The sequence below is a fragment of the Aegilops tauschii genome, chromosome 5, assembly GCF_002575655.3.
Source record: "Aegilops tauschii subsp. strangulata cultivar AL8/78 chromosome 5, Aet v6.0, whole genome shotgun sequence".
NCBI classification, from domain to species: Eukaryota; Viridiplantae; Streptophyta; class Magnoliopsida; order Poales; family Poaceae; genus Aegilops; species Aegilops tauschii.
In genome coordinates, this window is record NC_053039.3 from 461,979,019 (window position 1) to 462,051,107 (window position 72,089).

Here is a 72,089-nt window from a genome sequence, read left to right on the forward strand (position 1 = left end):
CCTTCAGGCCCTTGTGGGGGGTGAAGACGGGGGGAGAGAAGTCGGGGCACCCAGCCACGCGCGTCATCCCCGCCAACTGCGCCAAGGCTGCCTCAAATCGGTACCCCTTCTTTGTCGACTATTTTTCCTGCGGGCTTTGTCCCCCCTTCTCCGATTTCTTCAACGATGTCATGCACACCTACGGCTTCCACCTTTTGGATTTTACTCCAAATGTCGTGGCGTGCATGGCTCTTTTCACGCACCTCTGCGAGGGCTTCGCCAGGGTGCACCCCAACACGGCGCTCTTCCGCCATTACTTCTCCCCTCGGATCCGACCGGGGGGGCGCCATCTCTGGTTGCATCACCTGGATCCCACGGTCCAAGGGGGCATATCCGGAGGGCGCCATGAAGGAGAGGTGGGAAGAATGGCGGGGCCGGTGGTGCTGGATCGAGGAGAAGGACCCGCCGGCATTCTGCGAAGTTCGCCGGGCGCCGCCGGTCCGCAGAAGCGATTGGGGCGATGTCGACGCCGACGACGAGAAGCTCACGGTCGCCACCACCAGGATCCTCTGGCTCACCGAGGCCGGGATCACCCTTGAGATGATCGGGGCGGACTTCGTCCGCCGCTGGATCGCTCCGCTGCATAACAAGGGGAGGCCAGCCTGGCTCTTCACGAACCCCGCCGACACCATGCGGCTTCGCCCCGGCCTCGACCACAACTTCATAGTGATGGGGCATGCCCACTTCTGCCAGCGGCTCTTCCAGCTTGATGTGGGCCACGACGGCGAGGTCGAGCGGGCCGGCAAGGTCACGAGGGCCGCCGCGAAGGCCGGCAAGGCCTTCAAGGAGCCTTTGTTCAAGTTGCCAGCGGGAGTGGTCCAGCTGTGCAATAATTCGCGCCGGACCGAGATCATTGCCATGATGCCGGACTGCAACGCGCATGGCCCGGACCCGAGCTGGGAGGAGCCGGAGGACGTCGAGGTGCAGCAGTTCTTTGACACTCTGCATGACACTACTAGAAAAATAGCTATAGCCAATATCCCTATTAGTGGCGCACCATGGTGATGGTGCGCCACTGCTATATAGCAGTGGCATACCAGAAGTAGGTGCGCCATTGTTATTTTTTAAGGAGTGGCGCACCTTTAGTCCAATGCGCCATTGCTATTTTTCCCCGGGTCCACCCCCTTCCCAGGCTTACCAGTGGCGCACCTTTGCCTGGTACGCCATTGCTATTTTAGGTAGCAATGGCGCACCTGGCAAAGGTGGGCCATTGGTAAGCCAGGGGAGGTGGGCATTTTTGGCTAGCAATGGCGCACCAGCCCCTGGTGCGCCATTGCTATGAGCTGCACCGACCGGCCCGCCTTTTTCTTTTCTTTTCCCCTCTCACCTATCCACCACATAGCTCGAGCTCCATCTCAAGATTCCTCACCTCCACCAACAGCCGCCGGCCACCACGTCCCCTCACCTGCGCCGCCGGCCGGCCACCGCAGCCCTCCTTCCGCTGCCGGCCCTAGACCTCTCCTACCCCATCCGCCTCCCAGTACTCTCCCGAATCCCCCTTTGTCCCTGAGCTCGCGCGAGACCCAGCCTCGCCCCACCTCCGCCCCGCCGCCTACCAGCCCTCCCGAACCTCGCCACCGTCCGGGGAAGCTCCGATGCCGCCCCCTGCAGATTCCCTCGCGGACACGCCTCCAATCGAGCCTCAAGCGCGCCGCCACGAAACCCTAGGCCAGCTGGGACCTTGCATCTGGATGCCGTGTCCGTGCTGGTGGAGGCGTCCAGCGGCGTCGCCAGCGCCGTGATGTCGACCACCGTAGCTTCTGGTCAAGGTATGAGTCGTACCCCAACAGGCAGCCCCCAATCCTCTTCTCCCCCCGCGGGATGCAGTGGTAGCACGACGCAGGTGAGACGAATTCGTCGATCTGCTGCATTGATTTGTAGCTGCAGGATTTTTTTAGGGTAGAAGAAATGTAGTTTCTTGTCACGTTTTGCTGTGCATCGATGGAAATCAGCTCTATAGATGCAACAGTCCCAGTGCATGCACTTTCCTTATCGATTTTCTGATGAGATTGTGATTGACTAGCTAAAGAAATTACTACCTGGGATGATATTTGTTTGCTTCCATCAAGCTAATGCTAAAGCAATTATTTTTCTTCTGTAACACTTTAAAGCACTTCCTTGCATAATATTGATCCTGAAGCTTGTAGTTCTACACTTCTACTGATATATTGTATATCAACTGCCTCAAGGGAGCATAATAATTGGTTCCCATTTCTTATTTTCTGCTAAGCTTCATTACGTAGTTGTTTGCTAAATGATGCCTGTGATTGACTGAATATTGTTTGGAATTTCACAATCATAATTAATCTTTGATCTGACCGTCTCGATTGATTCAGATGTGCATTCTGTGTTCTGCCAAAAAAATTACATGCTAATCTGTGAAAAATATTATGCTGTTAGTGGATCCTTTTAATTTAGGATCTATTCTCCTACCCTCTGAATATTGTTTCCATAAGCTCCATTTTATCTTCAGTTACCTCTCCGACATGCTGCTCAAGCCCTAACTTTTTTTTGTATACACTGGTGGTGCTGGCGTCTCTGGTGCCGCCGTTCGGCGCTGTGGTGCCCACCGTGGCTGGTGTCGTCTGCTGGTGCAGCAGAGGGTTCCGCCATGATGGTACTATGGTGCTACGCCTTCACTGCCTCGCCTCTTCACTGCATCGACGCTCCTTCTGCATCGAGATCTCCAGGTAATCCTCCTTCTTCTCTCTCTGCTCTGCTTCTGCATTATGTACTGAACTGTCACTAGCCTAGGGTTCAAGCTCTGAATTTTTAGATGTTTAGATCGATTCAGTAGTTGCTTAGGTATATAGGAATTTATGTAGTGCTTAGGATGTCCTAGTTGCAGTAGAACATGTGTAGGTGTTTTACTGAATTTTACTTCTGATTCAAGGTTTTGTGAGTGGCTGAGATACATGTTGAGAGAACATGGAGGTCCCTTATTGGATGCTTTCAGATCAAAATACCCTGAAAGGAATCGCGGCTCCTGTTTTTTACTTGCTACTCTTATTCTTCTCATAATTTTGCAACTTTGTTATAGCTTATTACTCCATGTCCTCAGAACCAACAATATAAGTACATATTTTACTATTGGTCAAACAATGTCCTCACAACTTTGCACGTATCAGTGCTGGTTTCCATCTTTGAACAACTAAAAGAAGTTAGTAATTTGCTGATGTGGTAGGCTGTGAGGGCAGGAAAAATGTTCAGTGGGGATTGACTTTATAGTTATATAGGATTATTACAACTATAGTGTACTTCATGATAATCACATTCTAACGATGTACCGTATGCTTCCTTCATTTGTTTTGTGCAGGGAGGGAGCTTATACTTGCTTTAATCAAACCATTGGAGCTGAAGAATTCAGTTATGGTTCTAGAATAGATCACATTCTCATTTCAAAACGCAAACACTGTCGCACTGGACGGCATAGCGAGCCGCACTAGACGGTGGCGCAATGCATGAGGTACAGAACTTAAACTCCTTCATTGTCACATCAATCACAACGTTTATGTCACTAAATAGTTAATTTCTTAGGAATAGAGCATGTCTTCTTGGGCTAAACTGTAACAAAGTTCAGAATATTAAAGTTTAGATTATTAACCTTAAATCATTTATCAAAGATCTGCACACTTTGTTTTGGATCCACACACCTAGGCTCGTCTAATGTGATCGGATCTGGCCAGATTCCTTTTGATGCATCACCTGTTACTCTTTTCGGTGAATTATGTTAGTAGTAATCTTGATTAGCTAGTTGCATGTGTGTTGTTAGCAGGATTAGCGTGGCTGTAGCTTACGTCAAGCATGTACCTTATGTTTTGTCTCATGTAAAAAGCTTAGGACTGTGTTTACTGAATAATTAAATTCTTCTGATAGGGAACTATGCATCCTGAATGGCATAGACTCTTGGCTTCATGAAATGACCATGTCTATGATTCAAGGTATCTTAGATCTTCGATGTCAGATGCAAATAATTGCTCAATTTCACTTCTCTGCAATGTTCATTCTCACATATTTCTATCATTCTTTGCAGGGATAAAGTAAAGAAAAAGAATAAAAGATTACTCGAAGATTAGTTTTAGAATTTTCTTTTATTTCCTTGTAATTTTTCTTTTATTTGATACTTGTAAAGACATTGTAATATTCTTAGTATAATAAAAATTATGATTCTATTTCATTTTTTGTTTTTAAATTATTTTTCCTTATAGGTTGTTTTCTAGAAATTTGGATTTTTTTGTTTTCCAAATACATTACTAGTTTTCAGCCCTTATTAGTGGCGCACCTTCCTTTATTACTAGTGGCGTACCTATAAGGCTATTAGTGGCGCACCTAGAGGGAATACCAGTGGAGCACCTAAGGGTTAGTAGTGGCGCACTAGAGGTGCACCATTACTATCTGGATTACTAATGGCACACCAGAGGTGCGCCATTACTATCTGTTAGTAGTGGCGTGTTAATAGTGGCGCACCTATAGTGCGCCATTACTAACGAAAACAGGTGCGCCACTAATAGGGCTTTTTCTAGTAGTGCGAGGTGTACATCAACGCCGACGCCGAGCGGCTGCTCGTCCAGGACACCATCCAGGCGGAGCTGGACTACATCGCCACCAGGGCGAGGGAGGCGCAGCTCGCCGAGGAGGCCTGCGGCGCTGGCGGTGTGGAGGACAAGGCCGAGACGGCCTCCGAGGAGGAGGAGCTCGCCCGATGGGCGGCGGCCGCCGGGGAAGCCAGCGGCGGCGGCACCGAGGCTCCTCTGGTTGAAGATGCGGCCGACGAGTCGTCGTCGTCGGAGGAGGCCAGGGCTGTTGACCCTCCGGCCACTGGGAGAGGACGAGTCCTGCGCCGGGCCACTTTCGGCGAGCCAGTACGGCCCGTCAAGACCGCACGGCGTCCAAGGTCCCCGGAGGAGTCCGCACGCCAGACGAGGGCCGCGGCGGCGAAGAAGGTGGAGGAGGCTGCGGCAGCGAGGAAGAAGGCATCTGCTTCTTCTTCGTCCACGCGTCCGCAGACTCCGCCCTCCTCCCCTCCCCCGGCGGATGCCGACGCGGGGATCACTTTTGACTACGGGTCTCTCGGCCCGAGGAGGAAGAGGAAGACAACAGAGGAGGCGGACGACGAGTAAGTATTTGGCTCTTTCCCGTCATCTCTACCTCCTCAATCCATGTCGCTTGTCTTGACTTGTTTTTATCTTTGCAGGGACGTGGAGACGCTGGCCCAGAGAGTGAAGAGGGCCAAGGTCTCGGCGGGCGGCCAGCCCCCGGCTAGTACTTCAAGGGCGTCACTGGTGGTGTTGAGCAGCCCGGACAGCAGCCCCCGGCACAGCCCCCAGCATAAGTCCATTACTCTCCCCTCATCGACATGTGCCAGGGGTACGATACTTTGGCGCTGACCTTGCCGGGTATGCAGGAGGAGAGCGGCAGCAGGAGGAGCCGCAGAGGGCTACTCCCAACACGCCACCCCCATCGACCACACCGCCCCGGGGGGCGTCCCGGGCAAGGGCGCCAAGCACCGAGCCCACGCACATGGAGGAGGAGGAGGAGAACTTGGACGCTTGCGGTTTTGCCTCGATGCCAGATGTTGGCGGGGAGGGGACTTCTTTTTCCCAGCCTGGCACTGGCGCTGGTAAGTCGCTCGCCTCTCGTCCCTGTTCCTTTTTCTTTCTTGCGGACCCTTGGTCTTGGCCTTGCCTCACCCCCTTCTTTGGCGTCCAGATTCCTCCTCGGTGAACCCAGAGGACGTGGACGCCGTCATCGAGGACGCCGCCAAGGCCGCCGAGAAGATCGCCGCCGAGGAGGCCACCGAAGGCGCCGCTGAGGACGCCGCCAAGGGGCCTGCCGGGGGGGCCGGCAAGGCCACCGCTGAGGGGACCGGCAAGGGGCCTTCCGGGGAGGCTGGCAGGGCCGCTGCCGAGGAGGAGGAGGAGGAGGAGGTGGCTGATGACCAGCCTTCCTCCTCCGCTGCTTCCGGCTCCGGCAAGTACCTGAGGGTGAGTGACGACTTGTTCGTCCACCTTCCAGGCGTGTCGAGCACTAGGACACCCGTCGAGGGAGAGGTGTTCGACGACGAAGTGCTTGTCGCCGCCGGGCTTGAGGTCGTCAATGAGCCGAGCGTTGGCGGCAACGGCTCACAGGAAGAGAGGCTCCTCCACGCCATGGGCGCCAGCTACCGGAAGCTCTAGGCGCTCCACCGCGCCCGCCTGGACAAAGTTAAGTCCAGGACGGCGGTGGTGGAGAAGGCAGAGGCGGACCTCCAGAAGCGCGTCGCCGAGACGCAGGACTGGTTCCGCCAGGCTTGCGATGAGCTGAAGGCCGCCCAGGGTGAACTGGCCAAGCGTGAAGTGGAGCTCACCATGAAGCTGGCCGACATCGAGAAGGCCCAGGAGACGGCGGAGGGCTTGGCCGCGGCAGCCGAGGCCGCCCGAACCCAGCACCAGCCGCGCTTAACTCCCAGGAGGAGGACCTCGCCGCTCGCGAGGAGAAGCTTGTCTTGCAGTGGAGCAGTGAGCTGGAGCAGAGGCACAAAGAGGCGCTCGATGCCCAGGCCCAGGTTCACACCAACAAGGTGAAGGAGCTAGAGGCGGAGCGGGACGGGCTGAAGGAGAAGGCCCTGAAGCTGTCCCAGGAGAAGGACACGCTCAACAGCGCCCTGACAGAGGTGCAGGGCGAGGTCGTCAGCAAGGACGGGGAGCTTTCCGAGGCTAACAAGTCCATCCAAGACCTCAAGCTGAAGCTGGAGGGTCTCGAGAAGATGCTGTCGGAGGCCAGGGCCCGGGAGGGGACCCTGACCAAAAACCTGGAGGCCGAGAAGCAACTGCGCAAGAACGAGGCCCTCAACTTCATGGATCACGTGGAGGGCGAGAACCGCTGGCTCAATCGCCTTGCCACCGTCGCCAACCAGGCCGCCGCGCAGCTGGCCATCATGGGGATGCTGGACGTGAGGTACGCCCCGGAGCGGAATGTGAGCGCCAACTGCAGCCTGACCCTGTTCTTTGAGAAGGTCGTCGGTGCTTTGGAGCGGCTTCACGCCAACCGGGCGGCCTCGCTGGCCGACGAGGCCCGGAGGCTTTGCCAGGGCGCCATGACCAAGGTTCTCACCAAGGTGGCATACTGGTACCCCGACCTCGACTTCGACACCGCGCTGGAGAGCTTGCCGGAGGATACTGACCTCGCGCCGCTCAGGGAGCGCATCAAGCCCATCATCAGCCGCGTCGGCGGAATTCAGAGGGTAGAGGGCCAGTGCCGGGATTAGGCACCCCATTTCTTATCGCCGCTGCAGGTTCACAACCAAGACAATCGCTATCTTTAGTTAGAACCGCGGCAACAAATCGATGTAATATAATTCTGCAGCACTTTTAGTATCATGCATATTATTTTCCTGTTCGATTTTCCTTTGTATGTCCACCCTACGTTAACTGGGTAGGTTTGCCGGCGCGTAAACCCAGGGCGGCGTCTTGGGGATGGATCCCCATTGGCCTGCCGGGTGTGCTTGCTGCTGGGCGAACCACCTTAACGCCCTTAGAGCGCCCGCCCGGACTGTCGAGTTTGACTCGAGTCAGGGTCGGGAGCGTTGCCAAGTGCGAAAGGCTACCCTACCACTCTCGACGCGGCCGCTTTGAGCTGTTGAGCGGACTCGAAACAGAACAAGAGCGTTGCCAATTGCGGGAGGGCCCCTTTGCGTGCAGGTTTCTCATACATAGGCAAGATCTCTGAGGACGATAACCTTATATATAAAAAGGAAGTAACCCAAAGTTCCGAATGACTTAGCTTTTCTGCTGCCGCGCTGGCGCCCTTCGCGTTCGCAGGCGGCGCCCTTTTCTCCTAGCCGTCTCCTTCTTGGGAGCCATGGCGACGAAGAACTGCTAGGATAACTACTAGACCAGATTCTCACAATTGCGCCCCTACCTGGCGCGCCAAAGATGTCGGTGTGGAACGACACCTATGGGATCACAAGAATCCCTACTACGGTTGCTGGGGCGCAGGATTGTGAGAAGAGCAGGATTAGTAATCAGCACAAGGATCGTTTACCCAGGTTCGGGCCGCGAGGATGCGTAAAACCCTAGTCCTGCTTTGGTGGGTGTATTTCAGAGAGTTCTTGTGTTCTTGAGCTAGCTACGGGGTGTAACGAGCCCAGAAAAGCCGAATCCTTCTCCTGGTCGCCTCGGGCCTCCTTTTATAGGAAAAGGGGTCGCCACAGTGGCACACAGGAGGTGGAAAGGTAACAGTGCTGCGAGCTTATCGCTCGTATTACAGGACAAGATGCATTTAAAGCGTAGCTGAGGTGTCCTCTTGCTCTTTTGGGGACGGGAACGAGGCCCGTCCCGTCCGTCGCCGCTCCTCCTCGCTTTGACACGCACCCTGGCCAGCGACGCATGCGGCGCCATGTAGGCAGGCAGGCAGCTGAGGTGGCGCGGTGGTAGGGTCTTCACGAAGATTTGCATGCCACCACGCAGGTGCTTGCTGAGTTGGTGTAGAGGCCGCTCGTCGCCACGCAGGTGCGTGCCCAGCTGGTTGAGCTTGCAGCTGCTTGGGGACGGTCGGTGGAGTCTTGGTCGACGCGAGCCTGGCTGTGGCCCCGCTGTCGTCCTTGGCGAGGGCCTTGCCGGGTGGCCCGGCAAGGGTCTTGCCGTGGCGCGCTGTCGTCCCCGGCAAGGATCTTGCCGGGGGTCTCGTGGCTTTCCTCGGCAAGGATCTTGCCGAGGATCGTCGTCTTCTAATCCTCATCTGATCTTGAGTGTTCCTGATCTTGACGAAGATCTGCATGCCACCAAGGAGGAGCCTCCCGAACCCTTGCCTTAACGTGGTTGACTACGTTAAAGGCCGTGGGCTCAAGGGTGGCTCGTCCCACTGGTGCTTGGGCAAGTTGCCCCGGCAAGAGTCTTGCCGGGGGCCGCTGAGGCTGCCCCGGCAAGGGCCTTGCCGGGGGAACCTGTTTTGTCCCTCTGCTCTTTGTGCTCTTGGCCTTGGCGTTGCTCTTGCTGCCTCGGGCTTTGGTTTTACCTCGGTTCACTTCCCCAGCTCTGCTTGGTGTGGCCGTTGGCGCGGCTCCCACTGTCCATGCACAGGTAAAGGGGTACAAAGGTGCGCCCCTTCTTTTGTACACCGACACCACCCGCGCCACCGTCGTCTCCTGCGTTTCTCGTCGGCTACGCCCGCGCAGCAGTGTGTGCATGTGGTTGTAGCTCTCCGTGGCGACGGGCCAGCACCGATGCGACGCCACAACTCCGGTGGCGACGGCCCCCCGGTGAAGGCACCCTCGACGACGAGCTCGCGAACTGTACTCTACTCGGGTTGCCGGAGGTAGCAAAAAAGTCCGTTGGTTGAGCAAAAAAACATGCAGGTTGCAGAAAAAAAACTTGTTGGTGTTGTCGCACTCGCTGCTCACCGTAGCAAAAAAGGCTCACCCATCGCCGTCGTAGCACCGCCTTGCCGTCGCCCGCAGCCCGCACCATCGTCAGCATGTCGCACCGGTTGAAGCCTTTTTTGGTGCCGGTTGAAGCTTTTTTCGCGCCGGTTGAAACTTTTTCCACGGTTTGAAGCTTTTTTTTCCACATCGATTGAAGCTTTTTTTTTCTATGGTTGAAGCTTCCTCCTTCGTCGGTTGAAGCTTTTTTCTGTTGTCGAAGCTTGTTTTTCCACACCCCATGAAGCTTTTTTCCATGGGTTTGAAGCTCTATCCTTCGCCGGTTGAAGCTATTTTACACATTGGTTGAAGCTTTTCCCGCGCCAGCAGTTGGTGTCGCCGGTTACAACTCCTGCTTAGCCGGTTCCAGCAAACGCCCTTGCCTGTTGCAGCTCACAAAACTTCATGTGGTCTCGCAGGCCATGCCGAGAGCTTGCAGGCCATGGCCACACCGTGCAACATGCAGCCTCCCCGTGAACTAGCTTCACGACACGCGCGAGAAAGCCGAACCTCGCGACCAGACAGGAGGAGAGAGAGGCCTGAGAGGAGGAGAGAGAGGTCAGGGAGGAGGAGGAGAGAGAGGCCTATGCACGAGGTCAAAGAAACAGAAAGAGAAAGATGTGGGGAAGACGATGAAGGAGATAAACGGAGCAAAGGGATAAGGTGGGGTGCGTGCGTTGCTGGACCGTAGGATCTAACTTGATCCAACGAGCCGCACACGTCCGGTGGAGCATTCGGCCGTTTCCCTTAAAGAAATAAACATGTATTGTCAGGGTTTTTTGCCACTGTCAAACATTGTGTTGTGCATTGCATTTTGCTCCCATTTGTATTGTGGTGTTTTTTTTTTTTTTTGCATTTTAGAACACTATTGTGGTGTTTTATGCATTTCACTCCACGTTCTTGTGGCAACATCACTGTGTCCGACTAGAGACAGCTAGGCAAGGATTTTCAGCCTGGTTGAAATAAGTAGATGATGGGTTCAACAAAGTCACGGCGTAAATATGCCGCTACGTACTCACTATGGGCCGAATTACAACATCTCTCATTGAGGAATAATTTGTGTTAGTGAGATGTCAACTAACGGTCCCAAAATCAATACATTTCAGGGTACGAATTTTAGTTCGATCCTCTAGTCTCAGAAACCAAACTGACCGAAGTATTGATATCTGCATGTACGGAAGTATCCCTTACCTTGCAGCTTTGCGAGCTCTGCCCTGTTAGCCCATCCCAAGGTTGAAAATAACGTATGTCCAGCTTGTATCAGTTTGGCTCGAGCATATAGGATGTCGGCTGTCAGGTTATCTGTCGACGAAAATATATTTGAATATTTTTGTTCAACTTTGTCTTTTTAGTAAAACCAAATGTATTGTGTCAATGCTCTAGCATAATAATTTTTTATTCCTAGTTAATTAAATCATTAATTCATAAATTATCTAAGACATATTCACAAAACCGTTACTCTAAGATTAATAAAAACAATATAGAGCGCAAAGCCAACGGTCGATGGGAAGCATTAGGTGGCTGTCGAGAGGAAGCACGAGGTGGCCGAGCGGCAAACGCCTTCACTAGTAGAAAACTGGGCTTTGGTCACAGGGCAATATTCACATTAGTCCCGGTTCAGTCACAAACCGGGACTAATGTGAGTATTGATCCCGGTTCGTGCGGCCAGGGGCCTGCCGGGCCTCGTGGGGGCATTGGTCCCGGTTCGTCCGGACCCGTTGGTCCCGGTTGGTGGGACAAACCGGGACCAATGGGCCACGCTCCTGACCCACCACCCTTTAGTCCCGGTTCCTACCACAAATCGGGACTAAAGGGCTGGTCCTAGTTGCGGCCAGTGTTTAGTCCCACCTCGCCAACCGAAGGGCGCTCACACCAGTTTATAAGCCCGTCCCTCTATGCCTTGTTGAGCTTCTCTTAAAGTGAAAATAGATACCCTTATACAGGGAATTTTACCTAAATTCACAGTAAATTTCATAGAAATTTACTATGAATTGAGGTTTAATTTTCTCTATAAGCGCATCTATGTTCATTTTTTATATTTATAAAATAAATAAACCTTAATAAAATAAATAAAACTAAATAAACCTTAATAAAATAAAATAAAATAAACTATAGTAACTACAATAAATAAACCTTAATAAATTAAGTAAAAATAGCAGCAGTAAATAAATAAAAATAGCAGCAGTAAAATAAATAAAAATAAAATAATTAAAGTAAAATACATAAGTAATTAGAAATAAAATAAATAAGTTTTTTGTTGTAAGTAGAAACAAAACAAAACAAATAAAGCAAAAGAGAAAAAAAAACACGAGCCATCAACTCCATAACCGCCATATCTGGGATAGAGAAGGGCGATCCCTTGGAGTGGGATTCACATACAGTTGCCCGTAACATCTACCATTCGAGCCTAGCAGGTGAAACTCGGATCTGTCAACAGTGTCAAAGCGGCAAATAGCAGGCGGAGGAGAAGCCACCGATGTCATGTGTAGATCCCTTCTAGGTCTTGCGGATCGTGCTATTACAGCAATTTGGTTGGTTGATCCCAAAAAAAAAGGAATTTGGTTGGTTTTCTTGAAGCCCTAGCTTGTTGTGCCGTCCTATTCTCTCAATGCAATTTAGCAAATGCTACTACAGTACAGTAAAGGGCACAAAGAAAAAGCACGCAGTGAAGGAAAATACCTCCATATCAAAGCTGCTACTTATCTTGTTGGTTATCAGGATGTGGATATGTAGAATTTTCTCTAGCCATGGCAACAGACATGCATTCATCGAGGGGGTTCACTACAGAACAAAATAAATGCTGACGTTAGTTGTTGAGGGTACGTTTGACATCCCTGAGAGACTAGATAATGAAAACATGAATCGTCAAACCTGGATGAACAAAGACGCTACCAAGTGGATGAATCTGATGGCCTGTCCTCCCTTGAAGATCATGCGTCCTCCCTTGAAGGCGCCACCAGGGCCATGGACGCCTCATACACCGCCGCCAACGTGTTGTAGTGATGAGGTATCGTGCAGGATCTGACACAGGATCACCTTCAGGCAAGATGAATAGGTCTTCAGGGGCACGACGGCAGCGGCGGTGCCATGGCCGGGACTGGTGACGACGGCGGCGGCGAGCGAGCGGGAGGGCGGCGGCGGCTGCGTGCGAGTGGGAGGCCGGAGGATCACCACTCATTGTGCTCGACATATCACTACAAGAAACCTGTTAATCCATGACGGATTTCTAATGACATTTTTGGAAACTCTCATCGATGACCTGGTAAAACCCCAAAAGCCCGGTGAAAGCCCGCTAAAGCCCGTCTAACCGTTCCCGTATAAAAACTTAACCCTAAATTCCCTCCTCGGCCCCTCATCTATGTCCCTCCTTGGCCCCTGCATCGTGTCCCACAGCACGTCGCCACCCCTCGTCCCTCCCATAGCTCATAAACCTTAATAAAATAAAAAAAATAAACTATAGTAACTACAATAAATAAACCTTAATAAATTAAGTAAAAATAGCAGCAGTAAAATAAATAAAAATAGCAGCAGTAAAATAAATAAACACAAAATAATTAAAGTAAAATACATAAGTAATTAGAAGTAAAATAAATAAGTTTTTTGTTGTAAGTAGAAACAAAACAAAACAAATAAAGCAAAAGAGAAAAAAAAAGAGGAAAAAAATTATGCCACCTACTGGGCCACCACGGCCTGAATACGACTAGAAACCCATCCATGGGCCAGGATTCAGGCCCGCAGAAGGCCCAGTAGGCCCCACAGGCAAAGAGAATAGTTAGGCCCGAAAGCCTGCAGTTGAGAGGAGTTCGAGAGGGTGGGCGCAGCAGCGCTTATAAACCACTCTGAGCTCTCTCAACTAGCGAGGTGGGACTAAACTTTTGACGCGGGGCAGCACAAGGCCTTTGGTCCCGGTTGATGCCACCAACCGGGACTAAAGGGGGCATTGGTCCCGGTTCGTGGCACCAACCGGGACCAAAGGCCTTTAGTCTCGGTTGGTGCCACCAACCGGGACCAATGAGTTCCCTATATATACCCCATCGCCACAGCAGAGCACTCCAGAGTGCTCTGTTTTTTCTGGCCGGCGAGGGGAGGGCATTTGGGTGCTCTAGCTCACCTCCTATGCACATGAGGTGTTCGATGAAATGTCTGAGCCACACTAGTTAATCTTTGTCCTCTCGAAACTCGACCTCCGAGCTCCATTTTCCCCGAGATTTGTCTAGGTTTAGCGGTCCGTCACGTCCCGTCCCCGTCTTCACCGTCGTCGATCGCCCGCGCCGATCTCGTCGCCAGAACCACCATGGTGAGCCTCTTGTTCTTATCTTGTTTCTGAAAGGAAAAAATTCTTACTTTAGATAGTTACTTGTCTAATTTTGTTACTTTTATTATTCCTTCTTATTACATAGTGCGATGGTTTTGGTATCCGCCCCCGTCGGCCCTCGTCCTGTCTATGATTCGGATGTGGTATATATTATATTTTCATAACTATTTGGTTCATTTATTGTTTATGACAAATATACCGACCAACGTGACATAGATTTTATTTATCTTGGAGGTGGTTGAACCGGAAATTCTAACCGACCCTATTGTCGAGAGGTTAAATTTAGTTGAAGAAGAAAACAATTACTTGAAGGAAAAAATAAAAAAATTGAGGAGGAGAAGATGATATTGGAGTTGCATGTTGCGGATGTCGTCGATGATCACAAGATCAAGATGGATGCAATGCGCTTGAAGATTAGAAAGATTAGAAAATATGCCATTCATACCGAGGCTTGGTATCATTATGCCGTTGGATCAATTGTTACCTTGGTTGCGATTATGATCGCATTTGTTTTCGCATTGAAATGTTTTACATAGTTTCAATGTATGGTTTAATTAATTAGATGCTCTGGAGAGCTATATATATGTTGTTAGATGAGAACTATGTATGTACTTTGGTTCTAATGTGATGATGAACTTCTATTAATTTGATCACTTAATTATCTATTCATGATGTTCTGTAATGGTTTTTGACACACTTAATTATATATAATGCACGCAGATGAACCGGCAATGGATGTACGGTGACAGACACACCTCCGAGTACATTAAGGGCGTGCATGATTTTCTCGAAGTGGCTTTGGCAAACAAGCAGAATGGTTTTATGTGTTGTCCATGCCCTATATGTGGGAATACGAAGTCTTACTCTGATCGGAAAATCCTTCACACCCACCTGCTTTACAAGGGTTTCATGCCACACTATAATGTTTGGACGAGGCACGGAGAAATAGGGGTTATGATGGAAGACGGCGAAGAAGAAGAGGACGATGACAACTATGTGCCCCCTGAATACGGTGATGCTGCAACGGGGGAAGCTACTGAAGATCAAGAGGAACCAGACGATGTGCCCAATGATGCTGCAAGGGGGGAAGTTGCTGAAGATCAAGAGGAACCAGTGCCCGATGATGATGATCTCCGCCGGGTCATAGTCGATACAAGGACGCAATGCGAAAGTCAAAAGGAGAAGCTGAAGTTCGATCGCATGTTAGAGGATCACAAAAAAGGGTTGTACCCCAATTGCGAAGATGGCAACACAAAGCTCGGTACCGTACTGGAATTGCTGCAGTGGAAGGCAGAGAATGCTGTGCCTGACAAAGGATTTGAGAAGCTATTGAAAATATTGAAGAAGAAGCTTCCAAAGGATAACGAATTGCCCGACAGTACATACGCAGCAAAGAAGGTCGTATGCCATCTAGGATTGGAGGTGCAGAAGATACATGCATGCCCTAATGACTGCATCCTCTACCGCGGTGCGTACAAGGATCTGAACGCATGCCCGGTATGCGGTGCATTGCGGTATAAGACCAGACGAGATGACCCTAGTGATGTTGACGGCGAGCCCCCCAGGAAGAGGGTTCCTGCGAAGGTGATTCGGTATGCTCCTATAATACCACGGTTGAAACGTCTGTTCAGAAACGAAGAGCATGCCAAGTTGATGCGATGGCACAGTGAGGACCGTAAGAAAGACGGGAAGTTGAGAGCACCCGCTGAGTTTGCAGCTGTCCCAAGAAACGTATGGTTTGGTTTAAGCGCAGATGGCATTAATCCTTTCGGGGAGCAGAGCAGCAATCACAGCACCTAGCCCGTGACTCTATGTATGTATAACCTTCCTCCTTGGATGTGCATGAAGCGGAAGTTCATTATGATGACAGTTCTCATCCAAGGCCCTAAGCAACCCGGCAACGACATTGATGTGTACCTAAGTCCATTAGTTGAAGATCTTTTACAGCTGTGGAATGGAAACGGTGTACGTACATGGGATGAGCACAAACAGGAGGAATTTAACCTGCACGCGTTGTTGTTTGTAACCATCAATGATTGGCCCGCTCTCAGTAACCTTTCAGGACAGACAAACAAGGGATACCACGCATGCACGCACTGTTTAGATGACACTGAAAGTATATACCTGGACAAAAGCAGGAAGAATGTGTACCTGGGCCATCGTCGATTTCTTCCGACCAACCATCAATGTCGAAAGAAAGGCAAGCATTTCAAAGGCGAGGCAGATCACCGGAAGAAGCCCGCCATGCGTACCGGTGATCACGTACTTGCTATGGTCAATGATTTACACGTAATCTTTGGAAAGGGTCCCGGCGGACTAGCTGTTCCAAATGACGCTGAGGGACACGCACCCATGTGGAAGAAGAAATCTATATTTTGGGACCTACCCTACTGGAAAGAGCTAGAGGTCCGCTCTTCAATCGACGTGATGCACGTGACGAAGAACCTTTGCGTGAACCTGCTAGGCTTCTTGGGCGTGTATGGGAAGACAAAAGATACACCTGAGGCACGGGAGGACCTGCAACGTTTACACGAAAAAGACGGCATGCCTCCGAAGCAGTATGAAGGTCCTGCCAGCTACGCTCTTACGAAAGAAGAGAAAGAAATCTTCTTTGAATGCCTGCTCAGTATGAAGGTCCCGACTGGCTTCTCGTCGAATATAAAGGGAATAATAAATATGCCAGAGAAAAAGTTCCAGAACCTAAAGTCTCATGACTGCCACGTGATTATGACGCAACTGCTTCCGGTTGCATTGAGGGGGCTTCTACCGAAAAACATCCGTTTAGCCATTGTGAAGCTATGTGCATTCCTCAATGCAATCTCTCAGAAGGTGATCGATCCAGAAATCATACCAAGGCTAAGGAGTGATGTGGCGCAATGTCTTGTCAGTTTCGAGCTGGTGTTCCCACCATCCTTCTTCAATATCATGACACACGTCCTAGTTCATCTAGTCGACGAGATTGTCATTCTGGGGCCCGTATTTCTACACAATATGTTCCCCTTTGAGAGTTTCATGGGAGTCCTAAAGAAATATGTCCATAACCGCGCTAGGCCAGAAGGAAGCATCTCCATGGGCCATCAAACAGAGGATGTCATTGGGTTTTGTGTTGACTTCAGTCCTGGCCTGAAGAAGATAGGTCTCCCTAAATTGCGGTATAAGGGGAGACTGACTGGAAAAGGCACGCTAGGAGCGGACTCAATAATATGCAGGGATGGGCATTCTTGGTCTCAAGCACACTACACAGTTCTACAGAACTCTACCTTGGTGACCCCATATGTCGATGAACACAAGAACAGTCTGCGCTCCAAACACCCGGAGCAGTGTGATGACTGGATTACATGTGAACACATCAAGACTTTCAGCAGTTGGTTGGAAACACGTCTCAGAGGTGACACCACTGTTTGTGATGAGTTGTTCTCGTTGTCCAGGGGACCATCTTCGACTGTATTGACTTACAAAGGATACGAGATAAATGGGAATACATTTTACACGATCGCCCAAGGTCAAAAGAGCACCAACCAAAACAGCGGTGTCCGCTTTGATGCAGCAACCGAGAGGGGAAAGGACACATATTATGGTTACATAATGGACATATGGGAACTTGACTACGGACATGATTTTAAGGTCCCTTTGTTTAAGTGCAAATGGGTCAATCTGTCAGGAGGCGGGGTACAGGTAGACCCATAGTACGGAATGACAACAGTGGATCTGAACAATCTTGGGTACACTGACGAACCGTTCGTCCTAGCCAATGATGTGGCACAGGTTATCTATGTGAAGGACATGTTTACCAGACCGAGGAAAAGAAAAGATAAGGAAGCGAATACATCATACGATGAGCCAAAGCGCCACATAGTTCTTTCAGGAAAAAGGAACATTGTGGGAGTGGAGGGCAAGACAGACATGTCTGAAGATTATGAAAAGTTTCATGAAATTCCTCCCTTCAAAGTCAAGGCTGACCCAAGCATCCTGATAAACGATGAAGATTATCCATGGTTACGGCGCAATAAGCAAATGACACAAGCGAAGAAAAAGTGAAGACTTTCTCCCGCAACTATTATGATGATACCATGCCAACTTTCTAATAGACAAGTATGATACCATTGTCCGTTTTGTACAAGAAGTGCATTTAGTTTTTGCCGTAACCCTCTCAACTTTCTTGCATATGCTATGTGGATGAAATGATGATACCATGCCAACTTTCAACCTTCTCAGAGTTCATTTGAAATGCTTTTCAATTTTAGGGTCTTATAGCTCAAAATAATTAGTAAATGCATGAAAAATAACAGGCCAAAAATTAAAAATTATGCCACCTACTGGGCCACCACGGCCTGAATACGATTAGAAACCCATCCATATGGGCCAGGATTCAGGCCCGCAGAAGGCCCAGTAGGCCCACAGGCATGTACAGAGAGGTTAGGCCCGTAAGCCTGCTTTAGAGAGGAGCTCGACAGCTCAGGCGCACCGCACCTTATAAACAGGTGCGGCTCTCTCTCAGCTAGCGAGGTGGGACTAAACTCACCACCACGCCGCTGTGCAAGGCCATTGGTCCTGGTTGGTGGCACGAACCGGGACTAATTCCACCCTTTGGTCCCTATTGGTGCCACGAACCGGTACTAATGAGGCTGTGGCCCCACGAGCACCTTTAGTACCGGTTTGTGGCACGAACCGGTACTAGAGTTTCTTACTAAGCAGTTTTTTAGTCCCACCTCGCTAGCTGAGAGGCACTACGAGCGGTTTACAAGCCCTGAGTGCAGAGACGATGAAGAAGAGGCACAATGCTCACGTTGCTTAGCTTCAAGCCTTGAGGAATAAGGTAGACTGCATGGAGCTATGTGCAGTGCAGTCTACACTATTCTGAAAGGCTTGAAGCAAATCAACGAGCATTGCGCCTCTTTTTTTATTTTTAATAACTTATTACAACTCCGGACTTCTTGTGTTCCGAAAAAATAAAATAAACTTTAATAAAACTTATGAAACTAAAATTAACAAAGTATTTTCTGTTCAAAACATTATAAGAAACCTCTATTATTATTGAAACTAAAATCATATAAAATTGATGCAACTAAAATTATCGAAGTATTTTCTATTCAAAATCATTAAAAGCAAAAAGAATTTTCATAAAGAACTTTTTTGATAGAAACTTTAATAGCAAAAAGAATTATCATAAAGTAAAATAAATAAGTAATTAGAAACAAAATAAAATAAAATAAATAAGTTTTTTGTTGTAAGTAGAAACAAAACAAAATAAATAAAGCAAAAAAGAAAACAAAAAACTAAATACAGCAAAAAAATCATAAAGAACTTTTTTTGATAGAAACTTTAATAATAAAAAGAATTATCATAAAGTAAAATAAATAAATAATTAGATACAAAATAAAATAAAATAAATAAGTTTTTTGTTGTAAGTAGAAACAAAACAAAATAAATAAAGCAAAAAAGAAAACAAAAAACTAAATACAACAAAAAAAATTGTTGGGGCGCTGCCCGCTTAGCCTTCCAACCCTCAGGTTTGCAAATACAGGCCCAGAAGGGCTAGCAGGCTAAACGGGCAGCGCGCCAAAGTGAGGCCCAGAAGCCTGCTATAGAGAGGAGTTCGAAACAGCAGCCGCGCCACGGCATTTAAACTGGTGCGGGCGCCCCTCGGCTAGCGAGGTGGGACTAAACTTTTGGCCGCGATGCGGACAGCAAAAAAAATTGTTGGGGCGCTGCCCGCTGGTCCCTCCAACCCTCGGGTTTGCAAATACAGGCCCAGAAGGGCTAGAGGGCTCAACGGGCAGCGCGCCAAAGTTAGGCCCAGAAGCCTGCTATAGAGAGGAGTTCGAGACAGCAGCCGCAGCGGGGCTTATAAACCACTCCGAGCCTCTCTCAACTAGCGAGGTGGGACTAAACTTTTGACCGCGACGCGGGCAGCAAGAGGCCTTTGGTCCCGGTTGGTGCCACCAACCGGGACTAAAGGGGTGCATTGGTACCGGTTCGTGGCACCAACCGGGACCAATGCCCCCCTTTAGTCCCAGTTGGTGCCACCAACCGGAACCAAAGGCCGCTGCTTCCCGCCCTTTGCGCTGCTGAAAAGGGACCTTTGGTCTCGGTTGGTGGCACCAACCGGGACTCAAGGGTGGCATTGGTCCCGGTTGATGCCACGAACCGGGACCAATGCCCTTGCTATATAACCAGGACTTGTGAAAATTTCACATCTCCGTCACCTCCCTCGCCAGTTGCCCCCGCCGCCAGGCTGCCCAAATCGCTCGCGCGCTCCTCGTCGCCGTCGCCGCCGCCGGCCGCCATCCCCGTCTCCCCGTGCCCCTGCCCCGCGCCCGAGCCCACGCCGGCCGCCGCCCCGTGCCCCTGCCCCATCCCCGAGCACGCACGGCCGCGCCCCTGCGCCCCGGCCCGCCCCCACCATTGTCGTCGTCGTCGGCGCCCGCCCCCACTGCCGCCCCTGCCTCGGCGCCGCCCCTCCTCCCCGTTCGGTCCGGCTCCGGCGACCCCCTTTCCTCCCTGTCCCCTCGATCCTCTTCATATAATTTTTTTTCATATATTTTTTTTTCATATGCATATGTTGATTATATGGATGGATGGATGATGTATATGTTCATTATATGGATGGATGGATGATGTATGCTTTTTTTCATATAATTTTTTTAGGCAGATTTTTAGAATTTTTTGTGTATGTATGTTATGTTTATATGTATGTATGTATGTTTATATGCAAAGCATATGCAAAGAAAATGTATGAATGGTCATATGCAAAGAAAAATGTATGTATGGTCATATGCAAAGAAAATGTATGTATGTATGTTCATATGAAGGAAAAATGTATGTATGTATGTTCATATGCATATGCAAAGAAAATGTATGTTCATATGCATATGCAAAGAAAATGTATGTTCATATATATGATGATATGTTCATATAAAAAGGAAAATAAGAAGAGGAAGAAAGGAGAAGAAGAGGAGAGGAAGAAGAGGAGAAATAAATAAGAAGAGGAAAAAAGAAGAAAAAGAAGAGAAGAAGAAGAAAGGAATAGAAGAGAAGAAGAAAAAATAGAAAAAAATCTATTTTTTCTTCTTCTCTCCTCTATTCCTTTCTTCTTCTCCTCTTTTTTTTTCTTCTTTTTTTCTTCGATCTTCTCCTCTATTCCTTTTCTTCTTCTCCTCTTTTTATTTCTTCTTCGTTTTCTTATGTTTTATCGGGTCTGTCATCGTCGATATACCCCTCTCCCGATAACTTCAACCCGACGGGGGTCGATATACCCCATCCCCGCCGATAATATTATTTTCCCATGTACGTATGTCGTCGTTGTCGATATAACCCCCTCCCGATAACTTCAACACGGGGGGGGGGGGGGGGGGGGGTCGATATACCCCCTCCCCGATAACATTATTTTCCCATGTATGTATGTCGTCGTTGTCGATATATATAACTCCCTCCCAGATAACTTCGACATGATGGACGGTCGATATTTATACCCCCTCTCGACCGTGATAACTTATACCACGGGAGCACCCCCCGGCCCTCTCGCTCAACCAAAACTCTCGAGGACACCCAAACCCTAGAAAAAACAATGTCGGTCTCCTACCCCCTCCCGCCGCGCCCCTACCCTTGAAGCGTTGCCTAGGCCACCCCAAACCCGGAATAAGCTAGGTCTACGTTTGCACTAATATATCCACCTGCTGTCATGTTTGTGTAATAATTGCCATGTTGTAATATTTGCAGAAACAATGGAGCACGGACGAGACGAGCAAGCAGAAGAGGTGTTGGGGGACATAATCTTAGCTGGAGGTGATATCTTGTCGTATCTTAACGACAATGATGGTCTGGAAGAACAGGTGAAGAAGCAGGCTACGGTGATCGAAGAGTGGAGGAGGAAATACATGATTATGATGGCTCCGGTGAGCCAATGCTGGTGCAAGAAGGAGCCCGTGGTGACGGCTCCGGTGACCGAACAGAGTCCGGCCAGGTAAATATATTAGTTAAGCCTGTGCTGACTAGCTAATTGATGCATTCATTGTTTTGGTATGTACACATATTAATTAACACTCGTCTTTCTTCTTTTTTCTAGCCCTCCGGATCGAGCACAACTTCGGTAAAGAGACGAGGCCCGAAGAGAAAGTTGCGCTCGGATGAAAGGTTTGAGATCACAGCAATCACAGCAATCGCGCGCGACGGCCAACCGATTGAACCCATCCGGACAAAGGATGCATTTGCTGCTCAGTGCGGGGTTCTAGTTAGGGACAAGATCCCGATCAGCATCCAGCAATGGTATAAGCCTAAGAAGGAAGACCCTGAGGTGTCTTATGTCAATGATATGCAGAAAGATGATCTTTGGACTGAGCTGAAGGCAAATTTCACCCTACCGCCAGAGGAGGATCCGGAGAAGCCAGTTAAAGAGCAATTAATCAAGTCTCATGCTCTTAAGAAGATGGCAGACCTATTCAGGAGGTGGAAGAATGAGCTGAAAACGTTTGTCGACAAAGAAGAGACACCAGAATTCATCGGCCGGTATGAGAAGATCAGAGATCACTGGCCCGCATTTGTGGCCCACAAGACATCGGAAAAGAGTAAGAAGATGTCAGCGACAAACAAGAAGAATGCTGCAAAGAAGAAGCTTCACCATCGCACGGGGTCAGGTGGCTACCTCAAAGCCCGACCTAAGTGGGCCAAGGCTGAGAATGATCTGCTTGAAAAAGGGATCGAACCACAGACAATGAACTGGACAGACCGTTGCCGGACTTGGTTGTTCGGGGCTGGCGGAACCTTGGACCCTGTATCAAGGAGGTGCGTTTGGACGAACGAGCTTTTGAGAATACCAGTCAAGAAGATTCAGCAATATATCAATGTCGCGCAGCAAGGGACGTTCGTTCTAGAGAACGACGAGCTCACAATGGCCCTCGGGAATCCTGAGCACCCTGGACGGACACGAGGCACGCCAGGCTCCGTTCCGTGGAAGGCTGGTTTTCCGGACGCGGGCGGTTACAAAAGCTAGGAGAGGAGGAAAAAAGTGGAGCAGATCCAAATTCAGAAGCTGCACGAAAGGGTTCAAGCGCTAGACGAACGAGACGGCAATCGACATGCCGAAACTGCCCCCGAAGCTACACCGCCATCTCAGCGGAGAAGCAGCGTGGCTTCCACCGAGCTGCTTCAGCTGGAGCATGCGGTTCCTGCTAGCTACCCCGTGGATGCTATCACGGAGTCTCAACATTGCCACCTTATGGTGGAATGGCAGAACTTCAAAGTCAAGGCGGCTGTTGGCTCTGTTTTACCTCCTGAACCCGGCGCAACCTACCACTGCCGGCCGATTCCAGAAGGATATGCTAGGGTGATGGTGGATGAAATAACGGAGGGATTTGAGGAGCTCCAGCTTGACCACCCTACGGGTGAAGGGGAGACTCGGCTGGGTTCTGCTCTGAAGACTCCATGAGTATGGCGGAAGGAGCTCATCAAGCTTCCGAACTGGACGGCTCCGGCGAGTAAGGGCACTCCGCCTCCTCCTCCGCCTCCTCCTCCGGCGAGTGATCAGGGCACTCAGCCTCCTTCTCCGGCGCGTGGCGGCACTCCGCCTCCTTCTCCGCCAGCGCCGGAGCGCCAGAGCAGCCAGCCTCCTCCTTCTCCGCCTCGTCAGCAAGGGCGGAAGAGACCCGCCGCCGCTGCGGCTGCTCCGGCGCGTCATAGTCCTTCTCCTCCGCCTCGTAAGCAAGGAAAGAAGACAGCCGCAGCCGCTCCGTCTGCTATACCGGCGTCTAGCAGTATAACTGCCAGAGGCGGGAGGCAATACAGATTCGGTCCTTCTCTGTAGACTCCAGAGAAGTTACCATACGAGAGGACCGAGGAGGAAACCAGGAAGATCGTGCGAGCCGAAGTGACAAACTTCTTTGAAGGGGTGGAAGCAAAGAAACATCCACCTCCGGAGGAGAAGGTAGATCCGGTGAAATCAAAGCGCACTCTGGCTGCCCTGACAAAACCACCAAAGTCTCCACCGAGAGGCAACTATGAGCGCATTCTTGTAAAGACATATGACGAAGCGGAGCGGTCGGGAAGTACTGTCAGTGATCAAAGGTTAAAAGAACGACGAGCTGGGAAAAAATTGCCCAGCTCGGCGAACAAGCGAACCAATCGTGCCCCCCGCTCAAGGTGTCAAAAGACATCGTCACTAATGATCCGAGTATGGTGCCCGGTTATAGCAATCTTGGAGATTACCTGCCCGACAATGTACATTATGAAATCATGGAGGTGGACGAACACAAATACCATTACGGGAAGCCTCTCGTCAAAGATGAAAGATCTCTAACAACGATGATGCGAAGACTACATGATTGGTACATGAAAACCTGCAGAGAGTCTGATGGGATGGATACTTTGACGCTGAGAGTTAAACCGGAGCATGACCTCGTTGGAATTGATCTGCTGAATGTTCCATTTGAGGATTTCTTCCAGTTTTACAATCAAAAGGCCCTCGATAAAACAACGATCACTTGCTACTGTCTGTAAGTAGTACTACTTCTGTCATTAAGTCTCTCTATATAGGTCAGCTCTTTTATTGCATGTATTTATAATTATCCTCACTATATTATGCAGATTGAAGATCGCCGAATTGAAGAAAAGACAAATCGGTGATATTGGGTTCATTAACACAAATCTCATAGATGCATATACGGTTGAAAAACATCCCAAAGAAGCCGAGGCCAACTTGCTACAATCGTTGGTATTAAATCAAAACAAAGATATAATACTCTTTCCTTACAACTTCAAGTGAGTGTTACTGTCTTGTGCATCTCCGGTTTCCCTTATTAGTCCAGGTTATGGTAATGTAATTGATGACTTATGAATGCATGCGCAGCTTCCACTATATTCTCCTAGAGATTAAGCTTGAGCAGGGAGTAGTAACCGTCTTAGACTCGAGACGAAAAGATCCCCAGGACTATGCGAACATGACTCAAATGCTCGAGAAGTAAGTTAAATCGATCATTATCCACCATATCAGCAACTTTGTTCATTTCCTGATATCAAGTAATTGTTTTCTTTGTCTGGCAGGGTTTGGAGAAAATTCACCTCAAAAGCTTCGGGACTGCCGAAGAAGCTGCAATTTAATCACCCGAAAGTAAGTACTATAGTAGCATGTTCCGCGCATCTCCTAGTGATTCAAGCGCTAGTTTCATCAATACCATTTAGCATGCTTGCTTATCAGTTTGATTGACCTCTATTTCTTATAAAGTGGTTGTGGCAGCAACCCGGCAATAATTACTGTGGATACTACGTTTGCGAGTCCATTCGCTACACGACCTGTGAGCAGGGCTACACTGAAGAACAATATGAAGTGCGTAAGCAATAATATTCACAATTTTATTTTATTACCATCATTTGTGTTGAGTTTCATTTATTCATATATATATGTATTGACCCCCTTCTTCAAATTAGATGTTTCGGAAGCGGGATGAACTCCTAGCACCAGATCGTATGCGAGGAATTCAAGAGGAATTGGCGGCATTCTTCGTTGACCACGTGATCGCTGAAAACGGAGAATACTATGTGGACCCTGTGTTCCTACAATTTAATTAGGAGATTGTATTGTAAGAGATAATTATTGTATATATGTAGCCGGTAGTGTCGGATAGATATACGAGAACTTGTTGTTCGACCAATATCTCGGAGAAGGAGAGGTGGTCGATATCACTTCTCTCTGTATGCATATGTTCATGACGATCTTCTGTTTCCTTCATTTGATTACTAGCTAGCGTGTCTACTCCTCTCCATACGTATATAGTACGTAGCGTCAACCAAGCACGGAGATAAGAGAGGACACTTCTCTCTATTAATTAGCTAGCTAACACAATATATGAAACACCTAAATTAACTCCCCAAAACCCCTAAACCACCCCCTTTCAAAAAAAAACAAAAACCTCAGCTCCTGCCAGCTGCTGACGCGTGGATGCCTATTGGTCCTGCTTGGGCTGGCAGCAGCGGCCACGTGGAGGACCTTCTGTCCCGGTTCGTGTAAGAACCGGACTAAAGGGTTAGGGCTTTAGTAACGACCCTTTAGTCCCGGTTCGAGAACCGGGACAAAAGGCCCTTACAAATCAGGGTAAAAGCCCCTTTTCCTACTAGTGCTTTGGTGCCATGGACGACGCAAACGAGCAACATCATCCCGATGAGCTCCTTCCCTGCCCGGTGAGCTCTCCCCCTAGCCCTCCTACGAGCGCGAGTTTGAGCTTAGCTGCCGGTGACCGTGGTCTGGACGAGCAGCAGCGTCGCGTCTTTTTAGTTCTGTACCCAACGTTTGACGAGCAAAAAGGCCACTTGGGAGGTGCATGTGCCTGCGTGCTGGGTGTCGGTGTTCTCCGGGGACGCAACGACGAGGGAGCAATGTCCGCGTGCTTCTTAAAAGATTCTGCTAAATAGCTTTGCCAAGTGTATGTGCCGAGCAAAGCACCTGTGCCATTTGGCAGTGCAGCCGTTTGCGTCGTTCGGTCCAAACACTTAGTTTGCCAAGTTTCCATTTTGCACTCGGCAAAGATTGGCCATGGTATTTGCCGAATGTCCATGTAAACGAACTAGGCAAAGTTAACTTTGTAATAAGTGCACGGCCGAGCAGTCTTTACCGAGTGTGGAACCCGGCAAACTCTTTGCAAACTTGTAATTTCAGTAGTGCATATTCGCACAAGTGTTTCCGACATGTTAGTGCATCTCTAGCAGATACCAAAACTCTGTTGGAATTTAGCACATAAAAACGCTTATGGTGAACTGAAAAACACAACTGAAACAAAACAAAGCAATCTCAGGGCCATTTCATGTACCAACTCAAAGATCGTTGCTTAGCACGAAAAAAAACATACGCAACATCATGTATATAAAGAAAATAAGTTTCATAGCACTACAGACACTCCTCAGACGATGCCAGGTGGCAAGTGTAACACCCCCAGACACTTGTCGATGTCTGGTGGCCGGTGTAACTTTCTGGAGAGCAGCAAAACATCAACATAGAGACATTAGATTTTTACATGGAAACCCCTCCAACTTGAGGGGAGGAAATCAAAGGCCGAAGCTATCCAAATTCTCTTCTATTATTGTCAAATGCGGGAAGCAACAAGTTCTTCTCTAGGTAGCACTGAAGGCTCTCATACATCAAGATATATGAATCTTCGACGAACACAACAAGATTTGGGCTCAACTACAAGGGACTGGAACAATCTCATCAAAGATGATGGAAACATAGTTTGAAGGAGACAAGGTGGTGGATATGGACTTCACACCCTTGGGGAGGAGCTCCCTGCTTGGTGGCAACCTTATTTCTTTAATCTTCCTCTTCTTTTCTTTCTCTGTAGGTTTTCTCTTTTTTCCCAAATGCAGGCTAGTCTGAATTTCGTCACTCTTGGTGGTGGTTGCTGGATGGAGGCTAAGATACCCTCATCCTCTCATGTGCAGTGTCCAAAATGATAACCCTAATGCGTGGTGGGCTTTTCCACACCTTTCGGCCACCTAAAGGCTACAAATGGTCATCTCCTCACAGCTCACATGAGGAGGATATCCCAACAAAACCGATATTTGAATAGCAAAAGTATGTTTAAAGGAGTTAAGCATTAGCCGGTTGAGCGTTTTGGTCCGCACCCCCCTGATCTCCCCCCGTGCGGCGGCGCCGCGCCGCACCGGGGCCTCTCCGCCGGGCCTCCCTCTCCTTCCCACCGGGCCTCCCTCTCCTCCCGCCGCCGCCGCCGAGGGCATCGCAGGCTAAGCCTGCGGGCCGCAGCGGCGGCGGCGGCAATCTTTCTCGGCCGGTGACCGGATCTGGGTGGCAGCGACCCACTCCGGCCGATCCAAGGGCGATGGCGCAGGCCGGTGGCGACCAGGGTTGTCGTGCTGGTGGCGGCGACCAAGAGATCACGTCGGCGGCTAGGGTGTCCGATCTGGATCCCATTCGGAACTTGATGGTGGTTTCTCGAGCCGTCGTGCGCATCCTTTGTTCCGGTGCGGCAAGCGGCCTCTGGACTAGGCACGCGACACGAGGACGTCGGGGGCTCCGACCCTCGGCGTGGAGGTGGTGGCCATCTTCTTCGCCGGAGGTGGTCGGCTAGATGGTTGTGGATTCTCGCATCCAGTCTTGACGTACTGTGGGGAGACGGGGCTGCCGGTGAAAACCATGCTATGACTCGGGTCATGGCGGGCGATGGCGGCGTTTTTCGCATCGTTATCTTGTTGAAGACATCGCCTCTGCAGCTTCTGTCGACTTGCTTGCGCTGCTCTGGGTGAAAACCTTGATCCGGAGTTTCCGGATCAGACGATGGCGGTGCTTTTGGGGCGTCGTTTCCCCTCATGGGGGCATTGTTTTTTTGAGCAGCGGTTGGATGCAGGACTAGAGGACGGATTCTTTGGTGGAGCGATGCGGCATCTCACTCATTGATGGCGGCGGGTCTCGGCGGCATGGCGCTGTGGTGACTCTGCGTCCGATGCACGGAGATGGACTCGCGCAGGAGGGTGACGCGGTCTGGCGTCGTGGTGGCGTCGACGGCAGCTAGACCGGGCAAGGTAGATGCAGCAGTACAGCTCTGAAGATGGATTGGTGGCAGGTGGCTGCGGCGGCCTCAGACCCGGTAGGCGTCCTGGTTGAGGAGTGCGCCGGACTGGTAGGTGACCCATACCCGGCAGGCGTCCTGGATGGGACCTCAGGTCTTAGATGTTAGGTTTGGCTGCGAGGTCTGTTTGGTACTAGGCCAGACTACCAGCATCCCTTCATCACTTGGATAGGAGTAGCGACACTTTTGTTGCCTAGACGGTGGCTTCAGTCTTACTGTTGTATGACTTTGTAAGGTCTTGTGTGAATAATTAATAAAGTGGCTGCATGCATCGTCCAGATGCAGAGGCCGGGGGTCCTCCTCCATTTTAAAAAATATATATAATCCGTGAAACTATAGTTTTTGCTCCCTAAAAATTTCCTCCATCTCCTCAAAAATTGCCAGCCGCTGCCATTCTGGAGTAGAAGTAGGCGGCATGCTCGGCTCCCTTTCACCTCAACCTGGCCGTCAGCCGTCCCGAGGGCCAGAGAGATGAAATCCCCACGGCCCAGCTCCTCTAACAACCCTCGCGGCGCCGGAATCTCACCCGCGGTAACGAATTTCTCCATTGTTGCACTAAACCTAGGCAAACGTCGGGCCGGGCCGGGTTTCGGACTGGGCTTGTAAAAGCCCGACCTTCATTTCTCAAGCCCGAGCCCGACCTGAAGCCCGAAATACTCCCTGTTTTCAAGCCCGAGCCCAGCCAGAAATCAAGCCCGAAGCCCGGATGATGTTTTTTAGTATGCGCATGTGCAAGCCCGGCCCAAAATATAGAAAAATAGAAGCCCAAGCCCGGCCCAAACTATCTTCCCTGCTGTGAAACACAGCCCAAGCCCGACCCGAATGTCAAGCCCGGCCCGGGTTTCTCGGGCCGGGCTGTCCATGCCCGGGTTTAGGTTGCACTGAGCATCCTCAGCCTCTTCCATGGCGGCAACGACAACCCCAGTTGGTGGAGCACGCCGGCCGCAGAGGTCGATGATGGCTTGGCTGCTCTGATTGTAGCGACCCGGTGGGGTTACTCGAGCATGAGGTCCGTGCACACACGCACCTCCTCCATGCCCATAACAACTTGGAAGGCTGCGTGCTATGGGAGGAGGAGCAAATGGACAAAGGCATGCTGTCGCGTGATGATCCTCGTCACGTGTTACCATCGGGTCCCGCTTGGAGCTCCACATCACCGCCGACGCATTTCAGTACTCACGCTAATTTACTCACAAACATCAACACGCCACAGTGAGGCTGACAACCGCTCCTGAATTAATGATGACCGACAATAAGCGCGTACTCGACCTGCTGATAAATCCTTGCTTGATTGATCCTTGCACAGAGCTACATCGATCTTGATGATCTGTGTATTTACAAAGTACCTAGCTCCTATGAGTGCAAAAAAAAAAACACGATATAGCACCGCTAATAGCACACTATAGCGTTGGGCAATGTATCGCTAAGTAAATCAGTGTATAATGTCTCGATAATAGCATGTTATAACGCAATATAGCAAACCAATAGCATATTTCAAGGGTCACGCTATTTTTCCTTTGGATGCTATGCTGACTGATCCTCGCCGTCGGCCGGGAACTCGCATAACCCACTCACGTACATAGCAACCGAATCGCTTGGGCGCGTGGGAGTGATACCTCCATCTGTCCTGCATCGAAACTCTTCCCCGCTATCAACACGCCATGATGCTCTCATTCTGGAGTTGTTTCATGTGCTCGCCATTCTGCTGGTCTGCATGTCGAGAGCAACACGCGCTGCGCATTATGGTGGTGAAGCGTTTGGGACGCAGATGCTATTTTCAAATGAGCTTATGTGAAAACACAGCTCGCGCATGTCGTCGAGGCGTCGGTGGTTGCCGACATGGCCTTCCTCGCCGGTGCAGCCTAGGTGCTCAATGAATTGTGTGAACAAATGTCAGTTCCAAGAGATTAAGTCATATGAGGTCGGTTAGCTGCAGAAAAGGCATTTCCCTACAAAAATTTGTGAAGTGAGATAGAGAGTACTCCCTTCGTTTTTATTTATTTCACATATTAGAGTTGATTGAAGTCAAACTTTGTAAAGTTTGATTAAATTTATAGAAAAGAATATAAATATTTAGCATAACAAATCTATATGATGTGGAAGTACATTCAACAACGAATCTAATGGTATTGATTTATTATTGTATATGTTAATGTTTTTGTCTATAAACTTTGTCAAAGTCTGTAAAGCTTGACTTTGACCAAAACTAATATGCGGAATAAATAAAAACGGAGGGAGTAGTTCCTCTAGGCGGGAAAAGGCACCTCTAGCAGACTCATGACAAGCGTTGACCATGTTTTTGGTCAGATTATGTGCCGACATCATCATCACTACTGGTAATCCGACCGATGGAGCCGGTGTACTAGTGCGACTGAGCTCCACATGCAATCCTGGCTCCTTCTTGCTAATAAACTACTAATTCGTCGGTGTAAATCTCCATCAGAAGGATTTATTTAGTAGTGTAGCGGTACTCTGCTCGCTAGCGGTAGGTCAGATCTGAACACCGACGGCCGCCTGCGCCTATACTCCGTACATCAGCAGCGATAGGCAGGGCTGCAAATTGAGCTCCGTCCGTCTAGCAATGGTGCACACGACAGCCACCATTTCGATCTCCGCGGCAGCAGCGCGCTTTTTCTGCTGCTGCCGACGGTGGTCTCATTCATCGTCGGAGCCGCAACAGCTCCACAGGCGATCGGGATGCGGGGCTGCGAGACCAGATGCGGCAAGCCGGGAAGCTCCCACACAGCGGCTCGTACGGCGTGGAGCTCCGGTGGCTTGGCTGGAATGGCACGGCCGACCGACGGTGGCCACCCCGCGTGTACGTCTCCATGAATGGGTGGTTCGAGCAGAAGCGTTTCTCCTACGATCTGCTATGGAAGGGAACGCCACCCTCGGTGGCGGTTCCAGTGTTGCTTGACTGGGAGGTCGCCGTCCATAGTGCGGAGCCTGACCGCAACACGAGCTCCTTGGAATGCCCCGCCGAAGCTGCCGGTACCGTGTGCAGAAGCAACCACGCCTCGTGCATTAAAGGTGCAAGCGGCTATAGATGCATCTGCGACGAGGGTTATGACGGCAACCCCTACCTCCCCGGCGGATGCCAAGGTTTTTCCTTCGCTTTCTACTAGCAATTAATGCATTATTTTGCATTCGTATCATGTCATGCAAACACTTCATTAGGTGGCTACTACTCCCTGTATATATACATCCGTTTTGCGTGTCAACTAATATGGAACAGAGGTACTAGCTAGCTAGCTAGCTAGAGCCATTGCATACTATTTGTACTATCATTCGGAAAAACTCATCAATTTTGTTCTCTATACTCCGTTCATGTGTACACTGTTGTATAGGATGTAATATTTATGTGTTTTAGAGTAGTAATGTTGTCTAAGACTTTCTGTATCATGTCATTCACTCACCTTTCGCATACGGCATACTGTATATCATGTCAATCACCCACTTAATTAGGTGACTACTACTCCCTATATATACATCCGTTTGAGCATCGTCAACTAATATGCAACGGAGGTAGTAGTAGCTAGCTTCTGCCATTTTGCATATTATTTGTACTATCATTCGGATAAACTTATCAATTTTGTTCTATATACTCGGTCCATATATGTGTACTGTGTTATATACAATATACTCCATCTATAATCTAATATATGCCTTATATTAGTTTACAAAGGGAGTGCTATTTATGTGTTGTAGAGTAGTAATGTTGTCTAAAACTTTCTGTATAGTATAAGTTGGTAGCCCCTCTATTTTTCATTTACTCTGCATATTATTTTTGCCCTAACCCAAATTTTATAAAGTTTTGCCAAGTTGAACTTTATAAAATCAAACCAAATTTGATAAAAATTATAGTAAGTTAGTACAATATCTTCCAGCAAAAGAAAAAACCTACTTGGTGTAGCATTAATTTTTTTCATTCCAATTTTGTCTCAGACGATGTGCTATATTCATTTGATCTTGCATGGAGATCCGTGCATATTTTTCTTTTTTCTTTTTATATACTGTCACTTGACTGAGACTTGGTTAGTCATCTAAGACCTAGCCATACCCTTTTCATTTTTTTCTCGTTTTGAGAACATAATACTTAATTATTCTTCTTTTTTTGAGAAACTAATACTTAATTTTTCTTGTACTGCTTCGTCGGTGATATTTCATGGTGTAGATAGTATCAACGAGTGTGAAGAGCCAGGCAGTCGATGTCTGGGTGCATGTGTCAATATGGAAGGATCGTACGAGTGCGGTTGTCCATCAGGGACACATCGTGACAACGCAACTGGTGGATGCATCACTCCTGCCACAGGTGAGCATGGATCAATATACAACTCCGGGAGATATGATTTTACCTTTGAGATTAATGAAGCCAAGTTGCGGCCAAGCACGTAATTATGTATGCACGTACTTTATTCCAGCCCACCTTCTTCACTTGTTGCACCTGTAGGTAGCTGCAATAGGTCCTGCGGAGACGTGCAGGTGCCGTACCCGTTTGGCTTTGGGCCATCCTACTACTGGCCAGGCTTCAACCTCACCTGCGACTATACAATGAGCAACAACGAGCCCCCACGTCTTCTTCTCGATGACTATGGCGCCTTTCGAGTCGTCGACATCTCCCTTCAAAACACCACGGTGCGCATCGTTGGCACCGGTGCCCTTGTTAGTGTCACCACCAAACATGATGGCGGCTTCAGTTTTGATGAAGTTTTCACGGCAAATAGAGAGACACCGTACTCACTATCCACCTGCAATGAGCTCATCCTAACAGGGTGCAATGTGAAGGCAAAGCGGACCGCCGGGGATGATGCCAACCCGGGCATCATTAGCGGGTGCTCCTCATTTTGCTCCTTCAACGACACAGGCGGCGCCACTAACGTGAGCACTGGAGGAGAAAACAAGTACTGCTACGGCATGGGTTGTTGCCAGTCGCGTATCTCCATGTCGTCGCATGGTATGCCCAAAATGCTGTGGCTCGAGTGGCTTGACGAGAGCAACACATTGGACTTAAAAACCATGTCCTCCTATGCGCTGATAGCGGAGGAGGGATGGTTCAATCTCACAATGCTCTCGAGTGACTCGGCAAGGAAGGTGGTTCCTATTGTTCTACAGTGGGAGATCTTGGATTCAGCATTGCCCAAAGCAGAAAACTTGAAGAGATCAAATTGTACGAGTTGTCCTATGGAAGTGGCAGGCAACATCTGCAAGAGCAAGAACAGTTACTGCAATCTAGGGACAAGAGGCTACTCATGCCAGTGTAGCGATGGCTACAGCGGTAACCCGCACATGGTCGATGGATGCACAGGTTAACATCTAGCACATTGATACTTTGTCCATATGCATATATACTGGTACTGTGCACGTATTCGTCACTACTACTTACTGAATTTATTTTTGTTTCCTTTTGCATGTACACTGCAGGTGGCCGCAAGTCCTTTAAAGGTGAGCAACTCTCTGCAACTTCAGGAGGATTTCCTTAGTTTTGCCTTTTCAAATAACGACAACAACAGCCGGCATTTCAATAATGGTCATTCCAAAAAGATACTACTCCCTTCGTCCTGAATAACTTGTCATAGAAATGGATAAAAATGGATGTATCTAGAACTAAAATACTGTCTAGATAAATCCATTTCCACAACAAGTAATTCTAGACGGAGGGAGCATCTCACAACAGTATGGTGTATTTGCATTCTCATAATTAAAATGCTTCATATTTTTTATATTTTCTTTCATTTCTTAGCACATGGGGTGTATATCCAAGGCATTATTCTGCCATGGTAATACTAATATGCGTATGTATATTTTCAGGTACAAGTGTCATTGTAGGAGTTGCCAGTGGGATGGCTCTCATACTTATGGTTTTCGCTGGATTATTCATTTTCTCCAAATTGAAATGTCGAAGGGCGCAAATGTTGAAACACAAGTTCTTCGAGCAGAATCGTGGGCAACTACTGCAACAATTGGTGCCTCAGAGAGCTGATATTGCAGAAAAAATGATCATAACCTTGGAAGAGCTAGAGAAGGCAACAAATAATTTTGATAAATCTCGTGAGCTTGGTGGTGGAGGGCATGGTACTGTCTATAAGGGGATTTTATCAGACCTCCATGTTGTCGCCATCAAGAAACCAAAGAAGGTAGTTCAAAAGGAGATTGATGAGTTCATTAATGAGGTTGCTATACTATCACAGATCAATCACCGAAATGTCGTAAAACTCTATGGTTGTTGTCTTGAAACTGAAGTGCCGATGTTGATATATGAGTTCATATCCAACGGAACCCTTTATGACCATCTTCATATTGAAGGACCAAGATCATTGCCATGGGAAAATAGGCTGCGGATAGCAGTTGAAACAGCCAGATCTCTCGCATATCTTCACTCAACAGCTTCGGTACCTATCATCCATAGAGACATCAAGTCTGTTAATATACTATTGGATGATACTCTAACATAAAAGGTAGCAGATTTTGGAGCTTCAAGGTATATTTCTGTAGAGAAATCGGGTTTAACAACAATGGTGCAAGGTACAGTTGGATATTTAGATCCTATGTACTTCTACACCGGGCGGCTTACCGAGAAAAGTGATGTTTATAGCTTTGGAGTCATGCTAATAGAGTTGTTGACAAGAAAGAAGCCATTTTCATGTGTCTTTAGAAGGAGATGGCCTTGTTGTACACTTTGTTTCCTTGTTTGCAAAAGGCAATCTGTTGGAGATACTAGATCCACAGGTTATGGAAGAAGGAGGAAAGGTAGTTAATGAAGTAGCTATACTTGCCGTAGCATGCGTAAAACTAAGAGGAGAGGATCGTCCAACCATGCGTCAAGTGGAGTTGACACTGGAAAACTTCCATTCACCCATGCGATATGTCATGGATGGTGCGGTGGTTGATATATCCGAGAAGAATAGAACTGGAAAAATGTCCTTACCAACTAATGACGGAAGAAGCAACAGCGAAGGGTCGACGAGACAGTATAGCATGGAAGAAGAGTTCCTAATGTCCGCGAGGTGTCCTCGGTAGTTTTGCTCGAGCATGTGTAACATGGTTAACTATCTGTCATTTACCTGCGTTCAATTACTGAAGCAACAGTGTCCTTTGGTGTGGCTCGGACTTGGGCTTTGTTTGCTAGTTGTTGCTTCAATCAGTGTACACTAACTTTTCTCTGCTTCGAATATTATTTGTAGCAAAACAACAATATGTCCATAGGCTATCTCATATCTTTCTCTTTATGTTGGTGTATGCGTGTGTATGTTGCTAGCACATGCTTTAGGTCCAGATCTCAACAATATATATTTAATAGAGAGCCAAGATTCCCGTGTAACTAGATCGGCCGGGATCAGCTTTTTTGGAGCAATGCAACTGGATGCAACAGCAACAGTACTATTCTTATTTCTGAACTAAAAAATACTATTTTTATTTCTGAGTTCACATCTCACCAAACACGTACGCCTGTTGTACGTGCAACACTTACGAGTTTTAGAAGCTAGATAATTAATTACTCCCTCCGTAAAGAAATATAAGAGCATTTAGATCTCTAAGGCCTTCTTTGGTTTATAGGATAGGAATAGTATAGGAATAGAAAAATCACAGGAAGTGAGATGGCATGCACCTCAATTCCTATAAAGAAAGACATGTCATTTGATGCATAAGATAGAAAAAATTTCGTGAGTCTAGGCTAATTTTTTTTCTTTGCAATGTGAAGGACTAAATCCTAATCACATAGGAATAAGAATTCATTCCTACAAACCAAAGGACAGGAGTTTTTCCTACAAAGTTTCTATCCTTTACAATTTCTATAAAATTCATATGAACCAAAGGAGGGCTAAAGTAGTGATCTAAACAATCTTATATTTCTTTATAGACCTGTAGTTACTCTACTATATATTTCAAATTGGCCTGCCTTTTGTCCCGGAATCATGGAATATTTCGAACGTCTAGTGTGACCGGCACTATTTAATTTTGTTGAACAGCTCTGTGTTGTGTCAGTGCGAAATAATATCCTTTCGACCTAGCTTTACATACAGGTGTCAGGTGTGGTGTCCTTTTGCTGATACAATATATTGTGAAACAACATCTAGCTACCTGGCTTCCTCGACCAACGCTGGGAAAGTTCATGCAGAGATGCCCACGCACAAGCGTGGAAAGGAATACGCGTGCACCTCGTTCAGACAAAACAAGCAGGAAATCGGGAAGACAACGCAACTATTTTAGTAAGTTCACAAATACACATTTGACACGTACTAAAACAAATGGTCTGAAATAACATTCGGAAAACACCCTAGATTAACTCAATCAATGTAACTTGATCGCTAAAAAATATGTAAACGAGCTTAACGAGGGTATGTCGCAGACAATATGAACTCTTCTTCTTGACTGTAACTTCTGCTACCTTCCTCCAAGCTTGTAGTTCTTCTAGCTAGTTGATGGATAACTCCGTGCAGCATAGTTCTCCCCATTTCGTTGCGCTCGCAGGTCATATGTGGCACTCTCCTTATTGGTTGCTTGGAGGCCTTTGAGTGTCATCTCAACTTGCCTCATGGGTGGTCTCTCTTCTTCTCTCATTTTTATGCATGATGCAGCTAGAGCATACATTTCTTGTACCTCCATCAATTGTGGATCTAGTTATTCACTTAGATTGCCTTCTGCATGTAATTCACCAAACTTAAGAACCAGCCCTGCACCTTCTGAGGATTTATACATGTTTGGCCTCTTTCTAGTGAGCAATTCAATGAGAAGCACTCCAAAACTGTAAACATCGCTCTTTTCTGATAGCCGTCCTGTGGAATCTATTCCCTTATATAGTGTGCGAATAACTTTGAAAGATGGTCGTTGGGTGAAGCCAATCCAACGGTGCAGAGATGGCAAATCCGAGCACTTTTGGCCGTTGGATATCATCTACATCCACCAGATTCTGCCACATGTACAATCTAGAGGACTCTATGCTTGAACTTAAGCATAATGCACAAACCTCAAAACACAAGCACTTCTCCTTTGTTCCAGAATCTTCCGTATCATAATTGCTCAAACTTTTTTTTCTAGATGAATTGCCATTATTTGTTTTTACTTTATGCTTTACAACGCACAATTCCATGAATCTTAAATAGATTATTTTTTTATAAAAAACTAATTGATTTTGAAGATGAACTATAAGAATACAAACGAACATCTACATCATGCATATATGACTCAAAGCTTACATGCTATAGTGTGGTATTTATTCATAATTTGGTTGCCAAATCTCATGCGTGCAATGCACGTGTACCTTACTAGTAGTACATAGGATCTAAATATCCTCTAGTCCCTTGCACTGCTGTTGCTGTTACCTCTGTCTGATCAATTGGTATGTACCTTGAGGTACCAAAGTCTGAGACCTTTGATGTGAAGGCATCATCTAGTAGTATGTTGGAAATGTTACAACTGAGTTCAGGTAAGAGATAGCTTTGCCTACTTCACTTGCTATCTTTAGTCAGGCTCCCCATGGTATTGATCCTGGCGATTCTCGATGAAGGTGGTCACTAAGGGTTCCATTGGAAATGAACTCGTAGGAAAGAAAGAAGGCATTTTCATATGTGTCTTTAGGAGATGGCCTTGTTGCACACTTCGCTTCCTTGTTTGCAAAGGAAATCTATTGGAGATACTAGATCCATAAGTTATGGAAGAAGGAGGAAAGGATGTTAATGAAATAGCCATACTTGCCGTAGCATGCGTAAACTAAGAGGAGAGGATCGTTCAACCATGCGTCAAGTGGAGTTGACACTGGAAAACAACTATTCACCCATGCAATATGACATGGATTGTGCAGTGATTGATATATGTGAGAAGAATGAAACTGCAAAAATGTCGCTACCAACTAATGACCATGAAGTAGCAACAAAGAGTCGACGAGGCAGTATAGCATGGAAGAAGAGTTCCTAATGTCCGCTTGGTGTCCTTGGTAGTTTTCCTCAAGCATGTGCCGTGACTTTAACATATGGTTGATTTTCTCTAATTGATCTGCGTTCAGTTACTGAAGAGCCATAGTGTTCCTTTGGTTCCTTGGCTCAGACTCAGGCTTTGTTTGCTACTTGTTGCTTCAACCAGTGTACACTAATTAGTCTCTGCTTTTAATATTACTTGTAGCAACAACAATATCTCCATAGGCTATGTCATATCTTTCTATATATGTGGGTGTATGTAGGGAGTGAAGATGCCCGTGCGACTAGATCGGCCGGGATCCACTTCTTTGAATCAATGCAGCTGGATGCAACAGCAATTAATAATACTTCTTTTTGTTGGGTTCACATCTCACCAAACGCGTACGCCTGCTGTGCAGCACTTTTGAGTTTTAGAAGATTAGTTAATTAATTAGCTAATCTAATATATATCTCTCATCGATCTGCTTTTGGTCCCGGAATCATGAATATTTGGAACGTCTAATGTACTCGACACTATTTAATGTTGTTCAAGAACTCTGTGTCAGTGCGAAATAATATCCATTGGTTTACATTCAAGTGTCAAGTGTGATGTCCTTTTGCTGATAGTCTAGCTAGTTGGCTTCCTCGACCAACGCTTGAAAAGTGCATGCAATGATTCCCATGCACAAGCATGAAATGCAGTACGCGTGCACCTCGAGTAGACAGAATAAGCAGGAAAAAGGAAAGACAACGGAAATGTTCTACTTTGGTTTACAAACACACATAATAGACACGTACTAAAACAAATGCTCCAAAATAACCTTCAAACAACACCCTAGATTAACTCAATCAAATGTAACTTGATCGCAAGAAAAATGTAAGCAAACTTAATTAACGAGGGTATGTCGCAGACAACATGTACTCTTCTTCTTGACTGTGTCTTCTGCTACCTTCCTCCAAGCTTGTTGTTCTTCTAGTTGATGGATAACTCGCTGCAGTATAGTTCTCCTCATTTCATTGCGCTCTCATGTCATATGTCGCACTCCCCTCATTGGTTGCTTGGAGGCCTTCGAGTGCCATCTCCACTTGCCTCATGGTTGGTCTGTCTTCCCCTCTCATTTGTATGCATGACACGGGTAGAGCAGACACTTCTTGCACTTCGCTACCTCCCTCCTCCACAACTTGTGGATCCAATATTTCACTTAGATTGCCTTCTGCATGTAACTCGCCAAATTGTAGAACCAGCCGTTCACCTTCTGCGGATATATACATATTTGGCCTCTTTCTAGTGAGCAGTTACAATGAGAAGCACTCCAAAACTCTAGACATCACTCTTTTCTGATAGCCGTCCTGTGTAATAGTACATAGGATCTAAATATCCTCGAGCCCCTTGCATTGTAGTTGCTGTTACCTCAGTCTGATCAATCGTATGTACCTTGAAGTACCAAAGTCTGAGACCTTTGATGTGAAATCTACAAGTATGCTGGAAGATTTAATACCAGTGGCGGAGCCAACGCGCGGGGGGGGGGGGGGGGGGGGGGGGGGGGGGGGGGGGGTTGAGCAGGGGCCGGGCCCCCCCTAACGGTCGACAGTTTCTTCAGACGCTACGAGTAATTAGCTATTAGACTGAGGAATATACGTACTTGGCCCCCCTTATATAACCCAAACGAAAAATATGAAGAAATCTAGGGAAAAGGCCCAGAAAAAAGCCCACCCGTGGGGAGTAGTACCCTAAAGCAAGCCAACCCCCAGCGTAATTAACTTGTGACTAGTGGCGATTAGCGCTGCCGGCGGCCGCTGCCCTCGTGCCCTCACTACTCGCGAAGTCGATTCAAACCAGGCGACACTGGCTTCGCAACTGGCGAATCATGCAGACTGCATTCTGTCAATTCTCTAGCGGTCCAGCCCCAAGGTTAGCACTATTGAGAACTATCTACTAATCCCTCTCAACTCTAATCTTGTACGTGTTGAAACTGCACATCTGATTTTAATTATTTTGATGGTGTGATTTAGGATGATAATTCAATTTTAATTTCTTTTTCATTGTTTGATTTGTGATGCAGTCATGGAGAGAAAATGGCTACAAACACCATAAAGATTAGTTCTTTTTTAAAGTATGTTGTTTCAAGTTCTCGACCTAGTAATTTTGTTAATGAGTCTAATGTGCATTTTTTTTATCAATCCCGGTTCAGTGGGGACGACATGCTTTGAAATTAGAAGATAATCTACACTGATAGGAAATTGCTGGCAACTAGGTTAACTGATGTTGTTAATGAGACTAATTACTCATGAAATCATTAATATGTTTGATCTTATTGACATTTGTAGGGGCAAATTTAATCCAATACAAATATAACTATAATCAATTTTACTAGTACACATCTAGATGTGCCTAAGTCTTGTACATCCAAGTCCAATGACATTGATTATTTCTTATGCAGACATTAGTGTTTTTTTTCCTTTGTATGTTTGATCGGACCACTTATATGTGCAATAACTCAGACATATATAGATATGTACTAGATAGACCGTATTTTAATTGTATTGAAGTGGAACATTATTAAAGTATTATGGTACTTATTTTTCCGCGGTGCGCACTTTTGTTTAATCAACTTGGCTTGCCCCCCCCCCCCCCCCCCCCCCCCCCCCTATACTCAAATTCTGGCTCCGCCCCTGTTTAATACCTCTATTTATTATTGGAAATGTTACAACTGAGTGCAGGTAAGAGATAGCTTTGCCTACTTCGCTTGCGATCTTCTGTCTCGCTTCCCATGGTATTGATCTTGGTGATTCTCGATGAAGGTGGTCACTAAGGGTTTCATTGGAAATGAACTCCTAGGCAAGCAAGGGGACTTCTGTCTCTAGACAACATCCAAAAAGTTTGACAATATTCTTATGGCTGATCTGTGAGAGGATGGCAACCTCATTTATGAACTCGTGAATTTCTATCTGACCACAATCTTCGACTTCTTGATGGCCACGACATGTAAATCTGATAACATTCCTTTGTAGACAACACCATGGCCACCATCTCCGAGCTTACGAGTCTGATCAAAATTGTTTGTTGCCTTCTCTAGCTCTTCTAGCGGAATGATCATCTTCTCTGCAATGCCGGATCTACAAGATACCAGCTGCTCCAACAGTTGTCCATGATTTTGGATGAAGAACTTTCGTTTCAACATTTTCTTCTTACGGTGCCTAAGATGCCGTCTTATTATGATTGTGCTGAAACCCAAAAGTAGAAGGCCTGGGCCAGCAGTTAGGGACAGACCAATGATCAAACCTGAAAATAGTACATATTTACTCCTTAGTTACAATGTTTTGAAACATGGATTGGATGCCAAAACTAGAACGAATGAGGTTGTTAGCACTATTGCTCACCTATATTGGCAGATCTGACGCAGCCACCGCGTCTCTTTGGGTCCCCATGGCTTCCTCGTGGAGACGTGGACAACTACAGTTGTGTGATCCGTATGTATTGGTGCAATCGTCAAAGCACACGGTGTCCTCTCCTCATATGTCACACTTGTTCACGTCTAAATCCGTATGTATAGGCAACCAAATTAGCATGCACTTATCATTAAATTCATGTCTCTGCCATAAATCTAGGTTTGTAAATTAATTTATAAACTATATTTTCAGTGTGAGTATTTCCAACTCAGCAATTCCATGCTAGCCACAATCAATCACTAGACCCTTTATTAATCCAGCATGTATTTGGCGTCTAAGAAATTATGTATAATCTTGTCAAGACTTTGAAATAACAACCATTTCTCAGGAATAGTAACTCCCCAAATCTACAAAGGCTGGAAAGCTAACCTTGGCATCCCTCAGTGACGTAAGGAGTACCATCGAACCCGTCTTCGCAGCCGCACAGGTAGCCACTGTAGCCAACAAGGCACATGCTATGTTTGCTCTTGCAGATCCTCCTATCAATGTCCATGGGGCATGCTGGCGCCGCCTCCTGGCAGCGCCGCTTTTTCTTCTATCTCGAGCTGCCTCACACAACTCTTTCTCTCTCTCTCTCTTGTCTGACACAAGAACACACACATTAGCGAAAGACTCAACACACACGCGCATATACCAAGAAGGGCACACAAGCTTTGGCCAGAGGCACTCTTACTTGGCAACCACAAACACTACATTGTTTCCCCGGCCCTCTCGGCCTCCTATCTCATTCATCTGGTCACTTAAATACTAGATACAAGACTAACACACGCATGGTGACCATCGCACCTGGCCACCACGTATCCACAATAATTGCTCCACTAACCAACTAACTACATGCACTAACCCATGATCTTATCTTCTCCTAGAATCTTTCTAGGGTCATAGACTAGTACGTGCATGCAGCTAACTACTACTCCACGCATGCAGCTAACACCCTCCTCGAGTTCACGTGCAACCCATTGGCTTCAGCACTTGCACTGCAGCTTCACACTGTCTCGGCATATCGCCATGCTCACCGCATCGCACGGCTCCGCGGGCATCTCACCTTTCATGCCTCTGCTGAAACTCGGCGGCTTAGTACGTATCACACGCACATGTTGCAGAACTACAACAAGCTACACCATAAGCTAGATGCAGAACGAAACATAAAACTATGCTGATATATCATGACAAGATTAGTCCTAACAATCACCTCCCTAATCTTGTCATGCTAACTCGTCAAATCCTCATGCAGATCACCCGCAACACCTTGCCATGGACGACGCAGTCGCAGTGCCGATCACCGTGCACTATCTTGTCGTGTACGACGCCATCACGGCGCCGTGACCGCCGCGCACAATCATGATGTGGACAATTGGCCATCAGAAAACGTTGGTCACCGTGTTGTCCATCCGCACGCAACGGCCACCTCTTGACTTGAACGACGCCGATCACCATGTCGTCTCCATCTAGCTGCATCGCACCGCAACTAGCCACCGACGACATCGCACCACCGACGGCCTGGACCTCGTGTCGTCGACCTTCACCTCACATAGAGTCCGCCGCGGCGGCGGCGCCACCTCGGATTGACAGGGCTCTGATGCCAATTTTTGGCGCCGCCTCCTTGTAGCGCCGCTTGTTCTTCTACCTCGAGCTGCCTCGCACAACTCTTTCTCTGTTTGTCTCACACAAGAACACACACATCAGGGGACTCAACACACACACACACACACACACCAAGAAAAGCACACAAGCTTTGCCTAGAGGCACTCTTACTCGGCAACCACAAACACTACATTGTCTCCTTGGCCCTCTCGGTCTCCTAACAGGGCACTCACGGGACAGCTCTCACCCGCAGCGAAGTCATGTGGGAGGAGCTCCTGCCCGAGGACAATCGGGACTTCCATGGAAGCAAATGCCGACGGCCGAGGCCGGCCGCCATCTCCCCTTTGCAGGACGTCATGCAAGGAGTCGGTACTGTCGAACAACCCCTCCTCGGCGACAAACACGAGCCCGGGCACCACCTCGTCCCCCGTATGGTCCCGTCCGAACCATGTCAGCTGCACGTCGTAGGAGACGCGTCCTAGGATCCCTCCATCCGCCGTTGTCTTACGGATGTCGGTGGTGAGCGGAGCCTAGCAGCAGAACATGCTGGAGCAGTACTTCCCGTGGCCGGACTCAGGGATCTTGCCGACGAACCAGCCGGCGCCGGGGCAGAAGGAGGAGCAGCCGCCGATGGTAAGGTTGCTGATTCTATCCCGCAGAGTCGCTGCCACGTTGCAGCCCGTGACGACGAGCTCGTTGCAGCCCGCCCGCGCTGAGGCTACGGCCGAGGAAGCCGCCGAGCCCGTGGGTGGCGCTGATCTTCGCGGCGCCGGTGTGGATGACGGTCACTGTGGCGTTGATGATGGAGATGTCGGTGACTCGGAGCGAGCCATCGACACCGAGCAGCAGCCGTGGGGGGCTTGTGCCATGTGATAGATCTTTGGATCGGAGTAGGCTAGTAGATCCGGTGAACCTACCTTGTGCAGCAGTAGATGAACTCGAGCTGGAGGCCATCGTAGTGCTGGGGCGCACGGCGATGGCGGAGAGTGGGCAAGGTGGAGGTGGCGGCGATGTGTAGGCAGTGGCGGCGGCGGAGCTTCCCGTCACTGTCAGCGCTAGACCTAGATCGGGTCGGGGTTTTCGGTGGGGAGACTGGCAACGCAGTGAACCTCGTACTGCGTGCCGCCGGCCCCCACCTCTTTATGTAGCGCTGCGTGACAGGGGCCCGTCAACCATATTGCGGTTGGGCGCCCCCGATCAGGGCGCGGATCAGGGGCCCGGTGGGCCGTTGGGCCCACACGGAAAGAGATCAACCTAACATTCTCCTCCTTGATCTCAACTTTTACTTTTAACCTTATACTTTCTAGTTTATTTGTTTCATCGCATATTGGTACATAGAGCATGTTTCATCGTCACGGCTTAATTGCCGTTAGAATCATATAGCTACAACATACGTTATGTTCAGAAACAAATTCTGTTCCTTTTGGGCCTATCCAGGAATCATAAGGCTTTCCCTTAAACCCACGCCGGCTAAGTGTTCCTTGAACACATTGGGTGGTAAGCCTTTCGTTAGCGGATCTGCAAGCATATCCTTTGTCCTTATATGCTCGAGACTTATAGTTTGATCCTGGATTTTATCTTTCACAACATAATACCTTATCTCTATTGTTTTGGCAGCATTACTCGACTTGTTGTTGTGAGCATAGAATACTGCGGGCTGGTTGTCACAGTACATCTTTAGTGGTTTGTGAATACAATCTATCACTTTCAAGTCGGGTACAAATTTCTTTAGCCATATCGCCTGCCCCGTGGCTTCGAAGCATGCTATGAATTCTGCATACATCGTGGATGATGCAACTATCGACTGTTTGGAGCTTTTCCACGAAATAGCTCCCCCAGCGAGGGTGAATATGTATCCTGACGTGGATTTTCTATCATCTCTGTCCCCGCAAAATCTGCGTCTGAATACCCTTTTATCTCTAGGGAATCACTTCTCCTATATATTAGCATGTAGTCCTTCGTGCCTTGCGCATAACGCAATGCTTTCTTTACCATCTTCCAGTGCTCTAGGCCTGGATTCTCTTGGTATCTACCGAGTACCCCGGTGATAAAAGCTAAGTCAGGGCGAGTGCACACTTGTGCATACTGTAAGCTGCCAACTGCCGAAGCATATGGTACTGCTTTCATTTGATTGATCTCATACTGGTTCTTGGGACATTGAAATTTCCCAAAACTATTGCCCTTGACTATTGGAGCAGGTGTGGCTTTACTCGCATGCATATTATACTTTTTAAGAACCTTTTCTAAATATGCTTGCTGAGATAGTCCTAAGACTCCATTGTTTCTATCTCGGTGAATTTCTATGCCCAAAACATATGATGCTTCACCGAGATCTGTTATGTCAAAATTTGAGGATAAGTATTTCTTTGTTTCTTGTAGTAGACTAACATCACTACTAGCAAGCAGGATATCATCCACATACAAGATTAGGAAAATATATTTCCCACTTTTAAACATTGCATAAATGCAATTATCCTCAATATTTTCTTTAAATCCAAAACTTTTAATCGTTTGATTAAACTTTAGATACCACTGCCGAGAGGCTTGTCTTAATCCATAAATGGATTTCTTCAGGCGGCATCCCATATTTTCCTTTCCTTCCATGATAAAAACCCTTGGGTTGTTTCATGTAGACCTTTTCTTTTAAATCACCATTCAGAAATGCCGTCTTAACATCCATTTGATGTAACTCTAAATCAAAATGGGCAACTAATGCCATTATGATTCTGAAGGAATCCTTACATGAGACTGGAGAAAATGTCTCATTGTAATCTATCCCTTCTCTTTGTGTAAATCCTTTTGCCACGAGTCGTACTTTATACTTTTCTATATTCCCTTTAGAGTCATACTTAATTTTGTAGACCCATTTACAGCCAACTGTTTTGGCTCCTTTTGGGAATTTCCTCTAAGTCCCAAACATCTTTGGAACTCATTGATTTCATCTCGTCTTCCATTGCCTTCATCCACTTCGATGAATGAGGGCTTCTCATGGCTTCTTCATATGAGGTGGGATCTTTTTCCATATGAACCATTTCTGTGTTATAAACTTTAAAGTCAGTAGAAATTGCTGACTTTCTTGGTCTTGTAGACCTTCTAAGGGCCTCAGTTTCTGGCACATTTTGTGCCTCAACTTCTGGCACTTCTTCTAAATTTTGCTGTTGCACCTCCCTTTCATGCTCAACAACGGGTTCAGTCGGCTCCTGACGGACAGGTTCCGGGTCTTCCCCCATAGCTGTCATGGGTGGAGTTGCAACTGGTAGTGAGAAAAATGGCTCCTGAATCATCGGATTAGGTGCATGCACCCTCTTCTCCTCAAGATCAATTTTCCGAGCTACCAAGCTCCCCCTCATCATTTCGTCCTCTAAGAAGACTGCATGTCTTATTTCTACAAACTTTGTATATCTGTCAGGGCAGTAGAAACGAAAACCTTTTGATCTGTCTGGATAGCCAATGAAGTGGCAACTTACTGTTTTGGGATCTAACTTTGCAATGTTTGGATTAAACATTTTGGCCTCAGCAGGGCACCCCCACACCCTGAAGTGTTGTAGGGAGGGCATCCTTCCTGTCCATAGCTCGTACGGTGTTTTGGGCACCGACTTGCTTGGTACTCTATTGAGAATGTGAATGTCGGTTTTAAGCGCCTCCATCCATAATCCCAATGGCAAGTTGGAATAACTCATCATGTTGCGCACCATATCCATAAGGGTACGGTTGCGCCTTTCAGCTACTCCATTTTGCTGAGGCTCGCCCAGCATTGAATACTGGGCTACTATGCCAGTCTCCTGCAAGAACTTCGCAAAAGGTCCAGGGACTTGGCCATGTGGAGTGTGTCGACCGTAGTACTCTCCCCCACGGTCGGACCTTACTATCTTTATTCTTTTATCGTGCTGATTTTCAACTTCAGCTTTGAATATTTTAAATTTATCCAACGCTTTCGATCTTTCTTTGATTGGATAAATATAACCATAGCGAGAGTAATCATCTGTGAATGTTATGAACAAGTCATATCCATCCACACTTTTCACCGGAAATGGTCCACAAATATCAGTGTGAATGATTTCTAGTGTGCCTGTGCTATGGATTGCACCTTTTCTGATTTGTTTTACGTACTTTCCTTTAATGCAATCTATGCATTGTTCTAAGTCTGAAAATTCTAACGGAGGAAGAATTTCACTTTTGACTAATCTTTCTATTCTCCCCTTCGAAATATGGCCCAAGCAACAGTGCCATAATTTCGATGAGTCAAATGTTCTTTTCCTTTTCTTTTGTTCTTTATTCGACGCAGAAACATGTTCTTTCACATTGCAAATGGAATAAACTTTTTCACGAAGTGATAACAAATAAAGCTCATCATGTAGTAAAGCATCACCCACATAAGCATTATTTAACCAAATGGCACACTTGCCATGTCCAAAATAACACTCATAATTATCTTTGTCCAAGCAAGAAACACTTATTAAGTTTCTATTACATGATGGAACAAATAAAACATCTCTAAGTAGAAGATTGAATCTATCAGCTAACTCCAAGGAGATATCACCGACAACTTCAACTTCTGCTTCGACTCCGTTTGCCACTTCAATGCGTCTTTCGCTTCTTAGCGTAGTCCGCGTCGAATGGAATCCCTGTAAAGAATTTGCAACATGTACAGTTGCTCCTGAGTCAATCCACCAAGTGGATTTTGAAAACTATGCATACAGGGATTCATTGACAAATGAAACTATATTGTTACCTCTTTTTGCCATGATTGACTTTAGCCAAACAGGACAGTCTTTCTTGTAATGCCCGGTCATCTTACAGTGGAGACAAGTGTCTTTGTCCACTGAGAAAAGCTGTTGCTGACGCTGATGCTGATAGGAAACTTTTCCTTGTGGCTTTGAAGGAGAACTTTTGTTGTTTAGATTGCAATTCTTTCTTTTGTGACCATGCACATAGTTGAGTGTACCACCATGTGAGGCTTTTAGTCTCTCCTCTTCTTGAACACACATTGCTATTGTCTTTTCTACGTCCCATGTTCCAGGTGACATATTATAGTTCACAACAAAAGCTTCAAACTCCTTCGGCAATGAAGCCATGACAAGGTGGACCAGGAGCGCTGGTTTTATTTCCAGATCCGCATCCATGGGTTTGAGCTTTGCTGCCATATTGCTCATCCTGAGGATGTGCTCTCTTATGCCATGACTACCACCTGTGTATTTTTCTGTCACCAGTTGCTCTAACACCTGGGTGGCATATATCTTTGAAGAGCCAGTGAACTGGCTCTTTATCTTTGAGAGCAACTCCCCTGCGGAAGTGCACTCTGCAATGGAGCCCACAATGGCGCTCTCAATGGTGTTCTTTATAAAAGCCATGCATTTTTTATTTGCATTGACCCACTTTTGATTATCTATGAGGTAGGACTGCTCCAAAGGAGCATAGTCCCCTTTCTTTTTGGCCCATGCAGCATCATCATCAGTAGCCTCTCTTACTGGCTCTATGGGTCTGACCAGCTGTGGTTTCTCCACAACCCAGTCAAGATCAGCACAAACAAACGCCAGTTCAACTTTCTTCCTCCACTCAGTGTGGTTGTCACCTCTGAGTGTCGGAACTTCTTTTAGGCAACTCATCAAATGAAAGCCTCCTGAAATTACAATTTAAGTGACATTAATATAACAATCATATGTATTAATCTAACGTTGGTCAAATTAAACATATAATTGTCTATGCAATTAAATCTATATTACCGTTGGGCAAAAATTAGAAATAAATGCACCTTTAAATAAAACATGATCATGTTATTAACAACGTTGGTCATAAAAATAACATAATCATATTCATTTTAATAATCACTTTAACATGCTTTTAAAAAACTTAATACTATGGAAACTTTTATTTTCTTTGTAAAAGAGCATTAATTATTTACGCAGCGGAAAATCATGAATAAAAATTCACGAACTTTTTACTTTTTACAGAAACTTTTCTATGACCGAATAAAAAAACAAGAACTTTTTTAGTTCTACAGAAACTTTTACTTTATAAAATACATAAACTTTTCTTTTTGGAATTTTTTCTATTCTCTAAAAAAACAAAAAATAACTGCAGCAGAGCCCGCGGCCTGGCCTGCGCGGCTGCTGGCCTCGGCCCAGCGCGCGCGGCGGCGCCCGCAGCTGGCGGCCTCCGGCCCAGCTCGCGCCTCCCTCTCTTTCGGCCCAGTGGCCCAGCTTGCCTTAGGGTTTTGATCACGGCCGTCCGTGACGATCCGACGGTCCAGCGCGCAGTTCGCTCGAACAAAACCGAGGGAGCGAGGGGATCGACCGAAACCCTCAGTCAATTCTCTCCTCCCCCGCGCCGCTCGCTCCTCTCCTTCGCCGCTGGCACTGTCCCGTTCGCCGGGCCTTCGAGCCGCGCCTGGCCGCCGGCGACGGCGACGACAGCCACCGTGCCACGCCGCGGCGCTCTTTCCCTTCCCCCTTTCTTTCCTTTCTCTTCTCTGTTGCAGAGAGAGCCCACGATGTGAGCCCCTCCTCTGCTCTCATGGCGCCTCCGTCGATGCCATTCTCTGTGGAGTAGGGGCGAGGCACGGCTGCGCCGGCCGCCCACCACTGCGCCGCGCGAGCGGATTTCCTTTTCCCTTTCTTTTTCTCTTCTTCTCTGCCACCGCGTACAACAACAGAGAGAGAGAGAGAGAGATCCGCGGGCTTCCGATGCGGCGCCGTGGCCATCCCCCTCGCCGGCTGCGCGTCCCCCTTGCGTTGGGCGCGCCGCCGTCGAGCGGTTTGGCTGCAGTGTACTTTGCCCCTTTCGGGGTGGTTCTTCGTCCGACGCCTCGGCTTGCCGATGCGCGTCCAGATCGAGAGGAACAGGTGCGGCCATGACGGCGGCACAACTTTTCTTTTAGATTTCTTTGCCCTTCTAGGGTTCTTTTGGGGGAGGGAAACTTTTTTCTTTTTCTGTTTTTGTTGCTTTGTACCGAAATCAACTAGCCCGATCTGGCTGATACCATTGATAGATCTTTGGATCGGAGCAGGCTAGTAGATCCGGTGAACCTACCTTGTGCAGCAGTAGATGAACTCGAGCTGGAGGCCATCGTGGTGCTGGGGCGCACGGCGATGGCGGAGAGTGGGCAAGGTGGAGGTGGCGGCGATGTGTAGGCAGTGGCGGCGGCGGAGCTTCCCGTCACTGTCAGCGCTAGACCTAAATCGGGTCGGGGTTTTCGGTGGGGAGACTGGCAACGCGGTGAACCTCGTACTGCGTGCCGCCGGCCCCCACCTCTTTATGTAGCGCTGCGTGACAGGGGCCCGTCAACCATATTGCGGTTGGGCGCCCCCGATCAGGGCGCGGATCAGGGGCCCGGTGGGCCGTTGGGCCCACACGGAAAGAGATCAACCTAACACCGTGGACTCAGGTGAGGTTGAACCCCGGCGAGTGGTACGGCACGCTCACGGCCGCAGCGGGTCTTGCAGCCCGGCAGCCCTCCGCGGAGAGTTATGAATGCACCATGCATACGCGGCTGTTCACTCGCTTGACCCACCAACAAATGCATGCATGCTTCCGCTTTCTGTACGTTTTAGTTTATCTTCCAGTGATGAACCATCGAACTAGACTTTTAGTACTTTTCTGCACTTCCATTTCCATGTTTGGTTGGTGAGACTGAACGCAACTACAATAATCTCTCACGCCCCATGCATGCAAATATTGTACTCCATGTAAAGTAGTCTGGGCACTTGTAAGCTGTAGCTAACTACCTAGCTTTGTGGAATTGTGGTTGCTCAGTCAGGGAGAGAGACGTACCTGCTTCTCGGAAAGAAGGCTTATTACACTTTTTTACATACTGAAACAAGGCTTATTTACACCGTTTGGTTTAGAAAATGCATGTAACACATTGTCCCTTTGACTCCAGGAAATAAATATACAAAAGCGTCGAAAATATATTTTTCACTAAAAACACACTTTTGCCACAAATAAGGACAAAACCGCATCACGCATACATTTAGTCACAAGGAAAAAACCTATCGAGGGTATCTCGCAGAAAACATGAACTCTTCTTCTAGGCTATAACATCTGCTCGCGTCCTCTATGTTTGATCTTCTGCTAGCCGATGGATAACTCAGTGCAACATGTTTCTCCTCATCTGTTTTTGCTGCCAAATCTTCGATAGCATGTTCCCCCGGTGCAACTAGGGCTTCCAATGCCATCTCCACCTGCCTCATAGTTGGCCGCTCCTCTCCTCTTAATTTTATGCACGACACAGCTAGAGCGGCTGCTTCTTCGACTTCCCTACCTCCCTCCTTTACAACCTGCGGATCTACTATTTTCAACAGATTGCCCTCCGCAAACAATGTTGCAAAATGTGCAGCAAGACCATCACCTTCGGATGACACATACAAAGTTGGCTTCTTCCTAGTAAGCAACTCAATAAGGAGGACTCCAAAACTATAAACATCACTCTTATCCGACAGTCGACCTGTATAATAGTACATAGGATCCAAATACCCTCTAGTTCCTTGCACTAAAGTTGTTGTTACCCCTGTTTGATCCATAAGAATATACCTTGAAGCACCAAAGTCTGACACTTTCGCTGTCAAGGCATCATCAAGAAGTATGTTGGAAGGCTTGATATCTCTATGTAATACGGGGGCTGAAATACCAGAATGGAGGTAAGCAAGAGCTTTGCCTATTTCACTTGCGATCCTTAACCTATCTCTCCAAGGCAGTGAGTTCAGTGCTTCTATGTGAAGATGATCGTTGAGGGTTCCATTGGAAATGAACTCATAGGCCAATAAAGGAACTTCTGTCTCAAGGCAACAGCCATGAAGCTTCACAATATTCTTATGAATGACCTGCGAGAGTATGGCAACCTCATTTATGAACTCATCAATTTCTCTCTTCACCACAATCTTTGATTTCTTGATGGCCACAACATGCAAGTCTGACAAAATCCCTTTGTAGACAGTGCCGTGCCCTCCACCGCCAACCTTACGAGCTTGGTCGAAATTGTTGGTGGCCTTCTCTAGCTCCCCTAACGGAATGATCATCCTCTCTGCAATGTCTGTCCTATGAGATACCAATTGCTTCAACAATTGCCCACGATTTTGACTGAACCATTTCCTCCTCAACATATTCACCTTGCGTTGCTCGAAATCACGAATTAATAGGAGTGCTCCAAGCACCAAAATTAGAATGCATGGGCCACTAGCAACCGATAGACCAATGATTAATCCCGAGTTGTGACCTGGCAATTAAACAACATGCCAAAAATAATAAACATCGGTTATTTTGGCCATTGTTTGTATGCGCTACGTAACAAAAATATACAATGAACGGTAACCCTTCAAATAAATAGAATGTATAAAAAATTACAAAAAAAAATAATGTATGACAAACGTGGTGTTCATACCTGTTTCTACAGTGGGCCTTACGCAACCATTGCGTACTTTGGGGTTCCCGTAAGTTCCTCTCGGGCACCTACAACTGAACTTCCCGGGTAGTTCTTGACAATCGCCGAAGCACCCATGTTCTTCTTTCCTATCACATTCTTTGATATCTGTATATATAGATTGAGCCATGATATGTTTTTTATTTTCAACAAAAAAAAGCGTAGAAACCAGATATGTCTTGTTTAAAACCAGGAAGGCAAAATTCAAGTAAAACAAAGTTGCTGATAGCCCTTAATTATCTCTTAGTCAGTTGCTGATAGCCGTTAATTAGAGCAAATATTGTCACTCATTTGCACTTGCACACATGCTAAAGTCTGACATGACAGGTGGTTTAAAATATTTATTTCTAGCTTGAGAGATGGCAAAACCGTTAAAGAAAACAAGGTACCTTGGCATCCACCGGTGAGGTAAGGGTTGCCCTGGTAACCCTCCTTGCATTGGCATGAGTAGCCTCTAAGCGTATAATAAGCCTCGTCTCTGCACTCACTGTTGGTGCTCTTGCAAATGCTCCGGGCAGCATCGCCGGGGCACGCACGTGTGTCGAGGTCAGTCGTTGCCGCACCGTGCGGCACGGCCCACTGGAGAATGACGGGGACCCGCCGCAGCCCTGCTTTCGGCCGTGGGGAATGCTCTGGGTTGTTGAGATAGCTGGCAATATCTTGGCTCAGCCAGCCCGTCTCGGCGATGATCACGTTCAACGGCAAGTCACCGCCGGCTGCTGCGTCCACCTTCGGCCGTGGGCCGCCATCGTCGAGGTCAAGACGCCTGATGCGCACGTCATAGGTGGCGTCGTCGATGGGGATGGTCGACTGGCAGCAACCGATGTTGGAGCAGATCGTGCCGTTGGGAGCAAACGTGCCGGTGACCAGCTCGCCGTCGTTGGTGGCAGAGCAGAAGGAGGCGCAGCCGCTGACGATGCTGCCATCTCGGACCAGCGTCGCCTGGACGTTGCACCCCGTGAGGATGAACTCGTTGAAGTCCGGCAGCAGCACGTACGGCGGCGGTTGCACGCCGACGCGATCACCCCCGAGGCTCCACCGGCCACGCCCGGTGCTGGTGCTCACGTTCAGCCCGTGGCTGCTGCGGACGCGCATCGTGTTGTTCTCCAGGAAGATGTCTGCGACCTCGAATTCGCCGCTGTCGCCGAGGAGCAGCCGCGGGGGCGTGCTCCTGTGGTCGCAGATAAGCTTGAACCCCGGCTGCCTGTAGCAGTGGCGCGGCCCCATGCCGAAGGGGTACGGCACCTTGACGTTGCCGCAGGTGGTGTTGCAGTCCGGCGCCACTGCAGCCGGCACGCGCGCCGCGGCCGCCATGGACACCGAGAGCAGCAGCACTGCTATGATTACCATGGACACCGACTTTCTTGGCATTATATTTGGTGGTCCTTGCTTGAGCTTCACAGCTATGTTATACTGTTGACTACTGTAGTTGTGTGATCTCTAAGATACTTATATACGCACACTGTTGAGCAATCCACCGAAGGCATCAATTGGGCAGGCAATCCGCGTCCATCAATTTTTTATAAGGATCCGCGTTGAGAAGTTGCACACACCTAACACGCGCTCAATTATTAGCCAAATGATGGGTTTTCTCGTTTCGCTCACTTTGCCATGCAGTGCTCACACTGGAAGTAAGACTTGTTGATGTAAGAGAGTGCTTTATCTATGAATATTCCGCGCATCGATCCGCCGTCCGTGATTTGTTTGAGATTCACTCTACCTTTTTGGGTGCTGTCCAATTTATCTCGTCTCAAAATATTTTTTGTTCGTTTTTGTTTTGTTTCAAAGTCTGTCATAATGTTTCACTGTGCACCCATAAAAAAGAACATTCTTGCTGAGACTACCCACAAAAAAGAACATTCTTGCCAAGTCTCAAATGTTATATCCATAAGATCTTACATTGAGATCCGTGCAAAAAAATAATCCAGCTTTTTCTTTCACTCTCTATCATGTTATATCACTTGACTGAGACTACTTCCATCTCAAGAAATTCGGTTTTTTTTCGCACGGGTTCGTGATGTCTTTCTATGGAATCGCAGGCCTATTCATTAGCTCCTACTTGTGGTGTATTATTTTGTGGAATGTAGGCACGTGTGTGGCCCAGCCCATAAGGGCCATGCGGACTTGACGTCATCCCCACCTTCCTCCATTATCTCACTCACAGTCCCTTGTGGTTTCTTTGGAAACGGTTTTTTCTAGTTGATTTGTCCTTATATATATTAGCCGTCTATATGCTAGCTTGCGCTAAGAAAAAAACAGTTCCACAGATATCTCCAGTGCTTTCCTATTCGAAACACATGGACGCTAAGCAAAGAGAACGATAGGCGTAAAGGCACGATTAGTTCCACGAATCTCACTGCACTGACCATAGTAAACTCCTTCTCGTTGTACCGAGATGGAGGTAAGATTTGAACGACCAGGTACAACATCACATTTGACACCCTTCAACACAACATAGATCATCAAAAAGATCTCGGACGACTCACCAAAGCACGAAAGCCAGTTAGAAAATGGATTCCTATTTGAAGAGTGCCTAACCGCATGGATAAGCTCACATTAACCCGACAGCTACTGCAGCCCCTGCTTCTTTGGGCGGAACCCTCTCGAGCACAGGTTGAGGTTCGTCCTCAATGGGAAAATGGAGCACCTAACAACGCATCTTCACAGACCAAGAACTACGAGATCACCCCTTTCATTCTGGGGTGACGGAGGGATCGTGTTATCACAACCATTCTTCCCAGCCCTGATACCGATCAGGAAAGGGGTAATTTCTAACAAAGTTTTTCTCTTGTTGATGTTTTTCTTCCATAAAATAAAATGTCTGATCTATAGAAATAAAAGATAAAGAAAAAAGGGAATTTTTTTTTCTAATCCATATCTCTCTCATTCCTTTCTTACAAACAAAAGAGTTGCCACTATGAGTTTGGAACCCTGAACAGACCGTCGGTGTTAAGCCGGAGGAAGGAGAGGATGAGGCCAAGACATCATGCACTTTATGCCCTGGGCGACACACGTGCTACAATGGGCGGGACAAAGGATCGCGATCTCGCGAGGGTGAGCTAACTCCAAAAACGTGTCCTCAGTTCGGATTGCAGGCTGCAACTCGCCTGCCACCTTCTTACTTCCCGTCCTTATTTAGGAAAGTCGAAAGTTTTTTCCTTTTATATTAGGAATTTTGGGAACAGAACATTTCAACAAAGGAAGTCTTTCACCAGTCAAACAAGACGTAAGACTTAATCTAAAAGAAATTACTAGATTGAACCGTTTCCAGTTGTTGCTCCCCTCCGAATGGCAGGTTCTTACGCGTTACTCACCCGTTCGCCACTGGAAACACCACTTCCCGTTCGATTTGCATGTGTTAAGCATGCCGCCAGCGTTCATCCTGAGCCAGGATCGAACTCTCCATGAGATTCATAGTTGCATTATTTATATCTTCCTTATTCGTAGACAAAGCAGATTCGGAATTGTCTTTCTCATAAATGCGCTACTCGGTAAACCGATGCAGTATGAATATGGATGAACAGGGGTCCGTATGACCCCTGTCATTTCTGGTAAAAAGAAAACAGAGAAGGAAGGCGAAGGGGCAGCCGTAAAGTTTCATTTACGCCTAATTAACACCGAGTAGACCCTTTTATTGTGAGAATTCTTAATTCAAGAGTTATAGGGAGGGACTTATGTCACCGCAAACAGATACTAACCATAGAATATGACCCTAGTCGAAATGCATACATTTGTCTCATACACTATGGGGATGGTGAGAATGAGATATATTTTAGGCATGGCATCAGAGTTTTGATATTCCATGCTTTTGGGAAAGCAGCGCGGTTGGCATGGTGTGTGCTGGATGCACTACGAATTTACTAACATCCGCATCGTCCCTTTAAAAAAGCACCGTGTTTGGTACTGGTAATAGTATATTTTAGTTGGCAGTGGCACAGTTAAAAGCGGGCATCAAGCTACGTACTGCTGTAGGATTGTTTAGATAGTTTCTTATTTCTCTACCTATTTCTTTTGTATGGGTGGCTATCGTATCGATGATTGGTCGTCTGTAATGTGATATGTTAAACCTTTGGATTGTTGGTTGTATGCTTGGTTTCTATTAACAGAAATCAGGGGGAAACCCTCTCTTCTAAAAAAAAGTTTAGATCAGAACATGCTACTTGCATGGCCTATATAATTGAATTCGGAGACTGGCCGCGGCTGGCTCCACTGGTAGTAGAAGCAGTGTTTCCACTCACCACCCATGGAGCTAATTAAGCATGCATGCAGGAAACTTGCATGATGTTTCCACTCACCACCCATGGAGTAGATAAAAGAGTGCCTTGACTTTTAAAGCCGAATACTTTTGGTTTTCGGGACTTATTCCCTGTTGGTAGCTTCATGAACATTCATCTCAACACTTATGATTCATATGATTATATGCAATGGGGACATAGGGTTATATTGGTGATAGAAGCTAAACCTTTCTCCTTGATCATAATGGTGTAAAGGGAGACCTTTTGTTCTTTGCTACATCTCTAATGAAACCCTTAATCACCATCCTCGGCACACCAGCATAATATTAGATGTGTGGTAGTGGCCTCAAGGGCATGCGAGAGAAATGCTTATATTTTTCTGGTGGCAGCAAAATTCCCGAGGGTGCATTCTATTGGTGTTCCATAAAAACGCAAAGTAAAAAGATAGAGGTGGTCACAGGTCGAGTTGAAACCCCTTTTAAAGCATCATGTAGAATTTTCGAAAGATTGAGTTTACATGTTTATGTTTACAATAGTCCTACACCTACAAAGTTGTTATGTAACCTTCCATCATGGTGGGCCCCTCCTTCCCCCTTATCTCCAATCAAAACATGCCAACTGGTCTAGCCCTGTAAAATGTCCGTGGATGTAGCATTGCTCTTATGTTTAATCAACGGTAATGTTTAAAATCTGATGTCTGATTTTAAACATGGCAAATCAAACTTCCTTTAGCAAGCATGACATATCCTTGCAAAAATATAAAAAAAAATTGCCATCCTGTCCACACTATAATTGTCATGAAAAACATTAGATTTGTCATGGTCAAAAATTCGATGTTCCATTTGTAGTGAAATCCTTATTCAAAATATTTTGAGAATAATTAATGACCGGCATGGATGTAAACTTGTCAATGAAGAAACCAAGAAACATCATGCAAGTTTCCTGCATGCATGCTTAATTAGCTCATGAGATGCATGAGAGTACAGATAGACATTCCATGCTTTTGGGAAAGCAGCGTGTTAGGTAAGTGGTGTGTACTAATTGACGCATGTGTTCACTAAAGTCCGCGTCGATCTAGCTGAAATGATTAATTAATCAGCTGACAGTGGTATGCAGTAGGTGAGTTATGATTGAGCAAACCATATGAGCGATGGTTGTAGCTAAACGATGGTGGCGAAGTGTATCTAGCTACTACGAGAACCACAAAGGCTCGACCATCAATGGCGCACATGACCATTTCATTCTCGGAGATCATCATCATAGCGCTCACGGCCGCGGCGCTCGCCACCGATGGAGAAGCTGCTTCACCTCCAGCTCCGGCGCCGATGGGGATGCCGGGCTGCCACACCATCTGCGGCAACATAAGCGTGCCGTACCCGTTCGGCATGGGACCGCCTAGGTGCTACTGGCCGGGGTTCAACCTCACCTGCGACAATAGTACGACCCCGCCGCGGCTGCTGCTCGGCGGCGGCGGAGGCATCCTACATGTGGAGGATTTCAGCCTCATCGAGTCGGCGGTGCTAGTTAAACACACCCCCGGCGACGTAAAGATCGATTCTCGAGGATTCTCGGGGATTTGTTTATATCTCTATCGGCCGCCGCCTCCCCCAACGCTCATCAGTAGAAGAGGCGGAAGCCTCTGCGGTTTCGATGGCACTGTCAGGACTGTCGAACTTCTACTCCGAGCACCTCATTCTTGAGATGGATTGCGCTGCCATTGCTCGTGAACTGACACGGGACGGAACGAGCAGGTCTGCATGCTTTGCAATGATATCAGACATCGGGAGGAAATCGGCTGGTTTTTCCTCCATCGAGATCAAGGTTGTCTCTCGCCAAAGAAACAAACTCGGTCATGAAATTGTTCCCGCGACCAGAGACTGGGGAGACCACCTACTGATTGCTGACGTCCACCCGAATGCCAGACAAGTTATGCTGGACGAGTGTAATCCAACCATGGTGTAATCTATTCCATGGTCCTCAAAAAAAAAAAGATATGCAACGTGACTTAGGGTTATTGTGGTGGTGGAAGCTAATTGATCTTTCCTACGTCTCTAGGGAATCCCTCGATCACCATCCTACACCAACACAATATTAGGGGTATGGTATTCGTGCCAAGGGCATGTGAGGGAAAAGCTTATGCTCTTCTGGTGGCAGCGAAAGAAATTTGCGAAGTTGGTTTCCATAGGAGCTCCATAAAAGCGCGAAATAAATAGAGAGAAGTGGCCGCGGGGTTGGGGCAAAACACTTTTGAAAGCTTCTTGTAGAAGTTTTGAAAGTTTGAGTTCACATGTTTATGTTTAATCAAAAGCTTTTGAGAATAATTAATGACCGGCCATGCATCTAAACTTGTGAACGAAGAAACGCAGAAGCATCATGCATGTTTCCTGCATGCATGCGTTGCTCATGAGATGGATGAGAGTACAGATAGATATTTCATGCTTTTGGGAAAGGAGCGTGTTAGGTATGCGGTGTGTACTAATTGACGCATGTGTTCACTAAAGTCCGCGTCGATCTCGTTGAAATGACTAATTAATCAGGTGACCGTGGTATGCATTAGGTGAGTTATGATTGAGCAAACCATATAAGCATGGTTGTGGCTAAACGATGGTGGCGAACTGTATCTAGCTACTACGAGAACGACAAAGGCTCGACCATCAATGGCGTACATGACCATTTCATTCTCGGAGATCATCATCATAGCGCTCACGGCCGCAGCGCTTGCCACCGGTGGAGAAGCTGCTTCACCTCCAGCTCCGGCGCCGATGGGGATGCCGGGCTGCCACACCATCTGCGGCAACATAAGCGTGCCGTACCCGTTCGGCATGGGACCGCCCAGGTGCTACTGGCCGGGGTTCAACCTCACCTGCGACAATAGTACGACCCCGCCGCGGCTGCTGCTCGGCGGTGGCGGAGGCATCCTACATGTGGAGGATTTCAGCCTCATCGAGTCGGCGGTGCTAGTCAAACTTACCCCCGGCGACGTAAAGATCGATGGCGACGGCAACGGCTCAATATTCTCGGGAGGGCCTGACCATGGGACCTACAACATCATGCTGACAGACACCTGGGTATACGGCGCGAACGAGCTCATCCTGCTGGGATGCAACGTGAGAGCGATGCTGAAACACGGCAACGCCACCGTGAGCGCCTGCTCCACCCTGTGCGGCGACGACCAACCCCATCAGCCCATGTGGACCGTACCGTCGAGGCTCGAGAGTAGCATGGTTTGCACCGGACTCGGCTGCTGCCAGGCCTCCATCGTCGCCGCCGCAGCGGCTGTCAGCGAGGTCCGGGTGCAGCTCGAGTGGTTCGGCCGGAATCACAGTGCCGAGGAGGAACGGATGCCCACACGCGTGTTCGTCGCCAAGGAGGGGTGGTTCGAGAAGAAACGGGTTTCCGGGCCGCTCCTACTTCAGAAGTCGTCGACCATGGCCGGAGTTCCCGTGTGGCTGAGCTGGGAGGTCGACGCCAACATTTCTTCTTCCCATAGCCATGGCCACGTCGTGTGCGATCAGGGTACACGAGGAGGATATACATGCCGCTGCGACAATAACTACGAAGGCAACCCCTATATACGCGACGGATGCCAAGGTTAGTTTGTTCTTTTCCTATGACTGCTATAGCATACCCATATTTCGTTATAAATTAAACTTTGTGAAGTTTCATCTAGTTTAAAACTATATAAAGACTATTGCATTAACGTCCACGATATCAAACCAATATTATTCGATATATACTCCCTTTGTTTTTTATTTACTCCACATATTAGACTTGACTGAAGTCAAACTTTCTAAAGTTTGACCAAATTTATAGAAAAGAATATAAATATTTACCATATAACAAATCTATATGATGTTAAAGTACATTCAACAATGAATTTAATGGTATTGATTTCTTATTGATATGTTAATATTATGGGAGTACCTAGAACTCATCTAGATGAGATATAATTTCGTTTCATTCACTTTGAAAACAAGAACAGATACAACCCACGTCAGCACACACGCATCTTATAGCATCATATCCAATGGCTATAAAAGATGAATGAGACCAAATTATATCTCATCTAGATGAGTTGTAGCAAAACTGATAAACTTTATCAAAGTTTACAAAGATTGACTTTGACCATAGCTAATATGCGGAGTAAATAGAAACTGAGGGAGTACATCATATGAACATGATCTACTTGAAAGCTTATAGTGAACAATGTTTATTTGATGTAGATGTCGACGAGTGTGAGTTTCATCCGTGCCTTGATGACGGTGTATGTACCAATACAGACGGAGGGTTTGACTGTGGGTGCCCACCAGGAACCCATGGTAACAATTCCATACCCGGTGGCTGCGTTCCTTTTGTTTCCATCACACGTAAGCTAAGCTACTATCAATTTTGATTATTTTGCACTTGCAAGTACTACTAGAATAAGAGTTTTGAATTTCTATCAACGAGTAAAAATACACTGTATCATTAATTAATTAATTACTTCATTTGTTTTCCAGGTGTAAGGCGTAATATTAAGATGTGGCTTTGACCAACAAATTATTCATTAAACATGGTGTTTATATGACATGATATTGGCATCATTCGTCATTTTCAAAACTACTTCCTAGTAATTATGATATTATATCATATATTAACATGTTAATAGAGTAATGCTTTATCAACGCCTTGTCTTCACAAAGCATAATATTTCATACGTTTGAGGATGGACAGGGTATTATTAGTTACTAATACACTATAGTACGATTTTTTTTCAAGCAGAAGCGGAAGGTGGTACATGCCAAAGGAAATGCGGAGATGTCAATGTACTGTACCCGTTTGGCATCGGGCCGTCCCACTGCTATCGGCCAGGCTTCAACCTCACCTGCGACTACCCAAGCGGCAAGCCCCCGCGGCTATTACTTGATAGCTTTGGGATCTTCCAAGTTGAAGAGATCTCCCTCCCAAACACCACACTGCGTGTTACTAGCTCATACGCCGTCATCGAAGCTAACTCCAAAAATAACTTTGGTTATGATTTCAATGAACATTTCACAAGCCGAGGGGACGTGCTCTACTCATTGTCTACCTGTAATGAGCTCATCTTCTCAGGGTGTAACGTTCAGGCGACGCTACATGGGATTGACAATGATGCGTCCATCATCAGCGGCTACACCAGCTTCTGCTCCGAGAGCGATGTCAGCGCCGGAAGGGTGCCGATTGTGAGAAACAAGAATTGCTACGGCATCGGTTGTTGCCAGGCACGCATTTCTGAGTCCTTGGATGGCATGCCTAGCATGTTGAGCCTCAAGTTTGCCGACATGAACAATTTCCCGGATAACATGGCGCGACCCCCGTATGCCCTGATAGCGGAGGAGGGGTGGTTCGACAATCGTCTCGTCTCCGACCAACAGACGCGTGCGCTTCAAAATAAATTGAGATTTGCACCAAAGGTTCCTATTGTTGTAGAATGGAAGGTGCTACCATCTGAATCAGTAGGCTTACATGACTTGCGTGAGCATGTGAAGTCGTCGGCGGGTCTAAACTGCACTATGGACGTAGCTGCTAACATCTGCAAGAGCAAGTATAGCAGGTGCATACCAGCTGGGACGAACACAGGCTATTATTGCCATTGTTGGGAGGGCTACCAAGGCAACCCCTATGAACCTCATGGATGCAAAGGTTAGTATGAAAAGCATATGTACAATAGAGGCATCAATGTTGATTTTTTTGTTCTGGTGCTTTATGTAATTACATGAGATTTGACACACACACTCCCTCTTCCTTTTTTACAGGCGACCACATCTCATCTAAAGGTCAGCAACTTCGTATGGAGATTATGAATTTTAATTTTACAGAATGATAAGTATCTTTGTATTCACTCTCATTCTCTAGAAGTTATTGTTTTTTATATAGAAAGTTGCAAACTTAGTCATACTACAAGAGAATGTATTTTGTTTCTTAGAAAGTCTAGATAGAGGGTGACATTACACAATCAAAACAATATGCTGGTTTCACCTACAAGTGGGTATTTAAAGGAATCTACTCCCTCCTTTCCGGTTTATAGGGCTTATCTCAAAATCTTAGTTTTTTCATTTTATAAGGCTCAATTTGATTGTTCCCTATCACAAGTTCAGATTCCAAGGTGCATTAAATCATTGCATGCAAGTATTAAGAGAAAATTGACCAATGCATGTACGTTATGCATGCATGCATTGCAATTAATACATTGGTAAACATAATTTTTTTTGGAAAACAAGAGCATTAATTGGGTGCTTTTGCAAATTACAAAAAATATTCCACCACTCACCATCTACCTTGGTTGGTGAGATTTTTGAATTGAGCCCTATAAACCGGAAAGGAGGGAGTATGTATTGTTCAGGTATAACTGCTGCCATTATAGGAGTTTCATGCGGGATAGGTCTAGTTTTTTTGATTCTCACATCATACATTGTTTCAAACAAAGTGAAACATCGGAAGGCACAAATGTTAAAACACAAGTTTTTCGAGCAGAATCATGGTCAATTGTTGCAATAACTGGTAGCTCAAAATGTCGGTATTGCAGAAAGTATGATCATAACATTGGAAGAGCTAGAGAAGGCAACACGCAATTTTGACAGTGATCTTGTGGTTGGTGGTGGAGGGCATGGTACCGTTTACAAAGGAATTTTATCAAACCAACGTATTGTAGCCATCAAGAAACCAAAGAAGGTGGTTCAGAAGGAGATTGATGAGTTTATAAATGAGGTTGCTATCTTATCACAAATCAATCATAGGAATGTTGTAAACTCTTTGGTTGCTGCCTTGAAACTGAAGTCCCAATGTTGATCTATGATTTCATATCCAACGGAACACTTTATGAGCATCTTCATGTCGAAGGACCAAGATCATTATCGTGGGGTGACAGACTTCGTATAGCCATTGAAACATCAAAATCTTTGGCATATCTTCACTCAGCCGCTGCAATACCTATCATCCATAGAGATGTCAAGTCTGCTAACATACTTTTGGATGATACTCTAACAGCAAAGCTAGCAGACTTTGGAGCATCAAGGTACATTCCCATGGAGAAATCTGGTTTAGAGACAAGGGCTCAATGTACAAGAGGATACTGGGACCCGATGTACTTTTACACTGGGCACCTCACGGAGAAAAGTGATGTTTACAGTTTTGGAGTTGTCCTTGTGGAACTGCTAACCAGGCACAAACATCTTCATATTTGTCCTCAAATGACAAGAGTCTTGTTGTACATTTTGTTACTTTGTTTGCGGAAGGGAATTTGCCCCATATATTAGACCCACAAGTCATCGAGGAAGGAGGCAAAGAAGTCGAAGAAGTGGCTGCTATTGCCATAGCATGTGTAAAATTAAGTGGAGAGGATCGTCCAACCATGAGGCAAGTGGAGTTGACACTAGAAGGCGTCCGTACATCTGAGGGGCATGTTTTACATAAGGCGGTGGTTGAGGAAGTTCACAATAATGATATTGAAGTAGGTGTCCAATCTAATAAATCAGTTAGAAAAGATAATGAGGGGTCAACAAGCCGGTATAGTATGGAAGAAGAGTTCATACTATCTGCAAGTTGTCCTCGGTAGTTGTAGTGAAACTGTGCTCAAGCAAAAGATTTCATGTGCACGCTGTACAGCTTTGTTTGGGTGTATATCCACTATTAGTCTTAGTGAATTTGTGCTCAAATCAAAGACTCATGTGGACAGTTGGCAGCTTTAGTTTCTTGTATATCCACTGCTGATAGTGTCGTCCTCTAGACTAGTGAGCCAGGGGTGGAAGGGTGTATAAAAAAACAAAATGAGTTGGACTGTTATGGGTTCCTAATGGGAAAATAGTTAGCCCTCGTACTACATGCGCAAGTGATCCCGTGTTCGCTCAGTGAGACAACAATCACGACATGATCTCTGTACATACGCTTTCTTGCTTAATTTAGAAAATAAATCAAATGCAATCTTTCTTTTACGGCGTGACCTACTCCAGCTCAGTTAGGAATCATTGGAACACACGTTTTTCATGTAAAAGCTCGGTCAGTCATGTCTAGTTATATTATTTACATAACGTATTCTTCTTGTAGTTCTAGGTAGTCTACGGCTCACATATAATATTTATTTTTGCTGGTGTTCATTGTACTGTCATGGTTGAACATAAATAGAACGGAAATTTTTCTGGAAAAAAATATCAACTGATCGGATTTTAAGATTGACAAAGACACATAGACATCTCGCTGTGGACGAAGCAATATCCCCACCTAAGGAATAATTCGTGTTAGTGAGATTTTTTTAGTGGAGGTTAAACCCCCGGCCTCTGCATCAACCGATACATGCAACCATCTTTATTAATTATTTCACAAAGGACTAACAAGAACATACATCAATCCACCCGAAGCCACCACTCACCACTACAGACTCGATAATTTGGAGTGCTCTCACTCCGCATATCTAAAACTGGTGTCGTCGCCGATTCATCCACATAACATATCGGGACTAACATCCGGTGCAGCCTACCTAAAGCGCACAACACATGCACACGTTTTAGGAACTGCCATCATTGTTGGACCACTGATCCATCTTCAGGAGATAGATCTGCATCATCCTTGCCAATCCGGACATTCGTTGACGCCACCACGGCGCCACTGCCCTGCGCTCGTCCGTCCAGACGCGAAGACTCTGGAAGATCTGTCGTGTGTAGCACCTGCCAACCAGGAATTACTCAACGTAGCACCTGTCGGCCATGCATGACTTGACAGCTCCACCGAAGCTCCGTGCAAGAGGAAGCCGCTCCACCTCCTACCTCTGTCTTCCTGCGCTGCTCCACAAACGATGCTCCCAAGAGAGAAACGACACTGATACCACTTTAGGTACAGATGTCAAACTAACGGTCCCAATTTTGTACAGATCAGGGTATGGGTTTTAGTTTGGTACTGCTACTGTCAGAAGACGAACTGGTGGAAGCACCTGGCATACTCCAAGGGCGGTCTTCCTCATTAACCCACCCACACCAAAGCCTCAATCTCTCTTTCCAACACTCCCACACAAGGAGGCACAAGCTCGAGCTTCAGGATTACTTGTCAGTAAGAAAGCATGCGAGGTCGTTACGCGCCCTGGCATGTGTGCAGCTTGTATAGCTAACAAGATCTACAATTCCAGACAAAGAGTAAGTGTTAACCAACAACGTTCTACATGTGGAGGAGACTAAAAGCCGGCCCACTGAACTAAGGAATAATTCGTATTAGTGACATGTCAAACTAACGGTCCCAAATTTGTACAGTTTAGGGTACGCGTTTTAGTTTGGTACTGCTACTGTCAGAAGACGAACTGGTGGAAACACCTGGCATACTCCCAGCACGCTCTTCCTCGTTAGCCCACACACACCAAAGCCCTAGTCTCTCTTTCCAACACTCCCGCACAAGGAGGCACGGCCTCGAGCTTCAGGATTGCTTGTCAGTAAGAAAGCATGCGAGGTCGTTACGCGCCCCAGCATGTATGCATCTTGAATATCTAAAAAGATCTGCAATGCAGGACAAAGCGTAAGTGTTAACCAACAACGTTCTACATGTGGAGGAGACCAAAAGCCGGCTTGCTGAACTCGAGCTAGAGGTTCAGCGGCTCAAAGGGAAGTGCCGAAGTAGCCATTGGTGGATGACCAACATGTTTTCGCTCATATTCTTCTTCGTGCAGGCTTATATACTTATGCCATTTATTCTCCGTTTTTGGTCATGCATATGTGGAATAGCGCGCGGCTGCCATGGAGGCCGAGCTTGACAAGGCTCGCGCTGAGGAGCAGTGCCTTAGGGTGAAGGAGAAAGAGGTTATCAATCTGCTCCGCAAGGAGCAAGAGACGTGCAAGGCGGCCCAGTTAACGGCGGTTGATGTCGAGGAGGACCTCACAAATCGCGTCAAGGAGTACGATGCGCTGAAGGCCGACAAGGATGCCTCAGCTGCCGAGGCCAAGCGACTCGCCGGGGACCTCTAGGAGGCCCAGTTTGAGGCAACGTCCGCGAGGGAAGAGTTGAAGCAAGCCTCAAAAATGGTGTATGGAAGCCTTATCTTTTGCAAGGCATCTTCGAGAGTTGAGCTTTTTCTGAGGATGGTCATAGTGGTGGTATCATAGCTAGTATCATGCACTTGGAAACGGCAAACACACTGACGTGGCAGAGAATTAAAAGAGAGAGAGAGTGTGTGTGTGTTAGAGTTACATAGGTAGATACGGTATCATATTAAATGTTATACTCCCTCCGTCCGGAAATACTTGTCCTCAAAATGGATAAAATGGATTTATCTATAACTAAAATAAGTCTAGATACAACCATTTCGAGGACAAGTATTTCCGGATGGAGGGAGTACTACCTTGTATCATTCATTGCAATAAATAAGATCATCTATGATAGTACTCTATTATATTATGCACTATGAAGATAGTAGAAGTATCATATGCATGATACTAGTATATGGTACTCCTCACTATGAGTAGCCTGATGTCACTCAAGCATTCTCCAGCTGCTTTTTCCGACCCGCCACTCAGTGTCGAACGGTCTTGCCACTTTTATAGTGGGAGCCATGACGAGGCCCATGAGTGGGCGCGGCTGTTCTAGCATCAATTCCAGGATTCGACCTGCGGTGTCGTCCTTGTAGAGAAGCTGAAGCTGCTCAAAGAGCTGCACAAATTGGCGCAACTAGCGATGGAGCAAATCTTCAAGGCCTTGTGACGTGAGAAGGCCATACCTACCACATTCTTCAAGCTCTCTCGATGCCTTCAAGAGGGGCGTGCTCGGATTCGGGCGTGGCAGGCGTCAGCTGCACGTGAAGGAGCTCGATAGGCCTGGGCGATGATGCACACGCATTTTCCTGATCTAGAACTTGAGACGATCGGCATTGTTGGTCCCGAGTGCAGTGACGGCAAGGAGGTCAAGCCGGTTGTCAACTTCAAGCGGGTAATGCCATATACTCGGTTGTCTGAGAAGGATTGCAGTCTGAAGAAGATAATAGATTAAATCTGTTGGCTATGGACCCTTGGTATGCCGAGGAGGGATTTTGTAAAAACAATTATTACGTACGACAAGCTACTCGTATTTAATATTGTTTTTGCTGGGAAATTGAATTTTCTGTTCGAATTTTCTATTTTGACTTAATCTTGACATTTAAATGCATAGTTGTCGGGTGGTTGGTGCGACATATGCCAACGGGTGGCTTATCATTGTGGGTGCCAATAAAACGTCGCCGGTGCCTGGAAACGGGATGAGGCGAAGACATGCACGCCGGCGGATCTTACCCAGGTTCGGGGCTCTCCGAGGAGATAACACCCCTAGTCCTGCTCTGCGGGGTCTCCGCATGATCACTAGATCGGTGAAAGTAGCTACAATCGCTCCTAGAGCTGTTTGGTTCAAGGGAGAAGAAGAACAAGGCTAGCTCTCTCTTCTCTCTATCTATGGTGTGTGTGCTATGCTTAGAAGCCAACCCTTTGCATGGGTGCTCCGGGGGGTTTATATAGGCCTACCCCCCGGGGGTACAATCGTAATCCGGCTGAGCTCTGGCCCCAGCCGTCAGTGTCTACGCTCGCCGGCTTCTCCGCCGGCTGTTGGGTCCCGCCGACTAGTTGGGTCCCGCCGGCTGCCGGCTTCTTGGTCGACAGGCCGGCCCCACCGCCTAGGGTCTTGTCGGCGGCTGCTTACTGTAGCCTCGCCTCTGATGACGAGGGCTTTGTCGAGGTAAGCGTGGCTACAGTGGGCCGCCTCAGGGGCTCTCACTGCAGCCTTACCTCGTCTTGTCTCCTTAATGGGGCTCCCGCTTCGAGGAAGGGAGTTGCCGGCTTCTGGGGGCCGGCTACACCCTTGGCCGACTGGGAAAGGCCGGGCCGCCTTCACGCCTCTCTCTAGCTGAAGGGGCCCATCGCCCGTGGGCCGTACGGGAGTCTGTCGTGGATGACGTCAAGGCTAGCATGGCTACAGTGCCGAGCCGCACGGGAGACGGCCGTCCCGTACGGTCTCCTGTAGCCATGCCCGCCTCGGGCTTCGGGGGTAGTGGGCCGCACTGTGGCCACTCCCCGTCTTGTCACCGTTATGGGGGAGTAGCTTTGGTGGTTGTGGTCTCGGCCGGCTTCTTGGAGTCGGCGCTCTTTGAGGCCGGCTTCTTGGAGTCAGCCACCCCGCGGTTGTCTCGGGGAGGGAGGTCGCTTGAGGCTGGGCCGCCTTCCGTGAGTCGGCTCCAGAGATAGCCGGCCATGAAAGGGGGTCCAATGCTTGGAGCGTTGGGAGGCCCAAAGGCCTGATAATTTTTCTGAAGAGCCAGGGGTAGTCGGTTAGCCTACCCGTGGCCATTTACTCCGACAGTAGTCCCCGAAGCTGATTGGGGCGCCGAGATTGAGTAGAAGTTGAGAAGCTCGATCAGCTTCCCATCTTAGCAAGCCGGCAGCTGGGAGCCGGCTTTAGTTAGGCGTGCCGCCTGGGTCGAAAACCTCCGAAGTTGGAGGGCGGGAGCTGTTGGGGAACGTAGCAGAAATTCAAAATTTTCTACGCATCACCAAGATCAATCTATGGAGTTACTAGCAACGAGAGGGAAGGAGAGTGCATCTACATACCATTGTAGATCGCGAGCGGAAGCGTTCAAGAGAACGGGGTTGATGGAGTCGTACTCGTCGTGATCCAAATCACCGATGATCCTAGCGCCGAACGGACGGCACCTCCGCGTTCAACACACGTACGGAGCAGCGACGTCTCCTCCTTCTTGATCCAGCAAGGGGGAGGAGAGGTTGATGGAGATCCAGCAGCACGACGGCATGGTGGTGGAAGTAGTGGGATTCCAACAGGGCTTCGCCAAGCACTGCGGGAGGAGGGAGATGTGTCACGGGAGGGAGAGGGAGGCGCCAGGGCTTAGGTGTTGCTGCCCTCCCTTCCCCCCACTATATATAGGGCCAAGGGAGAGGGGGGGGCGCAGCCTTGCCCCTTCCTCCAAGGAAGGGTGCGGCCAGAGAGGAGTCCTTCCCCCCCAAGGCACCTCGGAGGTGCCTTCCCCCTTTAGGACTCTCCGTTTATCTTATCTCTTGGCGCATGGGCCTCTTGGGGCTGGTTCCCTTGGCCCATATAGGCCAAGGCGCACCCCCCACAGCCCATGTGGCCCCCCCGGGGCTGGTGGACCCCTTGGTGGACCCCCGGACCCCTTTCGGCACTCCCGATACAATACCGATAAAGTGCGAAACTTTTTCGACGACCAAAATAAGACTTCCCATATATAAATCTTTACCTCCGGACCATTCCGGAACTCCTCGTGACGTCAGGGATCTCATCCGGGACTCCGAACAACTTTCGGGTTACTGCATACTAATATCTCTACAACCCTAGCGTCACCGAACCTTAAGTGTATAGACCCTACGGGTTCGGGAGACACGCAGACATGACCGAGACGACTCTCCGGCCAATAACCAACAGCGGGATCTGGATACCCATGTTGGCTCCCACATGCTCCTCGATGATCTCATCGGATGAACCACGATGTCGAGGATTCAATCAATCCCGTATTCAATTCCCTTTGTCTATCGGTATGTTACTTGCCCGAGATTCGATCGTCGGTATCCCGATACCTTGTTCAATCTCGTTACCGGCAAGTCTCTTTACTCATTCCGTAACACATCATCCCGTGATCAACTCCTTGGTCACATTGTGCACATTATGATGATGTCCTACCGAGTGGGCCCAGAGATACCTCTCCGTTTACACGGAGTGACAAATCCCAGTCTTGATTCGTGCCAACCCAACTGACACTTTCGGAGATACCTGTAGTGCACCTTTATAGCCACCCAGTTACGTTGTGACGTTTGGTACACCCAAAGCATTCCTACGGTATCCGGGAGTTGCACAATCTCATGGTCTAAGGAAATGATACTTGACATTAGAAAAGCTCTGAGCAAACGAACTACACGATCTTGTGCTAGGCTTAGGATTGGGTCTCGTCCATCACATCATTCTCCTAATGATGTGATCCCGTTATCAACGACATCCAATGTCCATGGTCAGGAAACCGTAACCATCTATTGATCAACGAGCTAGTCAACTAGAGGCTTACTATTGACATGGTGTTGTCTATGTATCCACACATGTATCTGAGTTTCCTATCAATACAATTCTAGCATGGATAATAAACGATTATCACGAACAAGGAAATATAATAATAACCAATTTATTATTGCCTCTAGGGCATATTTCCAACAGTCTCCCACTTGCACTAGAGTCAATAATCTAGTTCACATCGCCATGTGATTAACACTCATAGGTCACATCACCATGTGACCAACATCCAAAGAGTTCACTAGAGTCAACAATCTAGTTCACATCACTATGTGATTAACACTCAATGTGTTCTGGTTTGATCATGTTATGCTTGTGAGAGAGGTTATTAGTCAACGGGTCTGAACCTTTCAGATCCGTGTGTGCTTTACGAATATCTATGTCATCTTGTGGATGCTACCACGCGCTATTTGGAGCCATTTCAAATAATTGCTCTACTATACGAATCCGGTTTACTACTCAGAGTCATCCGGATTAGTGTCAAAGTTCGCATCGACGTAACCCTTTACGACGAACTCCTTTTCACCTCCATAATCGAGAAAATTCCTTAGTCCACTAGATACTAAGGACAAGTTCGACCGCTGTCATGTGATCCATTCCCGGATCACTATTGTACCCCTTGACCAACTCATGGCAAGGTGCACTTAAAGTGCGGTACATAGCATAGCATACTGTAGAGCCTACGTCTAAAGCATAGGGGACGACCTTCGTCCTTTCTCTCTTCTGCCGTGGTCAGGTCTTGAGTCTTACTCAATACTCACACCTTGTAACACAGCCAAGAACTCCTTCTTTGCTGATCTATTTTGAACTATTTCAAAATCATGTCAAGGTGTGCATTCTTTGAAAGTATCATCGGGCGTCTTGATCTATCTCTATAGATCTTGATGCCCAATATGTAAGCAGCTTTATCCAGGTCTTCCTTTGAAAAACTCCTTTCAAACAACCCGTTATGCTTTCCAGAAATTTTACATCATTTCGGATCAACAATATGTCATTCACATATACTCATCAGAAATGTTGTAGCGCTCCCACTCACTTTATTGTAAATACAAGTTTCTAACAAACTTTGTATAAACCCAAAAACTTTGATCACTCCATCAAAGCGTATATTCTGACTCCGAGATGCTTGCTCTAGTCCATGGAAGGATCGCTGG

The 72,089-nt window shown here is 47.4% G+C and overlaps 1 protein-coding gene and 3 pseudogenes across 1 annotated transcript; 2 read left to right on the forward strand and 2 right to left on the reverse strand.

Annotated features, from left to right (window-relative positions):
- The first annotated feature begins 31,035 nt into the window (after positions 1 to 31,035).
- On the forward strand, positions 31,036 to 35,335 carry LOC109773242 (wall-associated receptor kinase 5-like; annotated as a pseudogene).
- A 1,392-nt stretch (positions 35,336 to 36,727) lies between these two features.
- Positions 36,728 to 42,151, reverse strand: LOC109773241 (wall-associated receptor kinase 3-like; annotated as a pseudogene).
- Positions 42,152 to 51,171: 9,020 nt separating this feature from the next.
- LOC109773248 (wall-associated receptor kinase 3-like) lies at positions 51,172 to 54,051 on the reverse strand. The gene is made up of 3 exons (XM_073498681.1): positions 53,047 to 54,051; positions 52,619 to 52,765; positions 51,172 to 52,453 (listed from the first exon to the last, which is right to left on the reverse strand). The coding sequence occupies exons 1-3, from the start codon at positions 54,026 to 54,028 to the stop codon at positions 51,231 to 51,233; spliced, it is 2,352 nt and encodes a 783-aa protein (XP_073354782.1). The 5' UTR covers positions 54,029 to 54,051; the 3' UTR covers positions 51,172 to 51,230.
- Positions 54,052 to 59,549: 5,498 nt separating this feature from the next.
- On the forward strand, positions 59,550 to 64,677 carry LOC109773247 (wall-associated receptor kinase 3-like; annotated as a pseudogene).
- Positions 64,678 to 72,089: the final 7,412 nt, after the last annotated feature.

What these genes read in the sequence shown, in the direction of transcription:
- LOC109773248 (XM_073498681.1), bottom strand. Translation starts at nt 54,028, where the DNA reads ATGCCAAGAAAGTCGGTGTCCATGGTAATCATAGCAGTGCTGCTGCTC. An exon ending in CCTCACCGGTGGATGCCAAG is followed by an intron (nt 52,766 to 53,046) that starts GTACCTTGTTTT and finishes CTATATATACAG; the next exon opens with ATATCAAAGAATGTGATAGG. An exon ending in AAGGCCCACTGTAGAAACAG is followed by an intron (nt 52,454 to 52,618) that starts GTATGAACACCA and finishes TTTAATTGCCAG; the next exon opens with GTCACAACTCGGGATTAATC.